Raw genomic sequence first — 65,771 nt, forward strand, 5'->3', positions numbered from 1 at the left:
CTGAAAAATATACTATTTCCATCAGTGAAAGTGAATTTGCTAATTGATCAAATCAAACTGAATCTCTCTCTCTCTCTCTCTCTCTCTCTCTCTCTCTCTCTCTCTCTCTCTCTCAAATGCGATTCATCTGTAACACTAATTTGCATGTCCTTTTATTCCCTCCTAGGTGGTGCATTCATTAGGCAGCACAGAATACTCACCTCAAAATAAGTAATACACAGAGGGAAATAATTATTGTGATTATGCATAATCTTTGCTCGCACAGTTGTTTTTCTTTTCCAATTAAACTGAATTTACATTCGGAGTATGCTCTGCATATCAAAGCAGGTGGTACCTTTGGTCTTCCACTGCTGTTTGAGAGGAAAGCTGCATGGGCTGCTACAGGCTGTATTGTTTTTCCGGTCTGGGAAAACTCCACTGATATAACAGGACATTTTTTCCCCCCCATATTTATGCTGAGGCTTAAGGCGAACCTAACGAGTTCATGTTTAGTTTCTTCAAGGATTTATGGAAGAATCTGCTTAGAGAGAAGAAATTACAGTGGTTTTTCATTTATGGAAAGGAAAGCTATTTCATAGTTTATCTTTCCAGCTGGTGAATAAAACATAATGTAGCTGGGGAAATAACACCACAATTAGTTGCATTTATTTCAGAATATAAAAGATGCAAAGACAGAATGATGAGACTGATAAGTCATAGTAGCTAATGCATGGGATATATGTGATTTTGATTTCATGTTTATTGGTAACTTAATGTGAATTATTGTTGTTAGTCACGTGGTTTTCCGGTCAGTGGACATTAAACATTACACATAGTGCTTAGTGATAACACAATTTGATGTACAATTTGTTTTTGGTGGGTATGAAAAGGCTGGTTTCATATTGTGGAAGTAATGTTTTAGTGTAAGGTATGCCCTTATAGGGCCTATCATCAATATTCAAAACAAAAAACAACATTGTTCAATTGGCCGACACGTTCAGGATGTTTACTGACCAACAAAAATGTAATTGTATAAAAAGGTAACAAATCTGAGACCACGGCAAATTTGACTTGTTTCTTTTGTGGCATTGGCTTGAAATAAAATGCGTATTATTTCGACAAAGTAACTTTGATGGCAGAGCACACCAAATTTCCTCAGCATGAAAGAGGATGTCACACTTTGCTTGGCTGCAGTTTACTGTCGGAGGAAGCCTGGTGCTCGCTAGCTAACATTATCCTACTGCGAGTTGTCACGCCGAAGTTGCCAATACAATTAGATTAAAATAGTCTGTTAACAATTTATATATTCACAAGAATAAAGACAGCACGATAATAAGTTATGTGTTGCAGTACTGGAAAGTAGTGCTGCTGTTGCCTCACAGGACATTGCTAAAGAACCTGATGCTTGACAGTCAGTAAGAGCTTAATTTAAATAAATGTGCCCCAATCACCTTATAATGTTTGTTTACTGTTGTTTCAGTGGCACTTTTTTTTTTTTTTTTTTTAAATGCTCATTTGTGGCTGCTGTAAAAAAATATTATTTCAACATAAATTTAGCAAACTTTCTGACCAATAACTCAGGGTTTAATGAAGTCAGCAGCCAGCTTGCGAAAATTTAACGCAAAGGCAGCAGCTAGTTTACGGAGCTTGAAGCAGCTGTTTCTCTCAGGAGTCACTGACGACCAAAAAACAGAGCTTAAGGGAAACGAGATTGGACTTCCATTCGCCAGGTAAACAGAAACATAACTCCAATACAAATATTGCTTCGTGCCAACAATGTGCCAACGAGTTAACCATACCAACAACTGCCCAGAAAATGTGTAAATGGATGTTCAAACATGACAGCTTATGTTAGCCCTGGAAAACAGATTAAGTGCAAAATAAAAAAAAATAAAACATAAACATGGATGCTTTCACTGCAATAGACGGGTGTAGCATTAGTGTTATTGCATGTATGTTTTTTTTGTTTTTTTTTTACACTGGTCCATTTAGATAGAGTTAGCGTTAAAGTGTTACAGTACTTCATGGTTTATAGTATGCACAACATTGGCTCAAGACTGAGCAGAAGCAACGGCAAGAATATCAATAGCGCCCATAATGCCGCCCCACGGAGAGAAAAATCCAAACATCACAGCAGCGTAGTGCTGGACCTCGCGAATGAAAGCTGTGAGTCGTGTTAACTCATATTACCTGTATCCCGGAGGACAGAACAGTCCTTTCCCGAGACTCGCTCAGACCCGCAGGGGGGGGGGTGTAAACAGCACTTACGTTGCAACATGAGTATTTTAGGAGCTGAAGGAGAGAGGAAATGTTAAATGATATACTTCTTTGCAGTAGAAAGACAGCGGGAGAGGAAGAAATTGGACAGACTGATACAAAAGCTGGGGATGAGTGAAAATGTGTTTGAGTGATGAGTTTGAGTTAATCTTCGGTGCCGAGTTGTGTGGCCCGTGACAAATCGAGCTGGGGTTTCCACCCGAGCTGGCCGTGCTGTCCGCCACGCCTCACAGCACATCAGGCCCAACATAACCTCGTGTTGTCCCTCTGCTTCCTGCTATCCGACTCTCCGGCTGCCGCGATGGAAGTAATGGGTCTGTACAACACAGCGTTAAAGCCAAATCTGCTCGGAGAGTAGCGGCAATTAAATCTTACTTCCACAGTGAATTACTGAGTATCAGATTCAGGAGACTTTACATCTCCTGACGCAAACATACCAAATTTAACATCTAATATGTATTCACAGATGACATCCTGGTTTCCACATCTGGTGCATGTGACTCAACCAAAGAATCACTTAACTATCTGCTCTCGTGTCCAGAAGACCACAGGTGAAGTCAAATTGAGTGATCTAAAATCGAGACGCCGAGGTAGTGATATGTGATTACTTGTCATCCCTCTGCCATTGTGACGACCAGTGTCGTCCGTAGGTTTTGATATCTGTCCACCTGTGAAGGCCTGTCATCTTATCTCACAGAGCCAGAAGCAGGCAGGAGCTTCCTATGTTATAGGCAGAGTGGAGCGAAGAGACAGAGCGAATGAAACTGTCGGATGTGGAGCTCCTGACACTATCCGCACTGCAATCAATGCGGATATAGTAACCACCATCCCACACACTCACTCATGGACATGCCGTCTCACAACACTGGCTGGCACTGATGGAGCAGTAGAGTACAGAACTGCCTATGAAATGACAGCTTAACTACACGGAGGGATAAGAAAGGCCTTTAGCTTTTGTCTTTTTTTATCTGCCTCTCTCTGTGGGGTTAATTTCTGGAGCACTAATAGAGAAGAACAATGTAAAAGTCTTACAGCTCCATTTGCAGGTCTTTACTTGAGATTTGCCAAGTAGGTTTGACATCTAAATAGTCCAGAGGAATGACATCCCTCCTTTATCATAAAATATTAATGAACCCTGCTTATAGAACACATAAAACAGTGTGTTGTATTGCTAAATTTGGTTGTTTCAGGTTGTATTTGATTTCAACATTGGAAACAGACTAAAGAGTGCAGAGCAATGTTATTTTCTTTCTTATCTGGTTGAAAGGTTGGTGGCAAAGGCTGCACCGGCTTTGTTATGGATTTACAATCAGTGTGTCCTGGTGTGTGTGTGTGTGTGTGTGTGTGTGTGTGTGTGTGTGTGTGTGTGTGTGTGTGTGTGTGTGTGTGTGTGTGTGCATGCTTGATTATTTGCTGGGTATCGGTTTTGTAGATGCTGGTCTAATCTCTCTTGCTCTTGCTGAGAATCTGACAGGCAGCTTGCATCCACTCCAGCCTCAGGCGAGTATGAAAAATTCAATGTCCGTGGTTCTCAGCTCCTCCTCCAACACTGCTGCCGATACACATGCATGCATTTTAACACCTCCATTTATGTTATGTTCTCTCAGCACAGCCAGTCTATAAAAGAGTTTTGTCTTATTGAACAACACCATAAGATATCCAATTTGTAAAGGTCTCCTGAGCTTGAAATAAACAGTTGACCAATAACATTACAAATTTACTGCGAACAACACAGTCCCACAGCAATACGGTGCAGCCATATCAGCATATTATAACGGCATCTTCAGTTTCCAATGAAATTAACAAATTACATAATAGAATGTTACAAAGAATTTGATCTGCTCAAAGATATCCTGTTTGAACTGGACCACAACTTCAACTTGAAAATCCACAATCTGTTTCAGTGAAGATGCACTCTCAAATATTATTCAGTCTGATACTGATCTTTAGTACAAAAAAGGAACATTTGATCCTTAAATATAAACGAATGGATAGCAAGCTTCATAAATTACTAAAAGGCATGAGCTGAAGGAGTATTTTTTTGTGCATTGCTGCAAAAACAATACTGCCAACACCAATCACAGATACAGATCACAACAAAAATCCATTGTATTTGATGATGTATTTACCCATATCCAAAGTCTCCGAGTCACCTTGTGTAGCTGACCTCTGAAACCTCAAATCATCTGTTCAAAATCATGCTCACAAACAATTCTCATAATAATGTCAAGCAAGTCTTTGACTTTTCTAACATTAGGATTAACATGTTTTCTAGATGTGTAACACTTAATCGCCACACTATATTTTCATAATGATGTTATGTTATAAACTGCTGCACAACTGACATTTCCATCATGTCAAATCTAACTGAGTCCATTTCCTTTAACAAAAAAAAACTAGAGGCAGATGTGTCACATCTTTCAGTGTTACGTCACACAATTGGAGAGTTTTAAAGGCAGACCACTGCCCGTTCCTCTCACAACAAAATGGTTAGTAATTTGTCAAAAGGCCCTCCCTCACTGTCCAACAGCAGAATATTCTGTAGTTTTTCTTTACAGATTTTTCAAAAATACTGTATGATGAAGAGTTTACAGTACATGTGAATCAGCAGTCAAAAGGGCAGTGTGGATCAGTCACGAGGGTGCAGCAGTGAAGGATGGTGTCCTGATGGAGAAGAGATGGACGCTGGTTTGCCCATGCTAAATAAATAGGCTGTGGGCTGCAGAGTGGCAGGAGTGTGGGAGGAGGTCTGCAGCGAGCATGGAAACAGTGATTAGTAAAGCGGATCCACTTATAGAAAATCCACCTTCATTATTTTTCCAGACTTCTGTGATAAGTGAACCACATGCGGTTGTGCTCCTTTTGTTATCACACCTTTTAGAAAATAAATGTAATGGTGAACATTACACGTGACAGTACGTCTTTATGCTGACAAATAAGCGTCTTCTAAACAAGCGCATACAGACTTAACAGAGATGAATACAAAACATGGTTAAAGAATATACATAAGCACATTTTAAATAGCCTTTCTTACTCTCTTCTGCATTTATTTCTATGAAGCTGTTTATTGACATTTTGGGAATAATTCAATTAGTTTGAGAATCTTGATTTTGCTCTTGTTCTGGATCTTTTTGTTCAAGTATATTGGATATAAAAACGTAGAACCATACAACGCGTTTAATGCAGGTTTTTGAGACTGACAGGATAAATTGCAACAGATGTTACAGCAGTATTGTTAAAAGTGAGAAGGAAACAAAACATCCTGCCGCACTCAGTCCGCCTCTCGTGCAAAAACAAAAGTTTGTTAATTGGAGAATCTGTTGATTCTTTACAGGCTACTCAGTGAAGGGGACTCCAGCGGCATCTGTATTCAAGGCAGCGCAATCAGCTGTAACATTAGGTGGCCACTTTCAAGTCCTTATGGCTGAATTAAAAAGGTTATGGCAGTAAACAACTGCCAACTGCACAGCAGTAAGCACTCATGGTCCTTTTCACTGAATCTTGATTGTGTAAGGGTAATTAGTTGCTCACTGGGACTTATTTCTCCATCTTGCTCTGTACTTTTTCACATGTGCACATCACTGTTACATCACCTCACAGCAGCCCTGTATCCCATTCTTCGTTCTTGTAACAGCAGGGAAGCAAGAGGGAGGCAGAAGTGCTTGAGTCCTTTAATGAGCAGCTTTGGTAAGAGATGTCCTTTTGCTGCTGTTCACATCCAAATGACCCGTTGCAGTCCAGTTGGGATTGATGTTACATTCCACTTGCACAAAAGGGTCAGGCTTGTCATGACAGATACGGCGGTAGAATCCTCTCATAAAAATCTACCTGAAGGCAATCTACGGAAATATAGTACGCCCTCTATAAGGTCACCATATATGGAACGCCTCACTGGGACGTGTATTTCATCCGGATGAGACCAACACCAGACAGCCCACTAATCAATACAATTCCTATCAACTCTGAGGATGATGGGAGAAACTGTCCAAGGTGCTGAAAAACAGTGTCCCCGAGCTAATCCGGGGGAGGAAGCGACGGGACACACCCGCCAGAGCCCATTGGTCCAACGTCACGCGCAGAAACTACCCGAGCAAGGAAGGTAAATGAATTACGGATGAGAGGAGGAGGAGGTGGAGAGATAGAAAGCTGAGGATGCAGGTTTGGATCCACAACACAAAACCGCCCCACTCGAAGCACACGGCCAAAGCGGCTACACCTCGGTGAAATACAACTTCCAGTGGTCTCATCAGCTGACGACGAGGAGATGCGTCCGCAAAAGCTTTGATTCGACCCCCTTTTCACATTCTCCTCTTCGTCCTCCTCCTTCCATCTCTAACGAGGAGCATCCCGCACACTGATTTCACTCCGACGGGCAGGCAGACAGGCGGACTGACACAAGCCAGACACGATGCGTGGATCTCCCCGACATGGGACAGCCGTGGGATTTATGGTGCTGCTGAACGCGCTGCTCCTTGCGACGCAGGCTGCAGAAGGAGTCTTAACGGACCATCTCCTGGTTCAGTTGCATGAGGACGCACAGGATGAGGCGCACCAACTTGCAACACAACATGGGTTCCAGAGTGCCCGGAAGGTAGGGATGCTCTGATAAGGTTGTCACGCATTGCCGGCAGTATAAGCTCATTTGGTCTCTTGAGTAAACAAATCATGAATACATTATTTGTAACTGCACGTCAAATGTTTACATAAAATATTTATACGTGTTTGGCCACCTTTCTAGCCTTCCTCATCCGTATAGTCAGACATAGCCTACTGTAGGCTATTTAGTATCACAAGCTGTCCATTGGAGAAGACATTAAGAGGCTTCTTCAGGTTTTCTTTTGGTTTGACTTCATTCCACTTTTTCTTAATTTGATGACGTCATTCCAGTAATCTGCAGGCCCTGGCTAGTCAGGTTGCCCACTGACCTATGGGCCAAATTAAATTATGTTTTGAAACGCAAAGGAAGAGCCCTGCAGTCATCTGTGACACAGATGCTCTTTAAGAAAAAACAGATAAAGCATTACATCAGCAAGGGTTTCTCTCACTACCTGAAGTTATGGTTTGACCTCATCATTTACAGTTATATAGATTTCCCCTTTGTACATTTGATCTCTGATTTCCATTGATAGATACGTTTATTATTATTCAATTACCTGATTTTTTTTTTTTTTTTTTTTTTTTTAAAGGATAACACTTTTAAATAAAATGTCCTCTTACATTTTATAAACACACCTTTCTCTATCCCTTGCACATAGGGCATTGACATATATGGCCTTCCCCACAGATTTGGCATTTAACTCACCTGAGACAATACATCTTATTAAGTATGCTCACAAATGCACCTCACTGCATGTCAAAAATAACAAGCCGTTTATGGCAGGCCAATGGAAATAATACCCTGACAATGTGTGTTCCTTGTCACATGTCAAAATAAATGTGTGTGTGAAATTGGCTGGAGCCAGAGTCAGCGAGGCATAACGGTGAACAGAGAGGTGTCTAGCTGCTCTGAATGAGGATTTTTTTAAATTAATTAATTAAATTTTTTTACCTCCACAATAATGAATAATACAAAATTAAAACAAATATTTAAATTTGTAAGTCATCATAATGTGATATCTGTGTGGTGGTTGTGCAGCATCACCGGTTCTGTGATTGCTTGTTCGGTTTCTTGTAGGCACTAGATCATCTCCGCCATCTACTGCCTTGCAGGTTATGTAATCTGTGGCTATATTTGTCTTAATGGGATATGCGCCATTAAACAATGTTATTTGAATTATCTCTTTTTTTGTTGCTTAATTAAGTAGACTGGGGCAGAGAACTGGGGCACACATACAATGGGAGATTCAACTAAAAAAAGGGACCCTCGATCGGACAATATTAAAGAGAAATTGCTTTGCATTTTGTTATTTGCATCGTATACAGGAGCTTTAGTATATTTTTTAAGCCACAATGGTTGAACTAGTTGAAGATGAGAATAATCTTCATTGTCCCATAAGTATTACATTTTCACATTAGATCTGACAGGCACATCTGAAAGCGTTTATTTTGAGGGTTGACCTGCACCCTGGCTTTTACTAAAGCATAAGGGAGTCTTTAATCTATGCACAGCGCTGGAGGGAAAGCTCTGCATGATGCATCTCATTTCTCTGCCTGCCCTTGTGATTTAATATGGTTGATTCCAGCACTGTTCTCAGTGCCTTAAAATAGACCCACCGTGAAAGCCAGGGAATCAATGCCCCTGTGGAAGATGACCTGCTGTCCTTCTCCATTTATGGTCTATTGTATTTGGATTTCCCATTCACCCTTTAGATTGCTGCCTCTGTGTTTCTTCTCATCTCTGTTTCTGCCCCTGATTATTCTCTTGTTTTATTTTTCTTCTTTACCTAGCTTCCCTTTGGAGAAGGGCTCTTTCACTTCTATCCTCAGGACACTTCAAAGAGGCGGAGCAAACGCAGTGCTCGCAGCAGACAGCGGCTCCAAAAAGACAGAAGGGTAAGTATTGACATAAGTATGGCTTCCCATTCAGTTTGAATGAATATTTTCAGGCTAGTATCCATGTGGAATAACATCCTAAATCAAGGCTTTACCTCTAAGAAAGCTGGACAACTTAGTTAGCAGAGGTAAAGATATTTATCATAGCTACTGAAAACACCAAAGTGACACATTTTGGGATTGGCTACATTTCATCAACAGCCACTTTATAAATATAGGACATGAGAAGTTCCTACAACTAATATAAACAAGTGCATAATGTTCTTCATTTAATCAAACTGAAACTACTGAATTATTGAAGCTACTACAAAGACAAAATCACTGGTCTTCACATCTAGTTTGGATCTTTATTATGTGTAGTTACAGCAGCCAGCAAATGTCAACAAGAAATCCCAGTCCTTATAACAATGCTGGTGATATAAACTAATACTATGATAAACTGCATCACAGCCTAAGATCCTTGGTGCTGTCTTTCTGTCTGGTCTTGTGAAAAAAATGACTGGGAAACTCAAAACCTGGTGGAATACCAATAATTCAGTATCCAGCTCTAAATCACTCAATAGAACTCTCTTTTATAGATTTAGTACATATTTTCAAAAATATTGCTTTGAATGTTTTTCCTATGTTCCAGTTCCACTTGATGCGGAAGTGATAGTACATTTGTAAATGATCAAATTTTTTTTCTGGATAATGACATCATAGTAAAGATTTGAAAAGCTTTGCTGTAACATGTTGCTACTCTGTCCAAAGACATTTAAGTTATATAGGCTGTAATAAGATATTTGCCATGGTATATTTTAGGATGTGGATGAAGTGACAGGTATTAATACGTGATTCATTATTACTTGCTTTACTGCCATAACAGGACTGTGACTATGAATTATTGTCATTACCAACAATCTGTTGATTTAAAAAAAAAAAAAAAAATTATTAATCAGAAATCATTTGGTGTAATCATGTTCTGTAAAAAAAAAAAAATCCCAACAATTAATTACTGAAATAAAAGTCAAAGAAAAGCAGCAGAAATTCTTGCACTTGAAACAATGGAACCAATAATCATTGAAACTTGAAGTAGCTGTTAGATTAATCTCAAGTTACTCGACTCATTGATAAGTTGACAAATTGTGTCAGCTGTTCTTCCTGATATAAAATTAAAAGATTTGCTGTGTCTTTACGCTCTTATCTAACTCCAACAGTTTGACTCTGTGCTGAGCTCTGTGCGTTAAGCTCTGTCCACCGTTGGACACGGTGAGGGTGGCGGTCCTGCTGTAAACAATCAACTAACCTCTCTAATTGCGGTTGTGAGAGGTGCTAATGAAAATAAATGCGAGCCACTCCACCGAGCTAATACAGCGAAAGGAAGTGAGACAGCACGGACATGGGTAGGTCTACATTCCAGATGTTGGGCTTTAATCAGATGCTTGACATGTTCTTATGTGACACTCCAGCTATCGATTGTTGGGCATCTCTGGAATGTACAAGGTCAGCTGGTTTCGTTTAATGTGGCCTGTTCCTCATTCTTTACATTTCTCCCTGTACAGCTGACATGTCAACAATGGACATCTCAGCTGTACAAGTGTAGTTCTGTCATAAAGAAAGGAACTAGTTTGTTGCAGCTGAACATTTATAAGAAAAGTCATATACAAAAAAACTTCAGTTATTCTAATGGTTGAAAAAGAGTGGCATTTTGCAATAGTCTGTTAAAGTCTTCAGCGAATTTAAAGGATGCATTACACACTTATTTAACATACTTAAAAAAATATTGAGTGGCGGCATTGAGTGAATTAGATGGTGTCCCAGGAACCCTGTTCTTTCTTGGACTCTATTAGTGGAGCATGTTGACCCACTTCTGACTCACCCACAGTCGTTTCCTTGTGCCTCTCCTTAGTATCTTTCTCTGTGCTTCCTTGTCCTTGTCCTGTCTTGCCCTTTTACATCTCGAGTCTTAATAAGACATGTACTCATCCACACATCCGTGCCTTCACCAAATCCATCCATCCATTGATCCATTCATCCATCCATGGCTCCTTATTGTTTTTATGAGACAAATGCATTAAAAAGCTACTAGGAAGTGGCAGCGAAGCAAACAAACAGGTCGAAAATGTAATAAATGAATAAGCAGCTTCCTCCTGACCCTGAAATACACGTGCATTTAAAAGCCAGGAGGGAAATGAGGACACGGAGAAAAGAGAGAGGCAGCACAGCTCTTGGATTTTGAAGTGAACTGAAGCGTTAGTGAGTGAGCAGGCAGTGGGCAAAGGCGGACAGTGATGGTGGTGCATGGGCACTGTTTGATGTTATGAGTGGGCAGCATGACATGCTGTCTCAAGGGAAATACCAGCTCTCCTGCCAAGTGATGGACTAAATTGATGATGGATGGAGAGAAGGGGAATCGGGTGGGTGGTGGGGGGGAGGTGCAGGGATAATATAGAAAGTGCTGGTAGTTTCCCGCTGAATATGAATGAAATTAAGTGATGACAAATGTAATATGAGGCCAAAACAAAGGTGAATTAGTAAAATTATGGTCACCATTTTACAGAAGATACATGTGAAAATAAAGTGCTTTTATTTTTTCAGCCGTGACTTGTCTTTTAAAGGACTCGCTAACGCTGTGATTTACAGTGTGTGTGCTTCCTGATTGCTTAGAGTATACCATAAAAGACCGATCTGGATGAATAGGCTTTGGCCATTTTAGAGGGACATCTTAAGTGCTGCTTCGCTCTCTTATCTGCGGTGGTAAACACATCAGACAATGCCTGTTTCTCTGAGTCACACTCGAGTGAATTTGCTAAGGGTAAGCATAAGAGGAAAATTTACCGAGGAACCCATTTTCAAAACGCAGCTTTGAAACAGGGAAAAAGACATTTGCTCTTTTTATAGTTGGCATAAATAATTCAGGTAAAAAATAAATTGAAATGAACATTTGTCAATGAGGCATTTAAGGTATGGACTATTTATTTGTAGTGTTGACAATCTTATGTATGGAAATTCCACTATTCACACACAATAACCCATACAGATAAAGAGATAAAGCTTCAAATGAGATCATTGTCCTGGACATTTTGGTGAAAAGCTGAATGTTGGTAATAAACGTCAAACTGAGAACTTAAGCTCAGGCTTTTCTCAGACTTTAATAAAGTGGCTCGTCCCTCCTTTACCTCTCCTTAACCTCCTCAGTTTTTCCAAATGTGTGAAGGTAGCTATTGAATAGAATTAGAACAGCTGAATTAATGGGCTGCCATTCATTGTTGCTGTCGTCACAACTAGTGACAGCGGTGAAGGCTATGAAATATTGGGAGTGTTTTGCAACTTGATTTACATACATACAACATCACTGTCAAAGCCACCAGCCAATCAAGCACCTAAATGTCCTCTAAGTTATTTAGCCTCATCATTTATGTTCTCTTTTATATATTATCTTCGTGTGCTTTTTAAATGGTATTGTGGCAGCTTTCAGGAAGCATTGTAATCCAAAACACAGCTGTTCATCCGCCTCGGTTTCTTTGATGATTCAGAGAAAGGCATACGTGTTTGGGAGTGTAATTACTGTTGCTTTTGAGCATACTGGAAAGAAAGAAAAGCTCCATCTTATATGAGCAGGTGAGTTTGGAAGCAGCTGCAGCTCCGATTATTAGGAGAGAAAAAAACAGCCCATTTGATTTACGTGATGATCTGCCTTCATGTTACAGTAGAGCACAGCTGGGTTTTCTGATTGCATGTGCACAGAGAAACACGGCAACATCTCAACCCTCATAAAAAATGCTGTTTATAGTTTTCCATATTTGTTCCATCATAGGCATCATGTGTGCCTGTCTTTAATTTGACTCTTGTATGATTATAAAATGTTTCGTGTGCTTATTGTTGACTTGAAACATCCTTTCCTTTGCTTTCTTCCCCAGGTAAAGAATGTCTTCGAGCAAGACGGTTTTAGTCGTCAGAAGCGAGGCTACCGAAATATCAATGATATTGAAGTCAACATGAGTGACCCTCTATTCACCAAACAGTGGTATCTGGTGAGTAATCAGCCAACTAGCTGTCTGCATGCTGCCTGACCTTTTGCACCAACCCACATCTTCCACCTTAATTACTCAGAGGCCAGGCATATTCCCCATGACTTTCTGTATCAACACTGTTATTCATTCTCAAATTAGCCTGGCCAATACCGTGCCACCTCAGCTCTGCATTCATGCTGCCTAGTTTCTTCCCCTCTTGTTCACCCTAACTGGCAAGCATGACTTTTATGCTGCGGCAAGCTTGCTTCCATTCATCTGGCGTGTCAAATGAATGCGCCGTATCGCTGACATTTACTTCCCCTTCCTTTCACCTTCACTCTCCCACCTCCAAACACTCCTTATCCATAACCTCTCCTTCCCGCTCGTACGCACATCCTCCACGTTGACTAATTTCTCTAATGGTGGCTCACCTGGGTGCCGTGAGTCATGGATGTTCTCCATATTGTGTGAGTGATTAGATAAACACCGGCCAGGCCGACGGGACCCCAGGGCTAGATCTTAATGTGGCTGAAGCTTGGCAACTGGGCTACACAGGCAAAGGAGTTACCATCGCAATCATGGATGACGGTGAGTGTAAAGTCTCCGCTTTGTACCCTTGAGCACTGTTTAAAAGCACTTAATTATACTTGTGTACATCCACCACACTGAATTCATTAATTACCTTGTTCATAACAGTTTAATTAACAAAACAATGCATTGTAACAATGGGTTGCTTTCCAGAATATGTATGGTGACCACTGATAGGATGGATTTGTTTATTAGTTCAGGTTGATTGAGAACATATTTAAGGTCACTACAAATTATACTGAACAAGTTTTCCAAAAGCTACACGTCCCCGTGCAATTAAAAAAAACATGTTTTTAACTGTAAAAACTTTGCAAACTTATCAACTTTTCCATTTTTAAACATGACTTGAAGCATTAATCCTCTCTGTATAACTCTAAAATTAAAATGACCAAATATGGAGTTAATAATAAACTTTATTTGTTACTATTTGCTGATTACCACCACAGCTCAGATTGGTCCATGATGCTGGAATATGCTGGAATTATGATTAGGCAGTTAATTAAGCCTGAGGTGGCAAACTCAAATTTCCTGTATAAAATACGATGATATTTATTATTTTATTTTGATATAACAAGAAAAAAATAGTAAATCATCCAATTTGAAAAGGCGGACTCAGACATTGTGGATTATTGACTTACATGATTTTTGACAAGTAAATTTTATGTCTGTCAATTCATTATTTCATTTTTGTCAGAATAAAATTATTTACCGGTTATTCGTAACAAAACCAAACCAATGTGAAGCTATAGTTTTATAGCAACGAGACACTTGAAGTCATGCTATCCTCTATTATGCTCGTCCCCTTGTGCTTAATCATTTCACTTATTAACATTTCAGGTATCGACTATCTACATCCAGACTTGGCATCAAATTATGTGAGTAGCAAGGATTATTGAATTTTATACTTTCTACTTTTCTTTGAAGTGACGTTAATAAGTGAAACAGGGCTTCAGGTGGTGGATTTCATGGGCTTCGTGTTCGTGGGTTTGTCATTGGCAGTGGCAGGTGCTTTCCAAGTTGCCTTCATGGCTGCCGAGTCTCCTTGTATTCCTGGAGGACAGGCAGACGGCCAGCCAAGCTGTTTAATGTTAATGCACACTGCACTGTGGCAGGCACAATGGCAGGCCGATCTGTCACAAGCAGAGATAATGCCAGGGTAGTTGGCGCTGCATAATGTGATGCTCTATCTCCAGAATACTGATAAAACCTTAAAGGACAAGAGGGATTGCAGGAGGTTTAGCTTGATTTCACTCTTAACGTTTGCAGTTTCGTCAGTGTGACTACATTATGCTGTCTTCTTGGGGATGTGCAAATGCAAACCTTCTTCAGACAACCTAAAGGGCTTTGTCAGTTTTAAAACACCCCCGCTTGGCAATAAGTTTCATATTTGTATTATGTCTTTTATGAAAAAACACCAGTAGTTTGGGAGATAATCCTGAAATAGTGCACTCCTTTTCTGCTTTAGCTCAAGTGCACTATTTGTATATCTTTTAAATATGGTTTGCAAGTGTGTTTTTTTTCCTGTCATGTATCTGTACCCTTACCACCATGTTTTCCTGCCTTTGCATGTTCTTGCCTGTGAACAGAGATGAGCTGTAGCCCAAAAATAACACGCAGCATCAGCTGTGGTGATGCAGGAGCATGCTCCACTGGATTGATGGATCATGCTGTGCATAGATCTAAAGTGTGTGTGTTTGTGTGAGAGACAGTGACACTGTGTATCCTGTGTAATCCTGTTTTGTTACCGTTGTCATGGTGTTTTGCGGACCCAGAGATACCTCCTACCAGCATCTGAATAAAAACAAAAAGAATCGCATGAAATATCATTTTGGGTTCATCACATCTTTCCATTCAGATTGAATTGGTTGTGAGGTAGATCTTTGTGTGCATCTGCTTTGAATAACCAAAATGTTGGCTCATGCGAGGGCATTGGATTGTGTGTTTGTTTTTCAAGATTTGCCATTTGGGGTGATGATCATGTTGCAACAGTTTATAAGATACATTTTGACATGGTGAATTAACTGAGACTGTCTGTGTCCTGAGATGAGAAATGTCTAATGTAGTTGGTCAATTTCATGGCACATTTATCTGCAAATGCCAGTAGCTATTAGCTAGCTAGTACTTTAAAATATTTTTGCTGTATATCATTGTTGTGAAGACAATTATGATGTTTTATGCAATAAAAACTACATGATTAGAGTTAGGAAAATATTGTGGTTTGGGTTAAATGTGACACAGTCACTGTTTGGTTAGTTTTAGGCAAAACTACTAGGGTAAGACTCTACTAGGTTAAGGTTAGATGCCACTAGGTTAGGGTTAGATGCTACTAGGTTAGGGTTAGGCTCCACTAGGTTAGGGCTAGACTCCACTAGGTTAGGCTTAGACTCTGCTAGATTAAGGTTAGACTTCACTAATTTAGGGTTAGACTCTACTAGGTTAGGGTTAGACTCTGCTAGGTTAGGGTTAGACTCCACTAGGTTAGGATTAGGGTCCACTAGGTTAGGGTTAGACTCCACTAGGTTAGGGTTGGGCTCCACTAGATTAGGGTTAGACTCTACTCGGTTAGGGTTAGACTCCACTAGGTTAGGGTTAGGCTCCACTAGGTTAGAGTTAGGGTCTAAAAAAACATTTGATAATTTTAAGCACTGAAACTACTTGATTAGGGTTAAGAGAGGAACATTGATACATGTGCTTACTTAAGTTACCTAAGAAATCCACATTGACGTTTGCCATCATGGACTCAGACATTAATTTCCTTGGTGAAAGTCCTGGGTTTGTGCCAACAAACCAATCCCAACCTCTTCTCTACATGGACTTTATGCATATTTGTACTTCATAACATGATATTCTTTGACCATGATGTTCACAGCTAATTTTTCAAGAGTAGCGCTATCAACGAACCATGATAAATGGCAGTGAGAGGCATACATAAGGACATTTTTTGTGTGTTAAGTTCCCTTCATTATCACCGTACAGTATATATGTTTGATACTTTTGCCTTTTTAGTCTTGGAAAAAAGAACACAGAAATACATACTTATTATGAGGATGGTAAAGAATCAAGGGTTTCTGAGGTGGCTGAGGCTAGTTTGGCACAATCCATTAGTCTGACCCAGGACACCATGAGTAGAGTCTGATTGATAGCCAGAGATATGAGCCTGAAGTGATTCATGGACAAGCTCCAGTGTTATTTCTTACCTGGGCTTAGCACTTTTCACTTCATTTAATAAAAAAGAAAGAACAGAACACAGCTCTGCTTCTGACGTGAGCGAAAAATCTATTTAGGAGCGACATGTTCTGTAGTCTGTAATATTTTGCTCTGAATATTGACAATGTTATAGAGCCAATTTTTAGATTTCACTGGTTTTGTTGTGCCATGTGCTCATTTTATTTGATTTTTGTACTGTTTTACTGGCAGACAAAAGAAAGAAGAAGCAAGCTAAGGAGTAGTCACAACAGACAGAAATAGTTTAGAAGACATGTATTCTTCTATTTATCACCACTCCTCTTTTAACAATTACAGAGCTTTAAACCTGTCTCCATGGGCACTTCATCACATAACCCCGGTCGCTGCAAGCATTTCTACTTTCCTCTAGTTACCTGCTCCGCATCGTGATAATTACAGTGTTTCTCCATTTGGTCAGTAAGCTTTTGTCATTTGCCTTCTCTCTGTGTTGCTGACTGAGTCATCTCCTCTAAATGCCGGTCCACACAGGCTGTCAGGGCCGCAGTGTGGAAACAGCCTCCATGACTGATCTGATGTATTTAGTCCTATGACTAATGAACATGGCTGTGGCTTCTCTGTTCTTATGACCACATAAAGCACCTGTAACTGGGTACACACAACAAAAAAGGACAGCCTCCAAGTGACATGAGTGACAAGTTAAAGAGAGATTACAGCAGGCTGCAGTGGCCTTAATGAGCCTTCAAAGTGTGTTACAGCAGGAGCAATAAGTGCAACACTTTCCCCAAGGATGTCTGTACAATCTTACTGTGTGTGTCCTCCAGACATGGCTATTCCGATAATTATGTTGACTGTATTAATGTCTCGCTGGCAGATTTGTGTCTCCTGCGTCTTCTTTCTCTTGCGTTTCCGCTGCTGTTCGTTCCCATCCTATTACTTTTGGCCATGTGGAATTAAATGCTGGCAGTGATTGGGCCATTATTTTCTCAGCTTGAAATCCCCACTGTGACCACAGTTTATTCTAGTACTGCCGCAGAGTAAAGATTCATAGTTAAGTATTGCATCAAGGTGTTAAAATCAATGTTAATGTGTCTGCACTGAGAAGTCAGTTTATTAGGAACAGCTTGTTAAAACTAATGCAGTATTATACTTTGCTGTCCTGCAATAGGTCCTACTTTAATGTTCAGTGTTGAGTTTACCTTTGGAGGCAGTGGTTTGTGGTGCTGTTGTGGTCTTATTTCCAACCTGTTTTGAAAGATAGACTAAATATTATAAACACTTCATAGTATAACACAATGAAATTCAAACCAAAGCCTCCAAAAATTGGATTCAATACCTTAGCAGATCTGCTGATAAAGATTGTGCGCTCAGGTTTTTGTTCTCCTTATTTCCCATCATCACTCTAAGCCGACCTAAGCGGTTGCTTCCCATCTAACCCTGAGCCAGAAAGTGAATAAGTATATTTCCCCAAATATCCAACTATTCCATTATACATGGGGCCAGTGTACCTAATAAACTTCCATACAAACACGCTATGCTTTGGCAGATATTAAAATCACCCAACTGGTGCATCCAGTTGACAGAGCAGACTGTGATAAGGTCAGCACTTCCCCGTGAAATGCTCCTATCTGCTTTTTCTCCTGTTGTTTTTCTGTCTCGATGTTGTTGTTTTTGTAAATGCATCCATTTGGTCCTTTCAGAATGCCGATGCCAGCTACGACTTCAGCAGCAATGACCCATTCCCATTTCCACGCTACACAGATGACTGGTTCAACAGGTAAAGCTCGCCCAGACAACCCCTTGTTTATACATACACATACTCAGTGTGTCTTTGTGTGCACATGTGTGGGCACTCCCTGGACTCTGGCAGCTCTCCTTTATTGATTTTCTGTCCGCATAGTTCCATTAAGACATAATGGTGCAGTATAAACAGAGCTGTTGTCCAACACAGGACAATAGAAAACACCATACCTATTTTTACCTGCTCACTTGGAAGAGATGAGGCGGCTAAACAAGGACTGGCACAAGTCTAGTCTCCTCTAAGAGACGAGTGCACATAGTGGTGACCTTTTGTCTGATAATGCCTTATCTGCCTGCCATCTCCCAATCCCACCGGGTGATCCACTGCCACTACAGCACATGTCGAGCCCAGTCACAAAGAGAAATATATATATTCTCCCTCCACCTCTCCTCCTCCTCCATCTGCTGAGACGTATCTGCACGTCTATTCGCATCTTTGTGTTGGACTGAGAGGGGAGTTTTTGGGTATAGCAGTGTAGCAGTTGCTGACTGTCGGGCAATACTCACTGGCTAATCAGCTGGTTGTTATAAATAGCTGCCTGTCTGTAGCAAAGCATGCTGGGAAAGAGGGATTGACTTTCTGCAGTGTCCCTGTGGAGAGCGAAGGGATGGAGAGATAGACACACATCACATGTTGAACACAAAACACTGATATTGGCAAACATATTCAGTCGGACTCAGATGATTGATGGATAAATAAATGGAGATGTTGTTCCCTGTCCTCAAGCAAATGTTTTACAGGTGACAGAATTTTGGGGTTTCTGAACATTTTTATGTATTTATGGATAAAAAGAAAAGAGTCACTCCTGTCATCAATGTCCTCATTCAAGTCAGACACAAAGTCAACAATAATAGAGGTTACATTTAATCTGGGAAATCGTAGTTCAGACGTAACCCACAATATATCCATTGCAAATTCATGTAAATTCATGCAAATCCTTTAAGTATTTATTTTTGTGTGCTTTTTTTCTGTCACCAGTCACGGCACACGATGTGCTGGAGAGGTTTCTGCGGCAGCCAACAACAACATCTGCGGTGTGGGAGTCGCCTACAACTCCAAGGTGGCAGGTGTGTGTCATATTTAACCTGCAGTTTGGACAGTGAGAGGAATAGCAATGAGAATACATCAATATTAAATTGCAGCCTTGATTATGATATGATGAAAGGATCAGAGGTCTGATGAGGGTTATTCACAGAGGGAAATACCGAGTGCATCTCATATAAAATATAGGTTGTTGTGGAAGAACGGTGCATTGTTGAAGCATGATTTAATGGTGCAGCTCTGCCCACAGACCCACTGCAAATTACTGAAGAAGTCAGTTAGAGTCACACAGCAACAGGACAACATCATTAATCCAGACAGCTCTATGTTTCTGTTTCATATCGATTTTTCTTGAAATGTGCTCTGGGAGTAACACAGTAGAAATAAGAAAATCAGTATTGAAATCCTGATTTATGTGCTGCTACAAAGTTGACATCACTTTTTGTTGCCATTGTAAACAGTTTGGAAGCATAAACGGGATGTATTCTTCTGTCTTCACATTAAACATATTGCAGCTGTGCACTTTCTTTAATCTCCAGTTTTAGCTACCGTCTTGCTGGAACAAAACTGGTTTTAGCCAATTGTAGCCAGAATGTTGCTCTTTCAGGTATCAGAATGTTGGACCAGCCCTTCATGACTGATATCATCGAGGCATCATCCATCAGCCACATGCCCCAGGTTATTGACATCTACAGCGCCAGTTGGGGACCGACTGATGACGGCAAGACAGTAGACGGTCCCCGAGAGCTCACACTGCAGGCTATGGCTGATGGCGTCAACAAGGTAAAGCAGCACCACACCTGCTGTGCTGAGAGTTTCACAGTAATGTGGAAGTGTGCCATTTGTGCCAAGTCACCCTTCGCAGTATGAGAATAATATGCTTCCATCAGGATGAAGGTTTTTAACTCCCTTCAGGTGGAACGACAGGGAATATGAAGTCTGCTATTGCCGCAGCGATTTTGGGTTTTGGAAATATATAATGTGGCATTGGAAACTGCAAATGGGATGAACCTGTTCCCTGGTTTCCTCTCATTTCAGTCCATGGATGGTTTAGAATTTTTTTTTTCGCTCTGTCCGACCACCACTTCAATAGAGACTGAAATATTGCAGCAACTATTGAATGGATAAACATTTGAATACATTCACGGTACCAAAAGGGTGGATTCTAGTGACTTTGTCGATCCCCTGACTTTTCCTGTGGTATCACCATGAAATAAAGTTGGTATAACTTTGGTGATACAATAGATTTTCATCTACCACTTTGGTAAGGTCTAGTTCTCAATTTCCAAGGGGTTTATGATACGTTCAAGACATTCCCATTATACTCAAATATGTTTTGTGCAAATTAGTTAATGTTAGCAAGCTAATGTACAAAACGAATATGGGAAACCCATAAGATATTATACCTGCTTAACATCACAACATTGTTTTTACGAGCATGTGAGCGGGCCAATGTTAGCTTGTAGCTCAAATAGGCTCGGTGCTGTAGCCGTTGGCACAGCTCATGTCTTTTGTTTTCTTCTCGTTTGACTGAAGTCACTAAATCATATTGCCCTTTGGGGACAACAATGAAAAGGTCTTCACGGGTGTCTTTTAGTTCTGCGTTGACATTGATCTTAATGACAGTTTATCAGGCAGTCATTCCTCATAGTCCTCGTATCCCAAATGTGTGACACTACTTTTAACTCCGCTCCGCAGCACTCCATAGTATTTTTTTATTTTTTTATACCATGGCTGATTACACATTCTGTTCTCTGTTGCGCTCAAGGACACTTAACAAGGTGAAAACTTTTCAAAACCTGCCAACAGGGTTTAGATCTTGGACCTCTGGATGAAGGGCAGTCCATTTCGCGTGAACACACCCACATACAGAGTTGCCATGCATGCTAACAGTGCCACTGCCAATTACTTGCTTGATTAATCATCATGCGCTGTTAGCGGGCAGGTGTATGCTGGTCTGAAATGACCCCTGTCCCGGGCAGGGTGAGGAGGAGCAAAGCTCACTGTAATCGCTGACCATGTACACAACTAATCAAGCAGCCACTCCGCTATCTGCCACTCAGATTCTAATGATTGCTTATATAAGCTGCTGTGTGTAGGTTGAACATGATGGGCACTGTGCATGAAAGGAAGCATTTAAAATTAAGGAGCACATTATGTCATATTAACAACTGAGTAGGACAGTGTGGCTTTAATGGAAAAAAAAATAAAAAAAATAGTACTTTGTTTGGATTGGGGAGGATGCAGAACGCAGAAGGCCCAAAGCACATAGGTGAGCTCAACGATGCTGAAACCTCTTTTTGCAATTCAAATAGAGACATAAATAGGCATCGTGAAGGGAAGGAGGTGCCACTACTCCTCCACTTGATCCTTTGTTCTGTGGGCCTTTTGTAGAAACAGGTGCAGCATTTGGTGAAGAGGATGCTCTCTGCGTGAAGCCACAGTCAGTTGTTTCACGTTTCAAGGCACTCTATCAGTAACAAAGATTACATTTTACCGTGCGTTTGAATTTAAAGAAGGCATTATGCTCCTTTGCACAATAATGAGGTTCAACAAAAGACATAAAATGCTATCATTTTGTCTGCCTCGACTACTGCAAGCCTATTAACCTACTGTAAGGAAAATCGAACAGATAGAGCAAAAAATGCCTGTGTGTCTCTGGGTTTTCTGCTCCTTTTGAAATAGAATTTAAGATTTCATGGAATACTTTTTGTGGTTTTTGTGACCACAACCATATAAGTTCTGTTTTATTTTTTTCTTTAATAGTATTGCTGTGTTCCTGTATCATGGTTAGTGTTTTTGCTATAATATATTGTAGTTTACAAGTAAAACAGGCTGGCTGGCTGGTACCATAAAATACTTGCATTGCATGGAGAAAAATAAAAGTGGATATTTTTTTTTGTCTTATCTGGACATGAAAAGAGATTAATTTTATTTATAATGAGCAGGACCCTGTCAATCAGTTTAGAACTCTTTTACTGTCTGCCAGTTTTCCCCGGATCTTTCTTTCTCCCTCACAAAAAATACAATAAAATAATATTCCCACTTGCCAAAAGACAAAAAACCCTGCATCCGCCCAAAGGACACATGTAGATCCAGTAGCTCTTCATCAGCCTAAACAATTATTTATCTTGTGTTTGTGAACACAGTGGTGACAGATCTCATTAGGCAGAATGTGATTTTACTGTTTGTTCCAGAGAGTGGGACCAAAATGACTAAATGAAATGATTCCAGGAACAATTGAAAAGCCACCACCTGGTCACGAGAGAGGTCTGATCAGATTGTAGGCAGTGAGCAATTCAGAAATGTGCAGAAGAGCCCAATCATTAAGGGCTTTAAAGACAATAGCAAACATTGACACCGAGGACCTGACTGACTAAGATCGCAAATAAAGGGTACTAAATTGCGTGTTTATTCCAAAAGTTTGCACATTTATTTTGCAACCGTTTTGCAGGTGATTTAGTAAGAATAGTTGCGTGTTTGATATCAGGTGCAAATCGCTCTATTTAAATGAGATATTTGCGTGTGCTAAAGTGATTCTAGCCGTTCTAATAGAACAACCACAAAAGGAAATGTGACCCCACTGAAATGAATAAATATTAATATAGGAAGAACAAAATGCTATATGGGAAATCATCAGCCAGGAAGTCAATGCTGTAGGTAAAAAAAAGATTAAAAAAATGAAACGGTGGATGAGATGCCTCTAACAAACACCGATCAGCAGGTCCAGCTCTTTCTGTGATGAGCAGCTGACCTGGTTTCATTCAGTGGGAACCTTATGAAACCTACCTGTGAATTCTGTGGGATATTGCATTCAGGACCAAGGACAGCACACCTGACTAACGATATCCCCGTAGCGATACACTGGAATGACCAAGAGGCAGGACAATGCTGAGTCGTAAGAAATTTAATTGCTGGTATTGCGTGGCTCCTCCTTGTTGTTGGCTGCCAATCATCATTCAGTTCAATCAATAACTCAGAAATGTCATCGCTGGACAGACGAGATGTCTGATTAATCTTTGCCTATGTTATTTCCAAAATGTTTCCATGGGTTTAAAACTACCTTCTCCTCGCATTCTTTGGTTTCCCTGCGTCTCCTTCTCACCACTATAAGAGTAGCCGTCTCTCCTGATGTGCTCACCTGATGAACACATGACCCTCAGCCGTACTAAAATACACACGCAATCACTTCTCCTATTTCTTCTGTCAGGTTTAGTAAATATCATTGCGGGTGCAACATGTATCTATTTGCATTTCCCCTTCCAGTATTTTGCACTGAATTTGAAAGACGCAATCCTCACTGCACGTCGTTAGTAAATCAGATTGGACATTTTTTTGCAGCTGGTGTGAAGTTTGCAATTGATTTTACACGCGCAAACCTTTAATAAATCAGGTGCCTACTGTACAATTACAGTCAGGTTAAATTCCCACGTTCCCAATTCTCATTTCATGTAGAGCCCACTTCCAATAAGCAGAACTGTGCCATATTTTCACTTCACTGGGATTATAATGATGATGATGATGTTGTTCTAGGGGCGTGGAGGAAAAGGCAGCATCTATGTCTGGGCATCAGGAGATGGTGGTAGCTATGACGACTGCAACTGCGATGGTTATGCCTCGAGTATGTGGACAATCTCCATCAACTCCGCCATCAATGATGGGCGCACTGCCCTGTATGATGAGAGCTGCTCCTCCACCCTGGCATCTACATTCAGCAACGGGCGCAAGAGGAACCCGGAGGCTGGCGTTGTGAGTGTGCTTGTGTTAATTGAATACCATATAGGTTGAATTAAAAAGAAATAATCTGAAATGGTTTTTCTAATGGTTTTGAAATTGGTCTCTGGTCTTTTAGAATTCAAAGATCACTTCATGCTGGTTTCTAATGTTTTACATCTTTCATATATCCTCATTCATAGGTTAAATTGTAAATAGCCTGTTTTCCATCTACCCAGCAGGCAGTGTATCCTAGGCCTTTCAGGAGATTGGATGACACCAGGGATAAAACCTGAGAACCTGTTACACTGAAAGTTCTGTCTGGTTGTGAAAAATGAAGGCTAAGGTGGAAGAACAGCTCTTACCTGATTATTTCCTGGACATCCAGATGCATCATTTTAGACACTCAGGGAACTCGCCACACTGTATTGACCCCGGCATCTACGGCACAATGGATGTGTTATTAAGAGAAATGGAAAAACATATTTTTATATCTTTTCAAATTTTAAAAGAATTAATTCAAAAATGTACAGGAAACCAGTGTAACGACCTCAGCACATGTGTTATGTGGTTGTATTTAAGCTATTTCAGTTAAAATGTCTGCAACTGCATACTGGAGATGCTACAATCGATTGAGATACTTTTTAGGTATTCCTGTGGGCAGCGTGTTACAGCTGACTGCAAATGACAGCTGGATGAGTTTTTCAGGATCCTCCTGGGATTAAAAGACCCAACCTTCACAATATTTCTTAAGTGATAAAATCTTTGTTTTAATTCGGTCTCTACTGTGGCTCTGGAAAGTGAAGTCAGCGTCCTGGATAACGCCGTGGTTTCTGACCTGTGTGACTTTTTTACAGAGACAGTGGTGACAATTTAAAAGACATGTCCTGTCTGTCAGCCTTTAACCCGATAATTAGGATTTCTATCTTGTCACTGCTCAACTGTGAAAAAATTACTAGACATCGAGCTGTCATCATCCTTGATAAAAATCAAATAGCATGTCAATAGGGCTCAGTTCATCAGAGCACAGGGGAATATATAGTTGGGTGTCATCGGCGTAATTGTATTACACATTGTGTTTCTTGATAAGTTAGCCCAGAGATAACAAGTACACACAAAATAATAATGGTCCTAAAACTGATGCCATGTCAGGAGTATGCACGCACACAATGAAAAGATAGACCAGTATTCTCCAACAGGCTTATGAATAAAGTGTAAAAGGACAACAGTGTTTGAGTAATTATGCAAATTATGGTTTGCTGTTGACAAAGCCATTGATCTCCCCTTCTAATTGCAGTCAATCTGTCATAATTTCCAATTAAGCACCAAATTAAATAAGTAAATGTTTATTCAGTGAATATAAACATAACTTCTGCCTATGTGTATTCACACATCAGTCTTTGTTCTGAAACTTATATCTGAAGTTTATGTTAATTGTCGGCATGATCCTAAACTTTAAAATGCTTATATTATATAAATATTAGATATTTTACATTGTAAATTGCTTCGAAACTGTGCAGTTATCATTACAATAATCACTGTAAATCATTAACATATTAAGGTTAAATTTGAATTAGGTCATCTCACAGGCCTTGAAAACTTATATTAATGACAAAATGAATTGTACCAATTATATTACAGTAATAATACTTTGAGTTATTGCTTTTTATCTTCTCTTAGACAAGACACGGGTCTGAACGAAACATTAAAACAATATTTAAAACATTAAAGAAAAGTTCAGCCCCTATCACTAAATGTTTTTTTTTTATGGTGATTTGGTTATTTCAGGCCACAACGGATTTGTATGGGAACTGCACGCTGCGTCACTCTGGAACATCAGCAGCAGCTCCTGAGGCAGCCGGTGTCTTTGCCCTGGCTCTTGAGGCTAAGTATGTACTCTGCTACCCATTCCACAGACCTGCAATGATTGTGATTATTGATCTAGATTGATTGTCTGTATAAGACGTAATTAGTTTACCTCATTCAACTCCACTCGGCTGAAGAAAGTGTGATGAAGAAGGTATAATTTCAACCATTCAATCTGGATAATCTTTGATTGGTTTTTACACTATTCATTTATGAGCTGCTTTTTCGATCTAAATTCAACCTTGAGCTTTTATATCACAATAAGGTCTTTGACTTCCCCTCTTCATCTCTATCCTCAGATCTTTCATTCTACTTTTCTCTCTGTGTCTGAACTAACACAAGTCTTTGTGTCCACTTTTCACAGAACTGCTTATTTATCACAACCATAAAACTGTACTCACTCCGTCACCACCGTCACGGACTGTGTGTTCGCACCAAGGGTGCAAATCCCATTTGGATCAGTGCTCTTTATATCTCAGTGCAAGGCCAATAAAATACAGTTTGTATGCAGCTAAGAGGGCTCAGCGCTTATGTTTTATTTATTACTGCAGTTCCTAAATGTTTGTAGCAGAGCGATTGCGCTGGATCATGAAACAGACTGCAGTTCTTCATTATCATCGCAGCACACGGAAAATATTGCTATCCAGATGCTAATTGTGATACCAAAGATTTGATCACCGATGTTTCAGTCTTGTCAAAAGACTGTGGTACAAGTTTATTTTATAATCCTCATGAAATCCGAACAGATTGTTCCTTGTGGATCAGAAAATAATTGTAAAAACATACACCACTTAAGGAAACCCGCCCACACATGATTAGACGACTATGACAAATCTAAAACCTGGAGAATTACAGCTCCTCAAATCCTTGAGGAGAGCCTTTCCTCACTCTCCGACGCTTCATTTCTCACAGTAAAGGCTGAAAAGATTCTCTAGCCATTAACTAACACCAGCGAGTGGAGTTGTGTAAAGAAACACTGTTTGCTTTGCACACACAATAATGATGTTGGTGTTGGGAGGAGCGGATGCTCACCCTGTCCGGTGGCAAATAACCCACAAGCCTTTTTACTGCCCGAACACACTTGAACCATGCAACAGCAGGAGTCAGTGAGTCAGTCAGAACAAAGCTGTCAATACACAGAGCCAAGATAATGGAGGGAGACACACACAAAGGCAGCTATGTGCCTGAAAGTACAGACACGATAATGATTAGATAATTAAAAGCATTCAATTAAAGCCAAATTATGAATGTTTACTATTGTAAACTATTGTTTGACTTTGTTTTTGCCATTTGTAACTAAGCTTCAAGTGTTTAAATTTTCCAGTTAGCCCGCTCTTGGATTAACCTACAGCACAGTATTTACTCTCCTGTGACTGTTTGTCAATCTCAGCCCGAACCTGACATGGAGAGACATGCAGCACCTGTCAGTCCTGACCTCCAAGAGGAACCAGCTCCATGACGAAGTCCACCAGTGGAGGAGGAACGGCGTGGGACTCGAGTTCAACCACCTGTTTGGCTATGGTGTGCTGGACGCTGGGGGCATGGTAAAAATGGCCAAGGAATGGAAAACTGTGCCAGAGCGTTTCCACTGTGTAGCTGGATCCATTCAGGAAGCTCAGTGAGTCACCTTTCTACTAATTTTGTAGTTTTTATATACTAAACACACTGCATTTATATATAAAGACTGCATGTTTTTTTTTTTTTTTGCAAGAGTCACACTCATCTAATTACTGGGTAATCCTAATATGACCTAATTCAATAAAACCTCTGCAATGGGAGGGTCTACCATACAACCCTGTAAGACATACAGTAGATCAGCTCGTCAGTCGGTCTGATGGTCGTGTAGATGTATAATGAGAATGTCTAATATCCTCGCAGTTATTTTTTGTGGGTGAAGATATGAGTATCTCAAACTAAACATTTCTGAAAAGATTTTGAGCGGTCATATAGTGTCTTGTTTTGACTGAAACTGATAATTGAAGTGATGGCGTTTCAGTTGGGCTTATATTTCTGTGCTCGCTTTAAATTGGAGTGTGAGGTGAGCTGTTATGTGGATTTTGTATCAAGAAAACTTGTTTGGAAGCCAGTTGTTGCCCCGTATGTAACTTAAAAAGTGCGATAAGGAGATTTTACACTCCCAGTGCACAAACTATGAGAATTTACTTTTCTGGAGTAGTTCTCAACCTGATAAACATTTTAAATGTAAACTATTCCCATATTTTTTTATTTCTGGGTTTTAATAGGACATCATTAAAGATTTAATTTGAACATTTTTGGTGAAAAAAATGAAAAAAAGAGGACCATTTTAAGTGACCTAATATACACAATACACATACGTGTTATAAGGCATCTTTACAGAAAAATACATGCTCATCATGAGACATTTGTCACATACAAAACGTCACAGTATTGAATTCCTAGTCTAATTGTGAGTACATCAACTGCTTGTGGGTAAAAGGCGACATAACTCTATATGGCATTTGAATTCCTTTAATAATTATAAACAATATGTATTTCTCCATTGTAATAATATTACCTCCCTCTATCAGAGCTTTGGGCTTTGAGGCCTGTCTGGCCTCTGCTCTGAAAAAAGAATCTCAGTCTCTGCCCTCATCTCTCACAGATACAGCTATAGTTAAGATGTCCTTCCTCTCATCTTATCCTCCCTGTGTCAGCACTGTATCTCCCCTTGCATCACCCTATCTCCCTCCCCGCATGTCTCCCATCTACAGCCTGGTTTTCGCTTTCTCCTCAATGCTCTTAGCCGCCACCCCTGTCATCCTGTCCATTCTCCTCTTCCTCTCTTCCCCCTGTGCCTACTGGGCATGTCACATAGGGCTCTGCTATCCATTCATCTATCATATCCTGAGGCTTTGAGCTCGAATGTGTGATGCCTGGTGGTTTCCTGTGGCTAGCCTTCTCATTTGCTCTAACTAGAGCACCACAAATGGCCCAGCTTGGCATGCCCTGGAAACCCTGTCTATTAGACTTACTGACAGCCAGGAGGGAATTCCAGGTGGAGGTGTGTATTTTTGTACAAATGTGTGTAACCGAAACCCCCCTGCTTTAACATGCATTGTGAAAGTGTCAGTGTGTGGGTTAAGATAGAAAAGCAGACAGAATACAGTCTGGTTGTGTATTTTTTTTCCCACCGTCGACATCCCCAATTCCTTATTTTAGCCACTAATCAGTGCTCCACACACGACGCAGTCACGACAACACGGTGAGAAAGTGTCCCTGTATGTGTGTGTTCCTGCCCTGGGTGGCGTGCCAGATACAAAATTTAAAAAAACATCACACGGCTGTTATTGCATCTCTAAGGACATCACGTGGAAATGGTGGAGAGGACCTGCCCTCTTATGCAGACAGGTTGTGACTTTACACATTTCCTGATCATTTAGAGTATCAGCTTTGTTTATGGGAGAGAACAGAAGCATCTCTCTTTTAAAAAAGCTGTATCGCTGCCTGTGTCATATTTTTCATCAGCTTTAATGTTTCCACAGCAGCACTGCAGGGCTTCTGCTGCCTGTATTGTGGTAGAGCTATAATTACAACAAGCCCACCTCTGATGATAGTGTACCACCAGAGAAAAGGAATAAACACCAACACAGCCATGCTCGCAAACACGCTGCTCTGCACTGATCTGATAGCTGCTCTGGCTGGCTGCGGCTTACTTAGCTGGAGGAGAACTTCTCATTATCAGTGGAGCTGGCACACACAGTGCCCCACTATGAGGCAGGGTTGTTTTTAATCTCCGCTGGTCCTGCCCTTCAGAGGCATCCCTCTCCCCGCTCTACGACCGACTGCTGTAATTACTCTTGCATATTATCTGATGGGAACGGTGCAACTACTGCACACAGGATCCTTCTGTAGGTCGAAACAGCTCATACGGACTTCTAGATTTGTTTCTACTCGCAGTCATAAATTCTTAGAAAACTAATGATCTCAATCCAACCCAATATTGACACTTTTAATGAGAATGATGATGAAAAGAAAAACATTTACCGCAAATTTCAAGCTCGTGAAAATATTGAAAAATCACGTAGCCTTGCACTCTTTTTACACATCGCAAGCCATGTACTGTATGTTGGAAAGAATTGTTTAATATCTGTCTCATTACGTGACGTAGGGTGTAACTTACTGTGCAACAATCCCACTATGAAATGTTCTGTTTTTCTGGGAACAGTAATTCTCTTCATCAGCCCTCAGCAGCTCACCACTGCACTCACCTTGCTGTGCTCAGCATAGTGCTCTATTAATCATTTTTCATACTGACCGCTGCTCCACATGTCTCTCTCGCACGGTTTCTTTGTCTTGTCCCTCTTACCCTCCCGTCACCCCAGCCCTCCTCCTTCCCTAACCCCATTTCCCACCGCATGTGATGAGGCGTCAGCCTCTAATAATGTTATTAAGGCTCTTCACAGCCTTTAGCAACCGCCCCTGTCCTGCTGTGTTATCACCGTTTCTGTCCATCACTCAAAAGGATGGAAAAGCAGTATGTATTCCCAACCACAAAGAAACAACAATACCCACACCACCCTGCTATTTACACTCTGTTCTGAATAAATTCATTGTCACAAGAAAAAAAGAAAGATAATCTTTTCGTGCAATGAAAACGACTTCAGAATTCAGAAGTCAGTTTATTGAAAAAAGGCCTCACATTTTCATTAGTTCAACTGCATATTTGTTGTAGATAGTACTATTTTACTGTGCAAATCCATTTAATAGGCAGTACACCATTAAACATTGTTCAGACTTGATCATTTATCAGTAAAAGAAAAAGAAAGTTAGTAAAACACTTTCAATTTCCAGCTTCCTACATGTGACAATTTACTGTTTTATATCTGTTGAGACTATTGGATGCATTTAATGGATGGCAACTTGGGCCCTGAGAACACTAGACTTGGACTTTTCACTAGTTTTGAAATTTTAAAGTTTAAAAAATCTATCACTTGAAAAAAAAATATTGTTTGAATAATCCTGTTAAGGTCTATTTAGGAGCTGATTTAGTGCTTTTTCACAGAGTCGTCTTCAGTAGATGGTGTAGTTGCCACTGGTCACGGAATTATAAATTTACGTTCCCATTTTTATTCCGGGCACTTCTTATCTATGTTGGCTTGATGACGGTTTTGCATCATTACTAACTTAAGATTCACTTCTGTTGCACAGAACACCAAGTGAGATGTCCTTCTATTCTTCAGATTGTGTGATTCCCTTTTTAAATACATGTAGAAACTATAAAATCTGAAAGATATTTGGATAGTAAGCATTAGAAATCCCTTCAGAACTGGTTACAACTTGAACATTATGTGACAAAATGTGCGTGGCACCAAGTACAAAAGGTGGTTGTGTATTGTTGACCAAAGAGCAAAGCATTTTTGTCTCCACAAAAGATAAATCAGACAGTAAAGTAAGCAGACATGACAGTCATCACTGCTGTTGTGTGACTTGAAGGCAGGTTCAAAAGGAGGTCTCATTCTTTGTCATGGTTGGATGAGTCTATAGGAAAAAAATAGGTCAAGTACTGTATTTACCGGGACTTTGAAACAAGAACAGGAAGAAAGCTGTTGTTATTTGACCTGCTTTCTCATTCTCAGCAACATTTTCTGTCGCCATAATCTGTTTTATTCTTCTTGTTTAATACTTTTTATTCGCTTTAAACTCCGATATTTGACTTTTCTTGTCCCTCTGACATTTCATTTTAACTTGTTGACTCTGGTTCTCCTTCTCCAGTAAAATCCAGTCTGGCAACAAGGTGGTGCTGGCCATCACCACTGAAGCCTGTCAGGGGAAGGACAACTTTGTCCGCTACCTGGAGCACGTTCAGGCGGTTGTCACGGTCAATGCCAGCCGCCGCGGAGACCTCAACATCAACATGACCTCACCCATGGGCACCAAGTCCATACTGTTGAGCCGAAGGCCCCGTGACGACGACTCCAAGGTGGGTTTCGACAAGTGGCCCTTCATGACCACCCACACCTGGGGCGAGGACCCCCGCGGGACCTGGGTCCTCGAGGTGGGCTTTCAGGGCGAGGAGCCGCAGCGGGGGGTCCTGAAGGAGTGGACTCTCATGCTACACGGAACACAAAGTGCCCCTTATATAGACCAGATAGTGCGTGATTATCAGTCCAAACTTGCCATGTCCAAAAAGGAGGAGCTGGAGGAGGAGCTGGATGAGGCTGTAGAGAGAAGTCTGAAGAGTTTGTTGAGTAAAAACAACTAAAATCCCATCTGCATGTTGCCAACTTGTTCACTTTCTCTTATCTCCCTCTCTGAAGTCTCGCTCTGTTTCACTGCATCTGCATCTCCTTAGTTCTTCTCCGTCTCTTGTTATCCTCCCTTTTGTCTACCTCTCTGCTTTTTGTTATCAAGTGTTTCAATTAGCCCCCTTCAATGAATGTTTCCTGTAATCCAATCATAATAAAAGTGTAACCCTCTATAATCTGTTCCACTTAGAGAAAGCAAAGTCACCTGAATTTTTACACTAGATTGTACATAAACCAAATATAAGCCACTGTTTCATGCTCTTGCTTTAACTGCCCTGCATCTCTCTTCAGCCGACTGCTGTACAGTTTGTGACTGTAAAGGATTTTCTGTGTCATTCTACTTAAAGTTTAATATCTTGCAAACAGAGCAGTGATATTTCTTTCTGTTTATATTTTTGTGACATGCACTGTTTATATAAACAAAGAAAAGAATGTGTAATTCACTTTGCCGCCTGTGGTCATCAGTTCATTATATAATCTATAATAAATCTATTAAGCTGTTTATTAAAGCAGTTGAGTGATTTGGAACACATGACCAAATATACAGAGTAAATATAGCATGTTATTCTCTGGCATTTGAGTGGGAAAAAACAACAAAGATTTTGAGTCAGACAGAAGGACGGAGGATGAATTTTTTTCTGTCTAAAAAATATACTCTAAAAAGCTGAGCACAAAAAGCATCCTGTTGGCAAGCAATCAACCCAACTGTAAAATACACAGTTTTAATCTTTCACCACGCTTCTTTCATTCTGTAATGTGCTGTCCAATAAAGGGAAAATGCCTCATAAAAAGGGGAGCCTTAGCGGCTTTTACCGAGATTTTATAAACACGTCTTATTTAAAGAGGCAAAATGTCACGTCAGTACATTACTGTCATATTAATTGTTAATAATGTAGGGCTATCTGCAAAACATGTAGAGAACACTCACTCTCTTTTAAATTGTCTGCTGCCCAAGAATCTTTTCATTTTTATTGTTTTATTTTTGAATATGATGGTTGAAATCCTCATAAATATACATGAGGAAACTGCTCAAGGCGTAACATCCAAAAAAAAAACCATCTAACCTGCTGGCTGAATTCCCAATACTATATAATACAAAAAACTAAATGCAATCTCAGAGTTTTCAAACTACAATGGGGTCAGAAGCATTTTCAATTTTTTTTTTTTACAAAGTTAATACACGCTGGAGTAGCAAGGACATAAACATAGCACAAAGTTATGCCTTTTTAAAAATCTACTTAAACAAGTTTTGCTTATTACATCTTTTATATCTGAGTTCATCTTTGGGTTTTTCAATACCTACTGTTTGTCCATTTACTTTTCTAGTCCTTTTATGAAGACATCCAGGATTTTTACTAAATGCAGGACATTGTGAACTGTGCAAGGTCACTTAAAAAAAATTAGTGAGTGTATTGTGGATGCTGCAGAACTTCAAATATAACTTATTAACCCAGGGTGAGGGTTAAAATGTTAACCACAATAACAAAAGTGCATTTTAAAGGCAAAGAGTTATACTCATATTATGAAATCGGCTGTCTTTACTTACACATGCATAAATGGTTTTATGGCCTATCAAATAAATGAGAGGTGCCTTGTGCACAGAGTCTGTCTAAAAGGAAACAGAACACAGTATCAATTGATGTTTGAATGCTTTTTTATTATTCAATATATCAAAACAAATTAATACACAGCAAAATTGTGCTGAGGGCAGGCAGTGGCATCCAATTGAACAAATGAGGGAAAAGGGAAAAGTTGGAGTTCTTAGACAGAGTTCAGAAGGGTGGCAGAATTTCTCAGGTTTTACTTTTTTTCTTTTATCTTTTTTATTGGTGGTGTAGAGCTTTGTTTCTCATAGTCCCAAGTTTTCAGACAGTAAAGGACTCGTAGCATGAGTTTGGGTGTAAGTCGAACAACGGCAGCGGTACTTATGGAACCAGCAAAAACATATTCTGGGCGCAAGACCAGAGACTGCAAGCAAATAGAAGAGCAATGAATATGAGAGCAGGAATGTGCAGTTGGTTTTTATGCATGGTTGGTCTCCCTAAGAGACAAAAATATAGTGTAAAATATAGTGTTAAAACAGCCGTGTGGGGAACAATTGTATTTGTGTAGTCAGTATTGTCTTCTTGTTGGAGGACCTGGACCATGTAGGACCCTGGTGGAGTGAATGTCAGGTGATGTGGTTTCAGTGTTTCTTCTTGCTGGACTTCTCAATCATGGTCTCCACCACCATGGAAGTCTCCTCATAACCTTTAACCTTGCGGCCATTGGAGAACTTCTCCACAGACTCCATCACCTCCACCTTCTCGTAGCTCAATGCATCGGGGGTGAAGCTGCTGGAGCTGGTGCTGGTGCTAGTGCTGGAGCTCGAACTGGAGCTGGTGCTGGCACCACGGGGCGCAGGCTTTGGAGTGGGCCCGCTTGGGCCGTTGTCATCCCCGCTCTTCTTCGGCTGATTGGCAGCTGGGGTGGGATCTTTGGGGCCGGAGCTTGGCCCAGAGGGTGGAGGGAAAGGGCCCGGGTCTTTTGCGTGAGGGTGAGGCTCTCCGCTATTATGTTTACCCTTACCTCCATTATCCTTACCTCTCCCACCCCTATCATCCTCCTTCCGTCCTCCTGCATTGGGAGGCAGAGTGGGACTGAGAGGCCTGGGGCCGACAATGGGCTGAGGAGGTGGAGGAGAGGGTCCGTAAGGCTCATAGGGAGACATCATTCCATCTCTGATAGTGACGAAGATGTGGCCGGCTGACGGTGTGGAGGTGTAGAAGCAGGGATCCAGGTAGCTGCCGTCACCGGTGACGAGGACGTAACGACCCTTGGTGTAGAAATCAGCAATTGGCTCAGGCTTCTTGTACTTCCTCATTCTGTCTCTGACGATGTTGCACAGAGTGTCAAAGGCTTTGCTGATCTGAGCTCCGTCTGGGACATCCTGTGGAGAGACTCCAGTGAGAACAGGTCTCTGCTCTTTTCTCTTCACCCTCTCCTCCTGCACTTCCTCAGATGGGATCCCCTTTGTTTCTTCATCCGGAGCCTCTCCACTGGCTCCGTTTCTTTCCTCCTGGCCACTGTCCATCACGTCTTTCGGTGTCAGCTCCTTCTTCTTCAGGACCTTCTTGGCCAAAATCTTCTGTCGGGGCTTGATGTTGGTGATATCTTGGATAGCTTGGGTGATATCTGAATAAAAATGAAGTCATTAGTCAACTAGCTGGAACTGGTTACCAAATTATGTATAAACCAGCACATTTCGGGAATGCAAAAGACAGTAAAGACATGGCTTTGAATACAAATTTGTTAGCTTTGTAAGACTGGTGCTCAAAGAAAGTGTATAGCTGTCTACACTATAATCGCAGCTGATTGGGCACTCAATTATTCTCAATGTAAACCAGCTGGGATGTGCTCGTGGTGCCCTTACCTCTCCCCCGGCTTGATGCAGTGGGTGTGTGAGTGTAGCGGTAATTAGTGGTAAACAGGGTAATGGGAGTGCCAATTATTGCTGAATTCAACCTGCAGGAAAGAGAGCAATGAAATGTCATTCAGGCAACAGCCAAGTACTGAACAGCTCTTCTATGGAGGGAAACATGGTAAGGAAATGTTTAAATCAATTTTTTTTTTTTTTTTTTTTTAAATCAGAAACAACAGGCATCTTGACATGAAACAAATGAAGGAAATGCTCGTGATAGTGCAGTAGAGGAAAACATTTGTTGTCACAGTTCCATCTGCTGGATGATCCTGTATCTTACGTTAACGTGGAGTATGGTGCTCCTAAGTAATATGGAGCAAATGTAACCTCTTTAAGTCATTGTTTGGGGAATGTGGGGGTTTCAGCAATCCGTGGAGTCTGCGTTGTACAGTCCTTCTCAAAATACCTGGTTGTTATTGCTGATATTTTATGAGTCAATAGCATTTTAAGACAACTTAAGGGGTGTTTTTTTAAGAGGCACAACAAGATCCTCTTGTTTTGGATGTGTGGAGGAGGCCATGAATGAGCATTTAGACAATTGTAAAGAGATAACATTGACAGTAACTATCACTGAACAGTTAAATGTAAACGTTGTTGACAAGTGGCCAAACTAGTGGCTTGCACTGTCTATATCTGAACAAACCTCAGAATTTCTAGTTGCTGGTTGTTGCCCTGGTTCAGCCCAAATTGTATGAGAATGTAAATCCTTAAACATTTTTGCAGCTGTTAATTTTTGTTCTTGCTAATCTTATAATTAAACACAAGTATCCCGGTAAAAATTGGTCTGGCTTTTACATTTAAATTGGATTTGTTGGGGTGTATTTCAGCCAACATTGTAGAGCTCTAGTCTTCTCTTCCATTTTTTTCCCTAGCTCAACAGTTAACCTATTCAGTGTGGCTTTACATGTCTGTATAAGTGTGACTCTGTCTGTTAGCAATGCAGTCTACCTGTTATCTTCGTTCTCGATGATCCTCTTGTACCTCTCCAGTTCGTTTTCAAGAGAAGTCTGGTACATGGCCAGGTGGCGACATTCACTGGTGAACTTTTCCAGGGACCTCTCAGCTTCCTCGATCTCCTTCCGCAGAGACTCGATTTGCTCGTTGTGCATCTGAATCTCATCGTCGTAACTGTCTTGAGTGTTTTTGATGGCTTGCTCCAACATTGCAGTCTGAAAGAGAAGACAGAAGCAGAGATTGTGAGATTATGAAATAAAGTGATGACATAAATAAATTATATATCCCCTTAGGGAGCATCTCATGTGCCATATCATAACACTTCTTTAGTATGCTAATGAAAGCAAGAATTCAACATCAATTTTAAATCAAGAAAAAATAAAACTCAGTTAGAACTTAATTTGTGCCCATCACATGGGTTAAATCATCAGTATTTTACAAACATTTTTCAAAATTAAAACAAAGTTTCCAGTCAAAACACAAAGTATTGTAACATATTGTGATTAACAACTAAATATGGTAAAGACATGTCACATTATTGCCACTATACAACCCAAATACTTGGTGCATAACATAAGCCAAGTGAAGTCTGTTGTCAAAACCTGCAGAAACAAAGCAGCCACGTCAAGAAACATGCACTTGCAACCACTGTTGTGCGGTTGTTGTTGTTGTTTTTTTTTACCCCAAAGCAGTCCTGTGTTTCTCCTACCTGTGAGGAAACTGTGTTCACAAAACCCTTAACTGTCTTGTTATAAGTTAGTCATGGCTGACACCTAGTGGTGCATTTGCAGCATCTGTCCATTAGCACAACATTATGGAAGATGAGGGGCGAAGGCAAATTGAATGCCTTGCTCACTGATTAACATATCAAACCAAAGTGAAATGAAGATACCAAAAGTAAAATAAAAAAGACCAAGCCCTTTAAAAACTCATTCTAATTCAATGCAGACTAAACTGAGAAACAGTATTTATCACTTGAAACAAACGAGCTAAAATGTGATTGAATTATTTGAAAAACTGATTCACTGATTTATATGTAGACTAAATAACAAGTATTTTTGATTTATTTGTAATAGTATTTTTCATGTTTCTACCAATGAATCCCCAATAGTCATCCTCTGATCAGGTTTCAGATTATAACACCACAGGTTATTCATTTTCTTCTTTTACAGTTGAGAAGATTAGTTGATTAGATGAGTAAAGCGAGAGAAAATATCATTCTTATAAATCACTTAAGTCATCTTTGAAGCTAAAATTAACAGGTTACATCATTTCTTCAGTCTATCTACAACAGTAATTTGAGTTTGGGGTTTGGACTTTTGGTCTTACAAAAAATAACTATGGGAGGTTCTTGTGTTTCAAATACATGGGCCTGGTGTTTCCATTTAAACAAACAATACATACATTACTGATGAAAATGAATGTAGTTACAACGGAGAGTGGGAGTTTCCACTGCTCTTTCTTCTAGGGAAACACATTTGGTCCTTTGAGAATTCCTTTTGATGTGTTTTTCTGAAAATACTGTTTTAGTGGTTGAAAGAAAAAAAAAAGGGGGAAACTCTGCATGTAATTAACGTGACACCTGCTGTTGTCATGGTGACCCACCTCAGTCTGTAGCCGCAGTTTCTGGGCCTGTAGCTGACAGAGGGCGCTCTTATATTCCTCCAGCTGACTCTGCAGCCCTGGTACTTTCCTCTGTGCCAGCAGCTTCTCCTGCTCCTTCACACATTGAGCACAAATCAACGACAACATGCAAAGAATTATGGTGTGTCATTACATCATGATGCCCACCCACCCCGCTTCCCCTCAAATAAATGCAGCCGGCAGTCATGTCTCTCTCACTGGATTAAAAGATTCAGTGATTAATTTTTGAACATAAAGACATTATAACAATAGCGAACAGCATTTATGTTTTCTATTAATTTCCTCTTTAAAATGAACACATTGAGGGTTGAGACCATTTGCCACAGCCCAGAAACTAAATTAGAAATTGTAAAGTGGCATCGTATCAGCTGTGGTTAGAGCTTTACTCACTACTTCTGGTATAAACTGTTATTATGAAGATTTTGGCAAATGTAAAATTATTATTATTATTATTATGTTTAAGAGACATTCTTACTGCTACTTAAGTTCTTAACTGTAATAATCTCCAAAACCTAAACCCGCTGTACTGAGAAATAAAGAATTTAAACTGTGTTTAACAAGTTTGTCAAATGTTTGTCAAATTTAATGCAATATACTTCCTAAACTTGAAGATTATTACTGCGTGTGCTATCTGTGCCTAAAAGGCTAATCGCATAGAAAATAAGTGAAATTAGGACGACATTTTGATAATTCATTTAAATTCCATTTAAAGTTGATAAAATTAGGTATGCGATTTCAATTTGAGGAAATGATTAAAGTTACATTATTTAGAGTTTGACACAGTTTCACTGGTGGACATTTATCTACCCCAACGACATTAGTGCCTTAAACAGACAAAAAAAAAAAAAAAAAAAAAATCTAGGTTAATAGGACAAACATTGGCCTTTTACAAAATATTTTTTTTAAGGTTTGCGGTTTAGAAATTTACATTTTAAGTTGCCTAAAGTTTTACATTTGTTACAATGATTTGTAATCCAAATATGACTATGAACTTTTCTGTTTAAGACTGCTCTTCTAAAAATGCTAAATGTGCAATCAGTGGTAGACTAGCTAGCCATTAACTTACTAATTGTAAAGTTCGCTAAGTATTGAGCCAAAAATGAGGACATCTTTTTTTTTTTTTTTCTTCATTACCAAGGCCTTCAGCATGCTGGAAGGTCGGTAGGTCAAATACAGCAGTTACAGACTTGTGACTTGAACTTGGAGGGTCAGCTTGGCTAACAAGTTAAGCCAGCTGCGTCTAGAATGTGTCGGCTTTCTTTTTTCTTTCAGTTTGTCGGACAGCCAGGCGTTATTACAAATGCATGAAGGAAGTAACATTTGTTGCACTTTTATGTGTTTAAAATTGTGCTTATTTGTTCATACCATCTAAAATTAAAACGCATGTATTGTGGTTATGTATCGCGGTCTACCACTTTAATACTTGGTGTTATTCATGAATATTGATCATGTTTTTTTTGCTCGAAAAGAGTATTCATTTTGGATGAATTTAGTGAGGGCTCAAACTGGATTAAACCTGGCTCTGTGTGTGTTCTCATAGCTTTGAATTATTTTTCTCATAATTTTCTCAAATTATCTATTCACACCAACATTTCACCAGAAACCCACCAAGACACCAAAATCCCCAGATGTATAAGAGAAAAAATAAATAAATAAAAATAACATGGCATATTCAAGTTTTAGACAAGCTGTCAGAACAGCCTCAGCAGGGTGAACATTATTCCTTCAAAAATGCTCCTACGTGGCATTTTAATGGTGTGATGTCTAACCGTCAATTCAAAATGTAGTCTACATGTTGTGTGTTGGATGGCAAATATCCACACCACAGCATATGGTTTATGCATATGGTGATTTCCATACCGTTGACACCGGTGTGTAACTTTGTAATATTTTACAACCCATTAATCACAGTTTTTTTTTTCTCTGTATGCAGCTGGTCCTTGGAGACGAACAATATCACCAAGCTCCCGCCTTTCTTAACCTTTTCTTGCTTTTCACTGGATTTCAGCTCAGCACTGCAGAGAGCGGAGGTTCTTTGTCAATGCCCACTGAGATTTGCCTCAACTAATTAAACAATTTCTGCATTGAGAGCAGCTCTGCCTCAGAAATGTTTACATAAATAAATCTCCACTCTGCTAAAAAAAAACAAAAAAACAAAAAAACACTGGTCACTGTGGCGCAGTGACAAAAAATTAGCATGCACAGCCGTTCTTCACAGCATTTGCTTCATTGTGTGCCCTGACACTGTCGTACTGCTGCCCTGTCAGTGTCTTAATGACTGTTTGGCTGCTTGTCCGTGCTTTCTGCCCATGTACTCACACACGTATATAGAACAGATAAATGCAGGCACAGGCAACCAATTGGACAGAAAAGTCAGTAACCTCATCAACCCCAGACACGTAGCTAAGGCTGACACACATGCAAACACAATCTTTTCCCCCCAGGGAGAGTAGCGCCCGCACAAACACGCACACACACACACGCACACACACACACACACACACACACACACACACACACACACACACACACACACACACACACACACACACACACACGCGCGCACACACACACACACACACAATGTGACAACATTAGTGATCTCACCTCAGAAATGCCCACTGACACATTGGGAACAAGGGGAAGTGTCTGGTTGATTTGCTGCAGAATGTTCACATAGGTTTGGATCTCTGCGAGGTTCTGTGTAGAGGAAGATATAATGTAAAAAGGAAAAACATAAAATATACAACCCAGCAAAAGGAAAAAGCATCCTTAAACATCTTCTATTTTACAGAGCTTCAACCGCCTACGCTCAAAACTCTTGCTTATTTACTTTGCACTTCCTGTTCAGGTTTAGCTAATATATAAATGTTTCAGTAAAAGGCTTTCATTTTGCTGAAATAAATTTATAAATGGTACAACATGTCCCTACAGCAAAGATATTTTTTTGTCCGACTCCATTTGTGCTAGTGTGATTTCAGACTCAGACTAATAAAGAGCTGGTATATTTCCTCTTTCTGGAGGGATACTTCAAAGCTCAGGACCACTAGCACCATATTCAAGTGAGACTGCTCGCTATGTTTTCCCCCCACACAATATAGTACAAGCACTGCCCTTTAATATGCTATCTCAATATTGCAGAGTGATGGATATTATATGGATATGGATGTTATATTAAAAGCAACACTGGAACACTGGAACTAAAGAAGAGAAGAATTGTTCAGGCAAGAAAGTCTATGGAAAGTATGTCTAAAGCATCCTGGTCTTGTTGGACCTTCCAGACATTTCTATTGCGCAGAGGGTAATATAGCAGTCCTCAGTTCTTTCCAGTCATGTGTCAATGCCTGTCACAAGTAGTGTTACATCTTATCTGCAATCCTTTCCTCATTCACATCACAGAAAGCAAATTGTTGCCAAAGCTCTGGCAACATCATAACACATCCTTTGGCACCTATGTCAAGATTTTGAGCCATGTCTTACAAAGAGTACTGCCCTGAGGTTAGTAATGATCAAAAGAAGGAAACACACACGCTGCCATGTAAAAAAAAAAAAATTGAACAAATATTCTTTGATGTGGATTGGGTTTCGAGACTGGCAGTGGTTTAGCCAATAAATCCATAATAAATAAACTGCCTGGAGATCAAAGACAAGACAATATTGGCATCATTTCGAGATGGAATAGCCACTGATGAGTATTTCCATGAAAGCATCAATGCAGTTGCTCACTGTTACATCTTTGCTCTTCAATTCTATCAATTCCTATGGATTAATATACACTAGCACAAGCATTCTCTCTTTGCCACGACCAAACAAAGGATTTGTACAGTATTTGGGTGGATTATTCATGTTAAAGGAGCAGTGTTTAGGATTTAATGGCATCTCGCGGTGAGGTTGAAGATTGCAACCAAGTGATATGAAAGCTTTTTTCATGGAACACAATGCAGAACAAGCTGCTTGGGATAAATTTGAAATTGTTCTATTTATGCTTTTTTTTTCTTTTTAAATACATATAAACTAGTTATTTATATTACTAAGTTCCCATTAAACAAAGTTTAATGTTTCAGTGCAGTGGAATCTCAAAAGTGTTTGATAAGCACATTTAAGGGATCATTGCAAAAATGTGAGTTTACATATACTGTATGTGCAGTATATACGTTTATAAAGAATACATTGATATCGGAATTGTTTTACTCCCTGGTATCGGTGACGGCATCAGCCCCAAAAATGTAATATCGGTCGAGACCGAAAATGAAAGGCTCATTCTAAGATAACAAAGACATGATTCTTTGTTTTAGGTGTTCATACAGCAATTTAAACATAATTATGAATATTATTTCTTCCAATATATCACCTTAAATCCTACATGATGGTCTTTACACCTTTTAAAAGAACATAATGTGTACTTTTCACAAGTTTGAACAAAATAGACAAGTACCACATACTGTCAGCTAATTTTTTTGCACTGTCTGTATGTGCAACCCGGTCTCCGAGAAATTACATTTCAATACTGCTTATTTGAAACTGCAAATATGTTTGGAAGAACCATAATGCAGAAGGCATGACAATGAATTACATTTTTTTGAAATATTTTTGAAAATCATAATCTGCTCATAGCAACTGAAGCAGGATCTTTTATGGTTATGAACCCTAAACCTAAGCCATTACTTGCATTTGAAAAAGTCTAAATAGAGTTTAATCATGAGGCAGAATCTATTTGTTATAATACACTTTAACCAAAGTCCTTCTGTACATGGGTCCCAATCTGCACATTTTCTGTATAGCAATCATTATTTTCCATTCAAAATGTATGTTTAGAGGTAGTTTAGCAGTAGACTTTTTTTAAACAATGTTTGGTGACTTGAGTGAAACATTTAAAGATGGATCATTTTGTCAATATTATCAGAATCATTTCATCGAACATGGCAATAGCGAGATTTCACACAGCTAATGTTTTATCCAGAATCTTTAACGCATAATTACGAGACTTGATTATTGTAGGAGTTGTCTGAGACAATGCACAATAAGTTCATTTACTTTTTAGTTTAATTAATTTCAATCATGTCCCATTAGTGCCACTGACCTTCTTGTGTCTATCTCGGGTGGAATTGATGTCGTCCTGCAGGAACTGAGATTGGATCTGGTACTCCAGGTTTCTCAGCAGAGCACTGTCAGCCTCCTGCAAGAGCAGAGAAGAACAAAAAATACAGAAAACCAAAAGAAAACAAAAACAGTAATAGTCCAGCAAAAACCGAAGAACACACCGGTGATAAACTGCAGTCATACAGTGATGCAGAAAACGTTTCAGTACCCGAGCCTGAGTGTCAGTTAAGTGTTGTGTTAAATTTAAAACAGGTGTTACATCTTTTATATGCAGCAGTTTTAAACCCTTGTTTTTACATTACTGTGCAAATTAAAAAAAAAAATTATTTGCCAAAGCGACAACATTTATTTAATACATTTCTAAAATATAGTAAATATAAAGAATCTCAATACACTTTTTAATAGATATAGGTATCATTTTATGTAAATGGGTTTATGCTGTTTCCTGTTTTACATGGCTTTTTCTGTGCTTGAAAATTCTAATGCGGAGTCATTAAAAGGCACTATTATACGTCCCTTTTTAGGATCGCGTAAACAAGTCATTTCATCATCAACATTTCATTCATACAATACCTTGTTCAACTGTTCCAGAGTCCCTCGCAGCTGTTCTTGATAATGACATTCATTTCTATATCTGAAACATAAAACATCTCAATTATGTGTTAATATATACCCAGACCAGCACAATGTAGCACTTACATATATAAAAAATTAAAAAAACTCATCTCTTACTTTAGCTCAACACCGCTGTAACGTCTCAGAGCCACAAATCTAAACTAAACCTGGTGAAAATCAGCGCACTTCACCAGTTAATTCAGCTACAGTTGGTCAGTACTTTCCTCAACTCATCAATAATGTAGTGAGGCTGTCGGCAGTCAGCTGATAAGACCTTTCATAAAATCTGCGATTAAAACATGGTTTCATCTTAATTACGGAAACATTTTCTTTCTCTGTCTCTTTTGAATGGTATGCACTGCAGCTGCGCAGGTAGTTTCTATTTTATTGCTCAGACTTCGACATCTGAGCCATCCCAATAGAGGTGAATTAAATTTTGTTTGTGGTGCATATAGCATTGAAAAATATTCTGGATAATTGACACACCAGTTTTCACTGGAACTCTGTTGTCCCAAACAAATAGTCTCAATCACAATACAGTAAGTTCGTGGAGAGTAACATGGAGACAGTTTCTAGAAAGAGACCTTGAATGTCCATTTTTTAAATGCCCTCACTTACTGATTGACATCAATGTACATGAACATCACAGATAATGGGAATATGAAGCTAATATGTTTGAGATTTTTGAATAAGGGTAAACTGATTTTGTAATTGAGCATTATTTCAATTCAATATTTGATGAACTACTTGTTTTATGATTGCTGGTGATAAAGTAATCAATCTAAATAAGAGGATAATAAATGCATTTTTCAACATTTTTCATTATTACCCAACACTAATAATGATAACTTGTATAACTTCTTAGAATTGCAAGAATTCTAAGAGTAATTATCTAATTACCTGTTCTATAAATTTCGAGTGACTCTCTCTCTCTCTCTCTCTCTCTGTGGAGGAAGTCTGACCTTTAACACACAGATAAGACCAATCGCTCCCCACTCCCTTACTTGCTGGTAAATTCGTCCAGCATGCGGCAAGCCTCCTTCAGCTCTCTGTCCAGCTTGGCACGGTCAGAGAACAGCTCTCGAATGCGTTGCCTATTGACTTCAATCTGCTCTGTGAAGGCCTCCTCCAGGCCGCTGGCCTCTTCCATCCGCTGCAGTGTCTCGAGCTGCTTGCGGAACACGGCATTGCGTTGCTCCAGGACTCGTGCCCTGTTGATGTACCGGGCAAAGCGGCTGTTGAGCTCCTGCAGGCTCTCCCAGCCCTGGATGGCTGAGATGCCTGCAGACGAATCCTCAGCTTCCTCGTCGAAGACATCTGAGCGCTCATACTTTTCCTTGCGCACCTCGCGCAGGTAGGTGGTCTTGAACATGGTGGTACACTTCTCTCCTCTGGGCTGGTGGTATCCCCGGAGTGCTTGTTCCCCTTCAGCACCTTTATTGTGTGAAAACTTGGGTGCTCACCCTTGGCTCTCTCATGCTAGACTAAACGCTGCACAGCACTGGCTGGCGGCGAAATAGACCGCAAAACCTCCCCCTAGCTGTCACTGCAGCATGCTATGAGCCTGGGGCCTTCCAGAGTGTATTGTTGCCTTTGTAGCAGAGATTAGGAAAGCCATGCTGTTGATGACAAAGCAGAACCACAAAAACAAACAATCGGCTGGCCCGCGAAAGCACTGGGTTGTCACACACCATTATTTTGGTTCTTAGTCAGCTGCTTTCTAGATCCCTGTTTGATATAGCAGATTGGATGTTGGCCCGCCACAGGACACTGGGGAAATTTCGTGCAGTGCAATTCATGGAGACTGTGGAGAACTGTTCCTGCCAAAAGTGACCAATGGTTGACACATTACGCTGAAAAATAAAGGTTTTTTTGTTTCCAGGCTGGTACCAATTATATTTTGGTTGACATTCTCATAAGCATTACACAAAACATGAATTCACATTTGTTGATGAATATTAGATAAATATTAACATTAAACTATTGCTTTTAGTTCAGTCCACAGACATTTTAAATCAATCAAACACTAAGTAAACAGAGAAGATTTAAGTTCGGATCTTATCATCTAATAAAACATTTTTTCTAGACATCAGGTTTTTTTGTTTTTTTTAATGGAAATAATCCAAGAGTAGAGCCAATACTCTGATGCAAGGGAAGTTTTGTTTTTTGATGGCTCAGTTGCAGAAACATTGCATCAATATTTCAATAATAAAAATTAAAGCCTCAAGTTGCCTTTATTCGGGTTTAATCGATATCTCTTCTTTTCCATCTCCCACTGTTGTTTTTCCATTATTTCTCTTACTGTGACATTTAGCAGAGATGAGAGAGAGAGCTAGAGCGATGGGAGACTGAGGACGAGCCACCTGCTCCTGGCCTGCTCTCTACAAGCTGCGGTACAAGGTCAGTCAAAACGTCTCTCTGGACAGATCTAGTAAGCTGTCTGTAAAACAGCTGAATGAAACACATGTCAAATGGCTTTGCGTCAGCATGTCAGCATATTTAACCCCAGAAAAGCCCTTGGCTCAAGGGCAGACATGTGATAGCTAAGCTGCAGAGTGGAATTTGCTACTACACAAAACTTAAGTTAGTCAAAATAATGCAATAATACAACAGATGCTTTTCACTCTTATTTATAGTTATTTGATCAAACTTTCACAGAGGTAAAAGTTCCTCCAGCGCTTTATGATTTGCATTTTCACACCAACGCCAAAGTCCTCTGCAGATTTAGTGAATTAGTCCGCCGATGTATCAAAAGCATGCCGGTGTAATGACGTCTTTTGAATGTTGTGCTCTGCAGAAATGGACAGCAAAGATTGGACTTTATTCTCATTCCATCAGTCATAAAATATCTTGGCTGGTCCATCCTTTTGACTGTTGACCACAAACTACGAGCGAAACTAAGACCTTGTTCAGACTTCCAGCCCAAATCAGTTTTTCTGTCACATGCAGATTAATTTGTGAAAGTCCAGACAATAAAAAAAACACATGAAATGCACCTCGTGCAAACCAGATCTAAAGCACATTTGGAGGTGTTGAAATGCAATTGTAATCATATTTCTACAGATGTGTCTCAGTCCGGACGCTCTGCTGGCTCAGATCGCTCTCAACACAATACACGGTGACAATGCAATTTTCAGAGAGACAGAGTGAGCAGAATCTATGGTACCTCTGGCAGGCCCCTATCAGAGAGTGTCGATTTTGGCGCTATGGAGGACAACGATAACAACAGTCCACGGACAGAAGCCAAAATTGTCTGCAGGCACTTCTGTGACAGCAACTTCCATGTTGGAAAACCATGTCACCAGCGTAGCTATGGCTACATCGTTACCACAGTGGCCAATGCAAATAGGTTGGAGATGTCTTGACACAAATCCGATCAGCTCACTTGTAAATAACAGTGTGGAGAGTCTGTCCTCAAGATATGATTTGCGAAACACATCCGCTTTGCCTGCAGTCTGAACTTAGCCTAGGCTTGCAGTAGCCATTTCTTAAACTACGCCTCAGAAAACGCCAGCGTACTTAATCAATCAAAACCGTTCTGCACTTCAAGGTCCACCTTGAAAGTTCCTGAACCTTCACACATGGTTACTGTGAATATCTCAGCACATTAAAATATGTGCTATATCATATATCATACAGTATTCTCATTGAAAATGTTTTCTATTGTTTAGCATTCACCAGAGGACCAAAACAAGGAATGTCTCTACAAACTAATGAGTCTCCAAGGAGAGTTCGTGATAGGTGTTGTTGCTGGTGTATCAGTGGATCTGTAACAGTCACTAATACACTAGTTGCATATTTTATAAATCGGCTCCCAAATCCCTCACTGTGTCCCTGTGACATTTCCACAACATGCACAAATTATAAACAAGTGACACACTGAACACTGATGCACAAGCGTCAAAGGAAGTTACCAGTGTGGACACAATTACATTCTGCATGACCTGCAGTGCACTGTTTTTGTTTTCTTTCAAACAAATGTCACTGAGAATTGATTGTGAAATTGGTTTGAAATCCTTTTCCAGATACTGAACTGTTGTGCTGCTGTCAGGGGGAAATGCACAGTGACATTAAAGGGCACCTCTAACCAGCAGCAAGTTAGACAGGGTTGATTTAGACTGCAAAGTATATTTCTTTCTGTACCTGAGATTGTAGAAGTAATGCCCACCAGCTTGCCACACGCAAGAAAAGACAACGGGACACATTAAGTTGTTGCCACACAACTCAAAAAACAAAATCAGTGAGCCACTGACAGAGAAAAACACCTAATTGTGGGGAATGGAGTTATAATGATGTTTGGACTCACAAAGTCAAAGTTCTTTTGTCCTAAACTGAACCAACACTCTGCCACAACAAAGTTAACCCCCTGATATAAAGTAGGTTTGTATGGATTCTGTTTTAATGCTGCTTATTCCCCCATGACACCGTTACCAATAACCTAATTCTCAATCTGTCCCACCTAATGCAGAGGCCATAGATTAATGGTGTAGTGCATATTCTCCATGGTTGAGGAAAGAACGCTGGGATCCCACTGCTCTCTTCTCCATCTATTCACGGGTTACGATCAGCTGTAAATCTGAGACTTGGGTGAGATTAGAGAGCTGTCCACAGCTGGAAATGAAAGCTGAGTGTTTATCCTGGCGGTCAGGCCTTCTGGGCTACAGTGACAGACACTATCAAGGCTGAGCAAGAAGCTAATATTTAGAGGGTAGTAAAAAATAAATAGCAACATGCAAAGACTATTTTTTCATTTCCTCTGAAGTGGTGGTGTGAATATGCTTTTGTAGAAAAGAAGACAACTTTCTCCTTCTCTTGTGTCCATTAAAGAAGAAAGAAGAAGTTGTCTGCTGGTTCACTTGGGTCTCTGTTATCCACCATTACATCTTAACTACACTCACTGTATCTTCCAGCCTGCTGCACTCAATGTGAGAGGAGAGGACACAAAAAGCCATCTTGCAGCTTTTGACAGATGATTGTCAGAGACAATGTAAAAAAAAAAAAGACAGTGCTAGCTTTCCATCATAATGGGAAATTGATCCAAAAATGTCATCAGTGCTGCTGCCTGTGTGTTTATATGTGCTGCTCAGGATGGTTGACCACAGACAGATGGTGCTGAACGCTTTTCACAGCTCTTTCTATACACCGACCCTCAACAGAATCAGATGTACCTTACAGTCGCACTAATTGCTCTTATAGATGCTTCAATGTCACAGAATATTTCAAGGAATACTTATCAAGCAGCCACTCAACCAAATCAAAGGCATATCAAAAGTTAAAAGAAAGCAGCGTTCTTTAAAAAAAAAAAAAAAAAAGAGACAGTTACTTATTCTGAGCAGACAATTCCCCTTATATCTCTGGTTACTTTGCTTGACGCCAGCCGTCAGTGTCCGTAATAGCTGTATGAATTTAAAATCAGTTCTCTCCAGTGAGGAGAGCATTTGTAACCAGAGATCACTTGACATCCTGTTAACAAGTGATTGTGATTGTCCAGAACATACACTGCTCAAAAAAATAAAGGGAACACTTAAACAACACAAGTCAATCACACTTCTGGGAAATCAACCTGTCCAGTTAGGAAGCAACACTGATTGTGAATCAATTTCACCTGCTGTTGTGCAAACGGAACAGACAACAGGTGGAAATGAGAGGCAATTAGCAAGACAACCCCTATAAAGGAACGGTTCTGCAGGTGGTGACCACAGACTATTTCTCTGTCCTCATCCTTTCTGGCTGATTTTTGGTCACTTTTTCATTTTGCCAGTGCCCTCACCACGAGAGGTAGCATGAGGCGGTGTCTACAACACACAGAAGTTGCTCATTGATGCTATGGACCGGCCTGCCCGTTCCCCAGACCTGAATCCAATCCAGCACATCTGGGACATTGTGTCTCGTTCCATCCACCGACGTCACGTCGCACCACATACTGTCCAGGAGTTGACTGATGCTTTGATCCAGGTCTGGGAGGAGGTCCCTCAGGAGAACATCCGTCGTCTCATCAGGAGCATGCCCAGGCGTTGTAGGGAGTGCATACAGGCACGTGGAGGCCACGCACACTACTGAGCCTCATTTTGACTTGTCTTGAGGAATTTCCACAGAAGTTGGATCAGCCTGTGATTTGATTTTTCCACTTTTATTTTGAGTATGATTCTGAATCCAGACCTCCATGGGATAATGATTTTGATTTCCATTTCCATTGATCATTCTTGTTATTTTGTTCTCTACACATTCCACTATGTAATGAATAAAGATTTAATATGGAATATGTCATTCATTGAGGTCTAGGATGTGTTGTTTAAGTGTTCCCTTTATTTTTTTGAACAGTGTATAAAGGTGGACTGATGATGATTAAATGTACACAAAGATGTTTTAAATGTAAACCATTCGTTCTCTCACCCTGCGATTATGAAGGAATTTTCCTTCAGCATATGTTTCTCGAGCTCAGTGAGGGAAAGGGATCCTCCCAAGGGCACTGACCTCCTGCACTGTAGGTCGCTACAAGCAACACACAAGATAAAATAAAGGGAAAAATACAAGAGCTGTTATGACTGTGTAGATGGAGACAGGCTCCTGTGCTCTAAGAATTAACATGGATGATACCTCTCGTTATCTGGAAATGTGGAACATCAAATCAGTTGATACTTACGATGACAAAGAAAAAAGGAGGTTAGAGACAAAATGGTGAAGTGCTGACCTACATTTCTGACTCTCTGCAAATGATTGTGTCAATTAATATTTCTGCTGAAGACATGAAACGGTTTTCTGAGGCTTCATCCAGTAGAGTTAACTGATTCACAATTTCCAACACAGTAATAATCACACCATTATCTGAGATACACTTTTGTCATATTTAATTCTTGACATATTTAAGAATATCAAATAAAGTATTAAAACATATAGTTTGCTCCTATTTTATATTCAAACTTGACTAGTTGAGTTGTATAATTGTAGCAATCAAGAGACAAACAAAATGGATTTCTCCTCCAAAATCTGCCAATCTCGCCAAAAAGTTGACTAATTCCTACATGTCTTGAACATACATCCGTTTCTACTGAATAATAACTTCTAATGTTGTCATATTTGGTTTCAAATTCTTGCGATAGTCATTTGGTAGGTAGGGTAATGTACCTGGCGGGACCATTATTTCACTATCATGCACAAAGTAATTGTTTATAGGCTATTTGTATTTGTAGGCTATGTTATTTGTTGTTGATTTTGGAAAGGTTTCCAGTGTAAATAAATGAGATTTTTAATTTGATAGATGTCTAGGAGGACAACAGAAACTAACATGATATTCCTTTTGTTTCAAATGTAGGCTAGATAATAATTTTATGTCACACAGTCAGTGAAAACTATAAACAATAAAGTATAAAATCAAAATGGCAATGCACACTTGCCGCTAGTTCGTGACGTTAGCAATGGCTTGTTTGACACGATGTCACTGCTTTTAGGACTTGGGAACGAACATCTGTCATGTTGACATGACCACAGCTGCTGACAAGTTGATGACATTAACATAACTCTGCTAAGCAGAACTTTCGTCTCCTCCTTCTGCCATCGGTTGTGAGTACAAAAACAATGTTGACACATGCCTATAGGCTCTGCTGTTGCCGGCTCTGTCGCTATTGTTGTGGCTGTAATGGTGGATGAATTATTTTGAATGTCACAACCCCCCTCAAAATTGTGTCATTATCAGAATTCAGTCCATTTACATTACAGTTACATTACAAGTCTTGATGAGCTGTACAATTTAATTATTTCATCCCCTTTCACTTTAGCACGCGGCTAAATCAACCCGACAGTCGGAAGTCTGTGCTGCGTGCTTCTGGCAATAGAGGATGCCGAGTATGCATTCATGCGGCCTGCACGGAAATGTCTTACCAACACCATATTTAAAAACGTTCTGTACTGTGAAACACAGAGATTCATCGTGCGGCCGTAGGCTTAGTCAGCATTGTGAGAATTAATTTGGCAAGGGCTTGAATGTTCTAGATGTTCATTTATATGTAAAAGACCTGCACTCCAGCTCTTAAAGACAATATTATATTGTGTTTACAGCTTGTTTTTACTGCACCCTGGAGGACAAAAAAAAAAAAAAAAAAAACTGAGTTAATTAAGGTTTAACGTTAAAGTACCATCTCACTTAAAAAAATAAAATAAAACAATAATGGTGTACCCAGACTCAGAACGTGTAATAAAATGAAATAATCTAATAATCTAATAAAATAAATATTCTTCTCCTACTGTATGAGATCCAAGTTAAGCGATGACTTTGTTTCAGGGGGACCCGGGCACCTTTTAAATGAGATTCAGTAAGGAATAATCAACTGTGATATAAACTGCAATGTGACATGATAAACAAAAGGCTTGAAGGGGAAAGAACGGGACGGCATATCCACTAAAATGATTTGAGTAACCTGTTGCTTTCAGCTTCCTTCATCCATCTGTCCTGTGCGTCTCGGGTTGGCAGTAGCAACCTGGTGCGCACTGTAGAACGCCCATTAAAGTGGTGAACTTTCAACTACCACACACGCTCACACGCACACCCTCCGCTCTCACACCTCCTGAAAGATGTGTGATTTCTCCACGGCGCATCATCCCCACATTTGTCATTTGAGACCGAGGAGAAACAGACGCAACTTTTGCCTTTCAAGGAAACGCCGCAGGAGAGCGGAGAAGTCGAGCAGCAGATACAGTCAACGCGCATTGGAGGCTGATGGAGCGACTTTGTGTCTCCACTGGTTGGATTGTCCATTAACGCAGGGCGTCTCTCTGGTTTCACAGCTCCTACACATAGCGGGTAATTTTTTGTTTCCAATGAAAACTCGAGGGACCTTCTCTAACATTTGCAGGTAAGTGCTTGAAATGATTACGATTTATCCTAATTCGCTGCATTTTATTACGCGAAATTGCTTCTTTTTTTTTTTTTTTTTTTTTTTTTAATAACAAAGAAACTGTCTCTCTCCAACCTTTTATAAGAACTCACGGGCTGTGATCTCCCTTCAGTCTGTGATTATCTGTCAGAGCGTAATACTCCAATCGAAACCCCCTACAGTTTTACGGAACTGTTTGCTTAAAAAGTTTGGTTTTAAACTCGCTCCAAAATTCAAGTACATTTATACATGTACTTGTAGAGTTTCTGAAATGTTTTTGTATTTTAATTCTTATTTATATTTACCTCTAGGCACATTTAGAATATTACATAACCAATGATAGTAAAAAATAAATAATTTGACATCATATTTGTATTTTTGCTGTCTTGGCTGTCTCTCTCTCGCTCTCTGTTTCTCTGTCTTTCTCGCTTTATATTGTAATATATTATAACAAATCTGCTCTTATCTGATTAAAAATGCTCTTTTTATTGTAATGGGTTTTCCATAAGTGTTACTTACCTCATATGCATTAAGAGGGATTGAAGTGACTAGTTGAGCAGCAAATTTCAATGCACCGTCATCAGCCTGAGCCTAGTCTGTGACGTTGGCTTGAAGTGACAAGGCCCTAATAAATTGCATAAAGCCCTTTTTTTTATTTTATTTTTTAGATGTAATGACATCATCCACACATAATTTTCATCGGAAAATATCATAGAAATGCCACCCGTGCCACCATGATTATACCTGAAGCACTGAGATCATGTAAATTGTTTTGATCATATCTTGTTGCCATGAATCATGACTCTGTGTTAAAGCTGAGATGGGTACTTTTTGTTCCAGGTGAAGATGTGCTTCAGTTTTCAAAGAAAACTCAGCCTGTTCCAATTCTCATCTTCACACAAACAACTCAGTTGAGGAAAGGATCACTGGCATCATACTAAAAAGCATCACCATTTTTCACCTAATTTGTTGCATCAATTTGTTCTCAAAATCAAGTCTTTTTTTTTTTTTTTTTTTAACAAAAATAAGAGCATTTGCTAAGACATGGGGGACTCAAACATCAGTCACATGGTAGATGCTTCTACAGAGATGCAGGAAAGGGTGGACCATTATATGGACAGTTATGATATGGACTACGGCATCCCTCCTGATGAGATCCCAGACACCACGCAGGGCCAGGCCTTCTTTGTGGCCACCATCATTATTGGCGTGGTCCTTGTCTGCATCATGCTCGTCTGTGGTTTAGGAAACTTCATATTCATCGCCACACTGACACGCTACAAAAAGCTTCGCAATCTCACCAACCTGCTCATTGCTAATCTGGCCATCTCAGACTTCATTGTGTCAGTAGTGTGCTGCCCATTCCTGGTGGACTACTATGTGGTAAAACAGCTTTCCTGGGATCATGGATTGGTGATGTGCGCCTCTGTGAACTATCTCCGGACTGTGTCACTCTACGTGTCCACAAACGCATTGCTGGCCATTGCAGTTGACCGGTGAGTCAGTTAATCCCCTCGTATCTCTGTGTGTCTGTGTCCCTCTGAGCATGCAAGTGTGTTCAGTTCGATAAGCCACTGCTTCTTTAAAAAGATCTTTCAGAGATGTCTACAGAGATTTGATTGAACAAAGCTACAGTATTTTATTTGTCAGTATTGTTACTTCTCCTTAGAGATCCTTACAAAACCAGTATAAACATATGTACAGCTGTGATGGGAAATGACATGGCAGCAGAAAATGTCAACTATTGTATAGTCTAAATATATCTATTTACACCATTTATTCTTTCTCTATTGGACATGAGGTCTTTGTTTGACTCAGTTAATACAACATGCTCGACATTCACCATTTTATTGTAAACAAGAGATTAATGTAGAGACATTGATGCAAGTCTTTTTTTTATTTATTTTATTGGCAGGTTAGGTAAACCAATGTGTAGATGAGAACAGGCCACATAAGTCAACGGTTATGCCCTGCTTTCGTTCACAAATAAGTGGGTAGTTACTGACTGAGAAACAAATCAGGAACAACTGGGCAGTTAAATAAGAGATACAATACATTATAAAAGATGTAATTGTCCCAAAGGAAAATTGTGTTGGACACATGCAGTACATGCTGGTAAAATAGAAAGACCATAGCACATATATACGATACATACACAGGCTGTCAACCATACACATGCACAGACACAACACCTATAACATGTACTGACTGTCATCAACCAATAAACTGTTCATTGTCCATTGTACAACACATAATGTTACAATACATTACATAATACAATTTACAATCTATGTTATTTGAATTGTGTTCAGCCAGTAAGCCTCATCAACAATGGAACATTATAAAATGTACATGTATATGTACACGTCATATAAAGGAGACCTCGACCCCGCCATAGAAATCAGGAAAAAGGAGGGCACACGCTGTTATAGGCAATGGGGAAAGTCTGGGAATTGAAATTTATAAGGGTCACATTACAATATATATATATATATATATATATATATATATATATATATATATATATATTTTTTTTTTTTTTTTTTTTTAATTGGCATTGAAAAAAGTGATTTTTGCTTAAATTGCTTTGAAATTTTACATTTTCCACCCTTTTAAATTAAATGCAGCATTATGCAGTTTGCCTCTGGCTAATTTATCATATTATGGACAGTGGGGACGGCGGAGATCTTAAAGCAGCTGAGTCTGCCTGAGAGAAGAAGCTGGTACTCAGGGTAAAGGACATGGGCAGAGTTTGAACTTAACTACAAAGGAAGTATGGCCGCTGTGAGACTTTGTTGTCAGTGTGTATGTAGGAGTGTAGGTGTTAAAGGTTGAACTGAAATCAATAACCAACAGTCATAGGCTTGAGGATTCACTAAGTGCACCATGGTGTTGACTTCATCATCAGTGCCTCTCTGATGTTTGCATGCAAACCAAATTTAGTTATGGGCCAGCATCCAGCTGTAGTTTGCTCACCATGAGTTTCTACATTCACTACAGAGGTCAGAGCTACAGGTAAAAAAATCATGATGCTCTTGCTGACAGGTTTTGTTAGGGACAGATGTGATGTTTACCTTTTTCTATTGTGTTGGTTGGGATGGAGGGACCTCTAGGAAATAGAGACCTGGAAGGTGTCACTTCATCTGCACCCGTTCTTAATAGAAAAGCAGAGATATCAGGTCCTTAGACCATGATAGATTGAGAGTCAATCTCTTGTCTGGCCACATCGCACCATCGAGCACCATGTCGCATCCATCTGAGAAATCCTAATTGTCAAACATTCAACTTACTCAGTATTTAAGTTGTCCCACTTTACTTTATGATTATCTAACTATCTTTTTGTGGATCCAAGTGGTGTATCAAATAAGTAGTCACTCATGATCGTGTGCTATTACTTACGCATTGTGTGCTGCCTAAAGCTGCCTAAAGAATATCGCATTCAAAGATAGTTATCCGATTTGCTCAATTAATGTTGCAATCTTTGTAGTATAAATTGGCACCATACTGCAAATGAGAATGATCTTGATGTATTGCTTATTAAAATGAAAGATGTTTGGGTTTTTTTCTTTCCACAATGCTATTTCAAAACATGGCTTGATGCATGTTTCATTGTTGATTAGCCTGAAATCTGTATGAAAAAACATTCTTCTTGATTCTGTTTTGCATGCAGCAGGTACATACAACAGTATCCTTAGTATTCAGTCCTCCACTGGCACATGTTGAAATACAGGCTACTTCAAACACGTTCTACCCACCAGTGATTTGAGCTGGAAGTCATGCTATTAATATACCAAACAATTTAGTCATAGGGACATTCATGTTCTTAGAACTAAATAACAAATTGATTCTTTGTCAATGGATTTCAACAAATCCCACATGACATAGCAATAAACAAATGTTTACAATAGCAACGTATCTGCTCTGAGCCTTACGTCAAACAGACACAATGACTACCTCGATTTTCTTTTTTTTCATCAGGAGCTGGAAGAACAGGAACAGAGCTTTATGAAAATGAATTCTGGTCTTTTACAGATGACGAAAAACTACAGATATTGAATTATGTTACTCCACAGCTGCAGAGTGTGTAAATCATTTTCTAGAATGTATTATTTATTGCTAACATAATTTGCCGTATCAACGGTAATGATGTTGACAACTGGTTTTCACTGCCACAAAGTGCCTGAAAATAATTTGTTGCAGTTTTAAGTTAAACTTAATGCACTTGGTAAGTGTTGATTAAAGATCCCTTTCATGGTTAATAAAAAATGAAATAAACTGTTGGTTCGAGATGGCAAGGGAACCCAGAGTGCTTATCAGCAAATGTTAATAGTGCTCAATATTAACATTATGCTAAGAAGTCCACTTAAAAGAGAGGGATTATGCTGTTAACAAAATTCTGTTTACGGTGAGTAGGTCGAAAAAGCAACACCCATTAATAAAACGTATGTTATGTCATTAAGACGGAAAAAAAGGTATCCAAATTTATTATGTATAGGTCCTGAAATGTGTAAAATGAAACCCAGCCCCGGGCATTTTAATTATTCAGTGCTTAGAGATTCAAGTGTAAAAGGGCACAGGTGCAATCCCTGAGCATGTTTGGTCAATTGGAGTGTGTTTAATAGGCTTTTGTGACATGTCACCCCAGGAAAAAGCACAGCTGTAAACAATGCCATTAATGCTGGATAGATTTGATTTAGCTGCTCTAATTTCAGGGTCCTGGTGTTGTACTCTGTGCTAATTATCACACTGTCCTGGCTTAATGAGATATTAGAATGCCAATATCTGGAATGAATTTCAGCTCCTGCCCTCTGGGAGGCACTACAGAGCACTGTGCGCCAAGACCACCTGAAACAAGAACAGTTTTTGTCCGCAGCCTGTCACTCTGCTAAACACATAACATCTTCAACATCACTCAATGTTTTGCACTACACCCAACCGCATCAGCACCATTTGCAGTAGGTGCAATTGCACCATTGTTTAGGTGTATATATGTATATATTCATTTCTTAACTGTATATATGTCTATTTATGTTTCATCTGTGTATTTATGTCTGTCTTTTTTAGATTTTTTTTTGCACACTGAGAGAGAAGCTGCAACTGTAGTCAAATTCCTTGTATATGCAAACATACCTGGCCTATAAAGCTGATTCTGAAAAGTCGGGGACCTGTATGCAGCTACCCTTCTCAATTCCTGTCCTGATAGATTATAGAAAAAGAAAGGTGAGGCTGCTAAGAAACAATAGTAAATCTGCAAACTTATCAAACTTAACATGCATTTCTCATCAGCCAAAGCCTGTCCAAATATTGGTCAAATAAAGCTTTAAACACATTAAACTTAGCTTTATTAAATGTCAGGTGTCTGTTATTGTTAGGCACAAGCTTGACTTTTTGTTTTTAACTGAAACTTGGTGAGACCAATTTAACAGTGCATCTGTTCTTATTAAATCAACACCTCACAATTTCCGTTTCATGAGTGAAACAAGGGCTCATAAGAAAAGAGGTGGAGTTGCTATTTTATTGAATTATTCTCTCCAATGCAAGCAGATGTCCTTTGATCATTTTACTTCTTTTGAATATGTGGCTCTGAATTCATCTCAAGCTTTATTCCTGAACATTTACAGACCACCTAAATACTGTGCAACCTTCTTTGATGAGTTTACTGAACTGCTGTCTATTATCTATATTGATTTTGACTGTATGGTTATTGTTGGTGATTTTAATATCCATGTTAATAATCCTCAGGACAGAGGGTTTACAGAACTATGTGGTGTCCTTGATAACTATGGTCTGACTCAGCATGTGACAGGGCCCACTCACAACAGAAGGCACACTCTGGACCTAATCATCACCAAATGTCTAAACATTTCCAAGGTTGCTGTGACTGATGTTGCATTCTCCGATCATTTCTGTGTTTTCTTTGAGGGTGCTATCTCCTTGCACACAAATGTCCAAACTGAGGTCATGACAAAGTGTTACATCTCTAAAAACACCAGTGAATTATTTATTCAGAGGTTCTCATCCACACCAGCCCTCTCTTGCATCTCAGTCAACGAGCTTATAGCTAGCTTAAATTCTAAAGTTAAAAATGTCATTAATGCCACTGCACCCACCAAAGTGAAGGTTGTCTCTGGTAAGCAAAGATCTCCTTGAAGAAATGCCACGCTGGTCAGAATAGAGAAAAGAGAGTGTCGAAAAGCTGAACGCAGGTGGCAAAAAACAAATCTCCAGGTTTACTGTGACATCTATAGATAAGAGATACTGCAGTTATAATTTGGAACTGAGAAATGCAAGGCAGTCCCTCTCCTCTGACATCATTACCAAAAACAATAACAATACACATGTCTTATTTGCTACCATAGACAGGCTAACAAACCCTCCAGTGACAGTAGCTGGTGACCTCCAATCAACCTGGGCCTGCAATCAATCTGCCTCCTTTTTTTACTGAGAAAATTCAGAAAATTAGACAAGTAGTCCGTGCCCCCACACCAACCACAGTATATGTTGTCCCCGTCTCTAAATAATATCCACTTAAAAACCATGGCACAATTTCATTCAATCAACCATGGAAGCCTGGAAGACATTATACAACATCTGAAGTCCTCCCCCTGCTGCTTTGATATCCTACCAACACACTTTGTCAAAAATATTTCTAACTGCATGACCGCGGATCTTTTTCAAATTGTAAACACATCCCTTCTCTCAGGTGTCTTCCCACAGGCAGATTGAGCCTAAAAACTGCAGTTGTTAAATCGCTCCTAAGGAAGACCAATTTATACACTGCAATAATGAAAAATTATAGGCCAATATCAAACCTCCCATTTTTAAGTAAAATAACTGAAAAAGCTGTTTTTCAACATTTGAACAACTTCCTGGCTGTAAATAACTGTTTTGATGTCTTCCAGTCAGGCTTTCGACAGCACCACAGTACTGAAACTGCTCTTCTTAAGGTTTTCAACAACATCCATTAAACACAGACAGTGGCAGAATTTCAGTCTTCGTATTACTGGATTTCAGTGCTGCATTCGACACTGTCGACCATGACATACTATTAGATAGACTAGAAAACTAGGTGGGACTTTCTAGCACAGCCCTAAACTGGTTTGAATCCTACTTGAAGGACCAAGAATACTTTGTGTCTGTAGCTAATTACACATCAGATCGGACTAAAATCAAATGTGGTGTTCCCCAAGGTTCAATTCTGGGGCCTGTTCTGTTCAACATCTGCATGCTTCCACTAGCTCAGATTATGGAAAACAACAAAGGGTGTTATAATAATTATGCAGACGACACACACGTTTACGTAACTATATCGCCACGGGACAATTCATTCTTAATTCACCAGAACTGTCAGGCAACAGCACTCAATTGTTAAAGATACATTCATAAGCACTATTATGCCAAATTCATAATATCAACAGTTAAAGACAGAAATAATGATGATGGCAAGAGAAAAAGTGCACGCAAAAACAATAAGAAACAACAGAGTGCATTATAATGAGAACTAAACAAAACAAAGATGACACCCACGTCTCCCACAGGAGAAGTGTGCAGAAGTGGAGCGGTTACACATGGGTGCACACAATATCCTACAAAGAAGTATAGTTCAAGTTTGCTTTATGAGGTGTGTTTATTTATTTTCACCTCGGCCATAACAGTGAGGTTTGATAATGAGAGTTGTGTGTGCCAAAGCAATTATTATGAATTATTGTTCAGTCAATGTGTTAACAACAAGCAACACATTCCTTAGTGCTGAGGAGAATCAGACCTGCAGTCATGCATCTGGGTGCCTGTCAGAATGTGGCAAACAGGTTGGATATTTAAATATTAGTTGTATTTTAAGGTGTACATTAAAAGGTGTACATTATAACGCTGTAACATAAAAAGTAATTCAAATGGAATTGAACCATTTTTTTTCAAACATGTTTTATAGTGTTTGATTGATTTTCCAATTTATTCATGACTGGGAAAGAATGATTTGTTTGAATTGTTAACTTGCACATATAAAGCGCTTTTTATCATTGTTTTGCTCCCTGTGCCTTTTACGTTGTATAGTTTCCTTCCTGTGTCACTGCCAGTTCCCCTATTAATCCCCAGCTGCTGCCGTTTACCTAAATATCTGGTTCCTTTGTCTCCAGCAGACACACCCACCTCACCTGCAGCCAGTTGGTTAATTATCTGGACAAATATACTTCAACTCACAGATTGCCAGAATGTTATTTTGAGCCATGCATTCCTGTCAAGCCTGTTTTGGATTTTAGTTTATCATCTCTTAATTCCCTTGGTTTTTTTGTATTTTTTTTGTATTAGCAAATAAGCCTTGAAGCAAAGTTTGCTTTTTGTTAGACTTCCAGCCTCTTGTGTTCTGCATTTGAGTCATCTACCTTGCTGAAACAACACATTTATGGTTCTGACACCAAATAACCCACCAACCTATTTTAAGATTGAACTGTTTTGAATTCTAACTTTTATCAGTAATTTTTTTTGGTCAACATTTAGATTGTCTTAGTGCCACTATAGTGTGTATGTGTGTATTAAACAGGTTCCCCTGAAAGTAGGCATTTTTCCACCTCTTAAACATAACTATTAAAAATTAATTCGTTTTTTTTTTCTCCCAGATTCATAAATGTAAACAAGTTTTTACAATCCTAATAAACATAACCTATCGGTGATAGGTCATGCAGTGCTGTGACCCTGTCAATCAATTCATAGAAATCATATTTGTACCACTTTGCTCTACATATGGATTACTTGTGTCTTAAGAGACAAAAACCAAAAGAAAATAATCCTGTGCCAACATGAAATATTTAGTTTGCTGAATAATGGAGGATTGTGTTTTGAATGTTAATCTTCCATGAGGGAATGAGAGCCATTTGTATTTATGGATCTCACACATCCCTCAAACTGCTTAATAGCTTGTGTGATTTCATTGGTTTTCAGGTTTATTCTCTGCCTCATTAATGATACAATATGTCTCTATTTTTTCAGGTACATGGCCATAGTCTATCCTCTGAGGCCTCGTATGAAATACCAAACTGCTTACTGCCTGATAACAGGAGTCTGGATTGTTCCCATTCTGATATCAATTCCCTCCGCCTACTTTGCTTCTGTGACCATATACCCTCATGGCGGCACCTCCCCGACCACTCACAAAGTATTTTGTGCCCAGATATGGCCTGTGGACCAGCAGGCCTACTACCAGTCCTACTTCCTGTTTGTTTTTGCTCTGGAGTTTGTTGGGCCTGTGATCGTGATGGCAATGTGTTACGCCCGTATTTCCCGCGAGCTCTGGTTCAAAAATGTCCCAGGTTTCCAGACAGAACAGATCAGGAAGAGGTTGCGTTGTCGCCGCAAGACGGTGATGGTCCTGATTGGGATCTTGACGGCGTACATCCTGTGCTGGGCACCATACTATGGCTTCACCATCCTGCGAGACTTCCATCCAACACTCATCTCCCGCCAGAAGAACTCATTGGTGGCCTTCTACATCATTGAGTGCATTGCAATGAGCAATAGCATGATTAATACCTTCTGTTTTGTCAGCGTCAAGAACAACACAGTCAAGTACCTGAAGAAGATTGTACTGCTGCACTGGAGGTCAACGTATGCACCCAGTAAGACTGTGGATGAGATGGATATGAGGACCTGCTCAATGCCTGTAACAGAGGAGATTGAATGCATTCACCTGAGATGAAGAGAAAAGACTGTAATCTAGCACTTATTGAGATTTGGACTGTTGCTATACAAAATATACACAGTTGGCATTGATGATTTTGACATGGAGCATTTCTTATTTCCACATTCTGAAAAGAGTTCAAGCCTTATGAAGTGCAAGTAAATGTAAACAGCAGTAATTTGACTGATGGGGCAACATATCACGTACATTTTTTAGTCTGCAGTACATATAGTATTTCTGTGTTATGACAATGTGATTGTTGTGCGATTCATGCTGTGGCTATAAATTGTGCATTGTAAAATATTGTCGCAACTATCAAAACTATATTAGAGGTAAGATTAAGAGCTGCTAATGCCTTTACTGACCCAACCATAATGTTCATCTTTGTATTTCTTTAATCGGTTTTGTTTAAACTGATATTCAGTGAGATTAAATAACTATCGACACTAACTTGAAATTTGTATTTCTGTTTGTTTTTCATTTTAAAATGGCATTTCACCAAAAAATGGGTGACAATACGAAGACATTCCCATGTCTTTTGAATGTATCAAAAATGAAATATTTTTGCTTGATGTTATTTGTCTTTGAAAATTATAATGAATATATTGCATGCTATCTTTGTAGATCAAAACATTTTACGTGTGCTTATAGTAATAAATATTGAGAAACTGGAAACAAAGGCTACTTATATTTATTAAGCTTTTACAATGATGTAAGTTTCTCATAAAATCTGTGTATTTATAAATTATCAGTGGTAAACTCTCAAATACCTTCTCAGCACACAGCATCTCATGATTCATAGACATGCACAAATAAATTATGAAAGGCTAAAGAACAGTATCTTCCATGGCATATTTCAAACATTCAAGGTTTCTGAGAGATGTGTCTGTACTTTGTTTGTGCACTTCATTTGTTCAAACAAAAGGTTGTGGGATTTATTTATTAATCATGGGTAGAAAAACACTACACTGGAATCACAATGCCACAATGAACACTCAACAACACTCTTTCAAGTGCTCTTCCTGCAACTGTTCGAGAAGGAAAAAAAACAAATATAATATACCTGGATTGTCTGGATCCTTAATAATAATGTAGAAATGCACCACGCATGATACCAAGAAGTGTTCTAAAGTGCAAAGTTGGATAAAGAAAATGAACAGTAAGGTTTTATTGTCAGCCCCTAATGGCCAATATGCAGTTGTTCTTCATGCAGTGACATTCAACTCTTTTTCATTTTAAATCTCATTGTTGAACTTGTGTTAACAACCCATCATGAGTTTTACATTTCTCTATGTACCTGTTCCTGAATTAAAGTAGCAATGTCATGACTGCCTCATTTTGTCAGAGGATATTTTAGGGAATATGTTATGAGTGGCCGCCAAAATGCATTAAACGTCAGAGAGAGTTTATATGTAAATGTCTCAAAGTACAACAAGTTTTAGTATTTTTTTTATTTAGATTTCTCTGGCTTTCAATTTTGGAAGAAGTATTGTTATTCAAAAACCATGATCATGTTGAATGCCAATGAATACCAAAATGCAAATGAGAATAATTTCTATACAATCATGAATCATCCAGCTGTGATGTTCAGTCTATAAACTGTTTGGATTGAGTGTTAGTCGAGAGAGATTGGTTCTGTCATTCACCAAGATTTCTTTAATAGCTGACAGTGGGAAATAATTTTATGACACTGTCAAATTCATGTTTATATAACAACAAATTTTCAACAGTAAATATATTTTTAAGGAAATATAATTAGGATGGTATTTTACTTCCTGTCAACATGAAATTACATTCGGCAATTCACAAAATACAATGATACTGAACATATTGATGTGTTCACTGACAACATTTTGTTTCTCCGCCAAAATATCTGATCTTCCTGTGCCCACTCGTTAGCCCGGCTCCACCCGACTAATGCTCACAGCTTTATTCTTTGCTCTGAAGATAGTTTGGAAAACGTGTTCGCATTGAGGTTTGTTCAGCTACGGATCAGAGACCAGTGGGGGTGGCTAAGTGCTATGATGTTGAAGTCAAACGTCTGTTTCTATTTCCAACAATGGCGGCGGTGATAGAGCAAGATAAGGTGGTACAAGCAATTGTAGCAATGCTAGCAAATATTGATTTATTGAAGCCAAAGCAAAAACGATACACAACGTTATTTATCGAGGGCAAAGACATCGTCGCCTTATTGCCAAAGGATTTTGCTCATACTTAGGGAAGGTAACTGTTGTTTATAGCTGACGATTTTTCTTGCACATCATACATCATATGGTAGTCAATGCCAATTGGTTAAAGGTTGCTCCAGTGGTTTAAAAATGTACCTGAGGTCTACCCCCAGTAGAAAGCAATGTCTGCAAAATGTTCCTATGGATCGTACTCACACCCGAATATTCACATAATCAATTTGGGTTTGGTAACACCAGGCGAGAGTCACGCTGGCAGAGGCTGAAGAATGGTGCCCACTGAGCTTTATGCCTGCGTCACATGGAAGGTTGAGTCCCAAGAGGTATCATCCAGGGTTTTATTTGAGCCAAAACTTCGCAATCAGAAGTCCGAAGCCAGATAGGGTTTTGGCACTGTTTCTGTTGTTCAGGCTTTTATCTTTAAATGTAAGCCCCCCTTTTGTTTTGCACATGGTGAGTCTCAACAGTGGCCTGCTCTGTTGCTGCTGTTGGGTAGGTAAAATGGTGTATACATTTTTTTGAGCAATTAACAATGACTCACAATCAGATTTTGATCGATTTAGCAAGATAACATTTGGAAAGTCTAGAAGGGACACACAATTCAATTATTGCACCCCAGTTCAAGTTAGTGAAGGATGAATTGGAAGTTAGCTGGCTGGGCCAACAGAAGACTCTATAGTGCGCATGCTCTGCCCACATAGTGTGTGCAGGAGGCATTCATTCAGTCAGACAGATTTAAAAACTCTGTGATTCTGTCAAATATGGAGAGATTTGTCTGGCAGTTTTTTTGTTTTATCAGCAGCCTATTGTGTGAAGTTGCTGAGGGCTTGAATGTAACTATCGTTCATTTATAAGGCCCATTGTGATTCACATTTAACAAGCTCTAAGCTAATCCCCTGTTGAGGAGGAAAAGAAGTAATAAGATACTGTCATATGAAACACATTAACTATAAATTGCATATGCTGACCTTTTTTTCTCACAAACCTCATTCCACAGAGTGTCACACTTATTGTCCTACAATAAGATTAGTCATGCTCCTCCTCATTTGCCCATTAGATTCTTGTTTAGTA

The 65,771-nt window shown here is 39.5% G+C and overlaps 3 protein-coding genes across 4 annotated transcripts; 2 read left to right on the forward strand and 1 right to left on the reverse strand.

Annotated features, from left to right (window-relative positions):
• Positions 1 to 6,368: 6,368 nt before the first annotated feature.
• pcsk2 (proprotein convertase subtilisin/kexin type 2) lies at positions 6,369 to 32,707 on the forward strand. The gene is made up of 12 exons (XM_069692771.1): positions 6,369 to 6,847; positions 8,644 to 8,748; positions 12,648 to 12,761; positions 13,220 to 13,328; positions 14,166 to 14,203; positions 18,212 to 18,288; positions 19,291 to 19,379; positions 19,961 to 20,136; positions 23,887 to 24,102; positions 25,855 to 25,955; positions 27,323 to 27,550; positions 31,666 to 32,707. Exons 1-12 carry the CDS (start codon positions 6,665 to 6,667, stop codon positions 32,153 to 32,155), a joined length of 1,926 nt encoding a protein of 641 aa, XP_069548872.1. The 5' UTR covers positions 6,369 to 6,664; the 3' UTR covers positions 32,156 to 32,707.
• Positions 32,708 to 33,845: 1,138 nt separating this feature from the next.
• On the reverse strand, positions 33,846 to 45,343 carry LOC138617627 (filensin). The gene is made up of 8 exons (XM_069692772.1): positions 44,976 to 45,343; positions 43,930 to 43,990; positions 43,337 to 43,432; positions 40,864 to 40,956; positions 38,218 to 38,331; positions 36,607 to 36,827; positions 35,611 to 35,702; positions 33,846 to 35,372 (listed from the first exon to the last, which is right to left on the reverse strand). The coding sequence occupies exons 1-8, from the start codon at positions 45,341 to 45,343 to the stop codon at positions 34,384 to 34,386; spliced, it is 2,034 nt and encodes a 677-aa protein (XP_069548873.1). The 3' UTR covers positions 33,846 to 34,383.
• Positions 45,344 to 52,465: 7,122 nt separating this feature from the next.
• Positions 52,466 to 63,175, forward strand: prokr1b (prokineticin receptor 1b). 2 transcript variants are annotated; one of them, XM_069692582.1, is made up of 3 exons: positions 52,466 to 52,820; positions 53,682 to 54,337; positions 61,827 to 63,175. In XM_069692582.1, exons 2-3 carry the CDS (start codon positions 53,886 to 53,888, stop codon positions 62,530 to 62,532), a joined length of 1,158 nt encoding a protein of 385 aa, XP_069548683.1. In that variant the 5' UTR covers positions 52,466 to 52,820; positions 53,682 to 53,885; the 3' UTR covers positions 62,533 to 63,175. The 2 variants fall into 2 exon arrangements, with proteins under 2 accessions (XP_069548683.1, XP_069548684.1); XM_069692583.1 differs by lacking the exon at positions 53,682 to 54,337.
• Positions 63,176 to 65,771: the final 2,596 nt, after the last annotated feature.

The sequence above is a fragment of the Brachyistius frenatus genome, unplaced genomic scaffold (assembly GCF_029030835.1).
Source record: "Brachyistius frenatus isolate BFR_SWC_R1_liver_20210118 unplaced genomic scaffold, ASM2903083v1 Contig_13, whole genome shotgun sequence".
Taxonomy (NCBI): Eukaryota; Metazoa; Chordata; class Actinopteri; family Embiotocidae; genus Brachyistius; species Brachyistius frenatus.

Bases quoted from the DNA above. Each gene is read 5' to 3' on its own strand.
- pcsk2 (XM_069692771.1), top strand. From the start codon at position 6,665: ATGCGTGGATCTCCCCGACATGGGACAGCCGTGGGATTTATGGTGCTG. The intron at 6,848-8,643 runs GTAGGGATGCTC...TTCTTTACCTAG, and splicing joins GGTTCCAGAGTGCCCGGAAG to CTTCCCTTTGGAGAAGGGCT. The intron at 27,551-31,665 runs GTGAGTCACCTT...CTCCTTCTCCAG, and splicing joins GGATCCATTCAGGAAGCTCA to TAAAATCCAGTCTGGCAACA.
- prokr1b (XM_069692582.1), top strand. From the start codon at position 53,886: ATGGGGGACTCAAACATCAGTCACATGGTAGATGCTTCTACAGAGATG. The intron at 54,338-61,826 runs GTGAGTCAGTTA...CTATTTTTTCAG, and splicing joins CTGGCCATTGCAGTTGACCG to GTACATGGCCATAGTCTATC.
- LOC138617627 (XM_069692772.1), bottom strand. From the start codon at position 45,343: ATGTTCAAGACCACCTACCTGCGCGAGGTGCGCAAGGAAAAGTATGAG. The intron at 38,332-40,863 runs GTGAGATCACTA...CAATGTGTGAAG, and splicing joins TGTCAGTGGGCATTTCTGAG to GAGCAGGAGAAGCTGCTGGC. The intron at 36,828-38,217 runs GTGGGTCACCAT...CTTCTCTTTCAG, and splicing joins AACTGCGGCTACAGACTGAG to ACTGCAATGTTGGAGCAAGC.